The sequence below is a fragment of the Lytechinus pictus genome, chromosome 1 (genome assembly GCF_037042905.1).
Source record: "Lytechinus pictus isolate F3 Inbred chromosome 1, Lp3.0, whole genome shotgun sequence".
In the NCBI taxonomy this organism is placed as follows: Eukaryota; Metazoa; Echinodermata; class Echinoidea; order Temnopleuroida; family Toxopneustidae; genus Lytechinus; species Lytechinus pictus.
Genome location: NC_087245.1, coordinates 36,072,946 through 36,133,893, shown reverse-complemented (window position 1 = coordinate 36,133,893; position 60,948 = coordinate 36,072,946). Strand labels below are relative to the sequence as shown.

The 60,948-nt window shown below is 37.5% G+C and overlaps 4 protein-coding genes across 4 annotated transcripts; 2 read left to right on the top strand and 2 right to left on the bottom strand.

The window, feature by feature from the left end:
* Nucleotides 1-200: 200 nt before the first annotated feature.
* Nucleotides 201-6,776, bottom strand: LOC129281778 (alpha-amylase A-like). Its single transcript, XM_054917732.2, has 5 exons — nt 6,689-6,776; nt 5,390-5,532; nt 3,740-3,951; nt 3,266-3,436; nt 201-1,851 (listed from the first exon to the last, which is right to left on the bottom strand). Exons 2-5 carry the CDS (start codon nt 5,524-5,526, stop codon nt 335-337), a joined length of 2,037 nt encoding a protein of 678 aa, XP_054773707.2. The 5' UTR covers nt 5,527-5,532; nt 6,689-6,776; the 3' UTR covers nt 201-334.
* A 790-nt stretch (nt 6,777-7,566) lies between these two features.
* On the top strand, nt 7,567-23,803 carry LOC129266459 (uncharacterized). Its single transcript, XM_064104458.1, has 9 exons — nt 7,567-7,582; nt 9,358-9,471; nt 10,680-10,901; nt 14,481-14,564; nt 17,455-17,733; nt 18,032-18,238; nt 19,333-19,374; nt 21,175-21,268; nt 21,552-23,803. The coding sequence occupies exons 1-9, from the start codon at nt 7,567-7,569 to the stop codon at nt 21,940-21,942; spliced, it is 1,449 nt and encodes a 482-aa protein (XP_063960528.1). The 3' UTR covers nt 21,943-23,803.
* A 1,096-nt stretch (nt 23,804-24,899) lies between these two features.
* Nucleotides 24,900-38,119, top strand: LOC135154677 (uncharacterized). The gene is made up of 6 exons (XM_064101556.1): nt 24,900-25,172; nt 26,928-26,969; nt 29,099-29,137; nt 29,877-29,915; nt 35,020-35,140; nt 36,247-38,119. The coding sequence occupies exons 1-6, from the start codon at nt 25,022-25,024 to the stop codon at nt 37,346-37,348; spliced, it is 1,494 nt and encodes a 497-aa protein (XP_063957626.1). The 5' UTR covers nt 24,900-25,021; the 3' UTR covers nt 37,349-38,119.
* A 39-nt stretch (nt 38,120-38,158) lies between these two features.
* LOC129261878 (leucine-rich repeat and death domain-containing protein 1-like) lies at nt 38,159-54,592 on the bottom strand. Its single transcript, XM_054899906.2, has 6 exons — nt 54,481-54,592; nt 49,144-50,388; nt 47,754-47,872; nt 46,758-46,924; nt 44,334-45,049; nt 38,159-43,344 (listed from the first exon to the last, which is right to left on the bottom strand). The coding sequence occupies exons 2-6, from the start codon at nt 50,345-50,347 to the stop codon at nt 43,049-43,051; spliced, it is 2,502 nt and encodes an 833-aa protein (XP_054755881.2). The 5' UTR covers nt 50,348-50,388; nt 54,481-54,592; the 3' UTR covers nt 38,159-43,048.
* Between the last annotated feature and the right edge of the window lie 6,356 nt (nt 54,593-60,948).

Below are 60,948 nucleotides of genomic sequence, written 5' to 3'. Positions count from 1 at the left end.
TCATCATCATCATCATCATCATCATCCTCATCATCATCTTCGTCATCATTATCAACATTATAATCATTGTCGTAATCATCTAGGAGTAGGAAGACAGGTAGAGAGAGAGAGAGATAGAGACAGACAGAAAGAAATGAACAAAGAGATATATAAAGAGTACTATATGACTACGTAACAAAATATAACGACATTGAAAAGTCTTAATTTGAAACAAACAAAAAATAATTTATTACAGTGCATTCCACTTGTAGTGGTGAATCATACATGGAGCAAATATGAAGCTCCGCATTTTAGTTTAGTTTCTCAATTTGTTCATATAGTTTGTAATATCTTCTTAAAAGTTGTTGATTTCACAACTATTGCTTTCGAAGTCAAACTTGTTGACATATCCACAACGAGCAAAGTGATTGTTTGAGCTGTATGGTCTTGTTCCTCCCGCAGACCCACTGCAAACTTTCTGGGAAATATCGCTTTCCCATCCCTGTCCCCCTTTAACGAAACCTTTCAACTCAAACCATCCATTCTCCGTCTTACTACAGTCCATATCGACATCAAGCATCCAGTAGTGGTCACCCCATTGGTTAAGGTCAAAGTAGCCATATCCTTCGGTATCCACGTTGGCGCCATGACCCATATTATTGGTGGTCCACACCAATGGTGAGCCGTTGGCTTGGAAAGTCTGGTCGCTCTCACTACCATACCAATCAAGATAGTCATCACCTTGTCTTTGGTAATTGAGAGTCATATCAGATCCTCCGGTTCGATGTGTGATAGGGATTGCGCAGTTACTGGTATCGGCATCGCTGGTGCAACCGGAACGTTTTTCGTGACTGATTCCACCCTGTACGAACATATCCTGACCAGTGGAGGTAGTCTTGCGGATGAAGATGACTGTCCGGGAGGTACCTGGGGGAGAGGTAGGGTTGTTCCCAGGAGGAGATGAGGTTGGGTTACTTGGGTAACCACCACCTCCGTTACCACCCGACATAGCACCTACATGAATAGCTATCATCGAGTCTTCTCCTGATGGTACAGTGATGTAGGCTTTTCCACCGCTCACCGTAACTGCCGTTCCCGTGCACCCACTTCCGGTTGGATCACCACTGATGACATCACAGTAGTTCCCATCAGGGAGTCCGGTGGTGAATTCCCGCGATATCTGACTTTCGCATGTCATTGCGAAGAAAGCCTTGTTGCCTCTGGAAAATGAAATCTGGTTGTTACCATTCGACCACCAGTTTTGAACAGGTTCCCATCCAGCCTGCTTGCTGAAACCAACCATGTTGCGGATCTGACGCCAGCGGTGTTCGCACATCCATCCACCGTCACAAGTACCCTGACCGTTGATGGTAGGGCCACTTCCTGGTGGGCCTTGCTCAGTATCACTGAAGCTGTAACTGCTCATAATCCTCTTTGTTCCGTAGTTCCAGGCCAGCATGAACGCTACAGCTCGTTTGTAACTCACAGATTCCTTGAAGGTCACAACATCCCCACCACCCCCATGGCTACGCTGGTTATCATGATTGTCTACAAACACCAAAGCCGAGTCTGAGCTCAACATGCCCCAGTCTTGTCCAAAGTTACTGTAGTAGGTAAGAGGGTTTTGACACCGGCCAAGGTTGGAGATGTGGGCACAATGTTTGAATTCTGTGACGTCACCAATATTGGTGTATTGGCTAGCTGTAATTGGCTCGCCCCCTTGATCGATTACCTCTAGGTAGACGTATGGATTCCCATTGACACGGCCAAATATATTCTCAAGGTCCCCAGGCCACATGTGCTTCGCTGCATCTACCCTAAATCCAGCGACCCCGGCACCAACCAAGTCGTTCAGAAAAGCAGCAAGTTTTCCTGTACAAAATGACAAACCAGAGAATGTTTATTGGCATTTTTATAAAACCAAACCTTCCGTAAAATATCAAATTTCCCCGGTATAATCTCAATGCCATGAGTATTGCTACTTTTCAAAAGTCTCAAGTGCTATTTGTCATGTTCATTTTGCCTAAATCATGAAAATAATACCATTGAAATAGAGCCCGTATCATTTCATTTGTAAAAAAATACGTACACGCTCGTTTGCGATGGGGGGGGGGGGGGGTAGGTGCACCTACATTGATCAGCTTCAAGGGGAGGGGTCACACCAGCTAGCCACTTTTTTTTCACTTGTGTCAATTTTGAAACCAGTTTGGTTTACTATTGGAGGGCTGGCGCTCTGTATATTTTATTGTACTTTGAGCTGAATTGAGCTTAACCACTTAATACTCGACGTGTATTTGAATAATCTGTTTCAGTCGGAAATAGTTAACATTTCACTTTTGTGAAGACTGTCATTTGCACTGCTTCGAATCTGATTAGTTTGTACCCCGGGGGGGGGGGGGCACTCAGTATATAATGCATAGTGGGTATGTGCCGCGGAGGGTACCCCCATTTTTACACTCAAATTTCCGTTCCAAGGCATAGCATTTTTGTCTTTTTGAGAAAAAGAACAAAGAAAGCCGCTCCAAGGCATAGCATTTCCTTCTTATCGAGAAAAAAGAAGAAAGAAATCCGTTCCAAAGCTTCGCATATTTTTCGTTACGCCGTTCCGGTCGCATTGATTTGCTACAAGGAGCTGCAATTTGGTGAAAAGCGGCCGTAGAGCGCTTTTCGACCATCGCCTAAGCGAAAGCGCACCCGGCGGAGGCCGCGCTAGCTGCGTCATGCACGATTGCCCGTTCCATAGGGATGCATACGCACTCACAGAGATACGGAGATCCGTTCCGAGGACCCCCGTTTTCACAAACATTTGTAGTTCCGAAGCCCGTTCCGAGGACCCTCCTTTTTACAATAAGCCCGCTCCAAGGCCCCCGTTTTTTGCCTCGCCCGCGGCACACCCCTACCACTTTTTTGGTCGAGTGCCCCCCCCCCCCGGGGTTTGTACTTCTCGAAACGTTGCGTGGGCTGCCCAATTCAGCTGAAATCATGACTATATTACACTGTAAAAAATGAAGTGCTAATTTAGCACTTACAGTGCTTGCATAGTGACTGCACTACGAGGGCTGATTTTCTAGTTCAAAACAAGGTGGGTGGGGGGGGGGGGGGTAGTCTAGCAAGGGATGCCGCCTGAGGAAAAAAATGACGGGAAAGTGCTTTTTTTCTGTGACAATAATACTGTACGACCATGATGGATATACCTTTTTAATCGGACATTCATACCAATTTTTCTGTTGCCTATCGCTTATTACTGAATCTGATATTTAAATGTATATATTACGGCCATTCTTACCTCTTACGTATTCCTTGCCAGTCCATAGATCGTTGAGTCCCACAAGGTTACAGTTTCTCACCTGGTCTGCATCGCCGTAGTTGTTGATCTCACCATTCTGAGTGTTACATTTGCCATTAGGGACATTGAAATCAGTCGAACCGAATGGTACGTCAGGAAAATCATAATTCCCTGCAATTAAAAATATGAATTGTTATTATTCTGAAGTCCCTTTCTGTTGACAGTGGCATCAACATGTATATTAGGAAAGGTTAATCTTCTAAAGGATAAAAATGTGTACAGTTTCAATTATGTAGATAACGATACCATGATTTTCCGAGTATGTGCCCTACGTGGCTAGATCTTTTCACCGATCGTTTTTAACATCGAACTTGATAGCCAAGTCCCGCCAAAATATTTTCTAAAGTTGGGGCTAGACTAATTAAGAAAACAAGATAACCGTTTCAAATCCATCGAGCCCATAGATTGACTTACAGGCTGCCATGTGGTTAATGACGACATCGGCGTAGATATTGACACCCACGGCGTTACATCGATTAACCATAGACCGGAACTCGGAGTCGGAACCGCTCCGGCTGTTGAGGTAATAGGACACCGGTTGGTATCGTGTCCACCACTGACTACCATCGATATGATGATTAGCGGGTGAGATCTGCACCCCTCCGAATCCATAAGGCCCCAAGAATCTATCGAACAACCAAAAATAGTCAAAATTTTAAATGTTTATTTGTTTCGGCATATTCACCAGCCCTAGCTCCCATGATTGTGTTCAATCTTGAATTTTCTTTTCAAAAATTTTTTTGATAAATATTTTTTAAATAAAAATGTCAATTATTTTTTCTGGTTTGTATACGAGTGTCTGTGTGTGTTGAAACGCAAGATCCAAACATTCAATAAGTGGCAAAATCCCATCTGAATAATGGAGATGTTCGATGAACATGCGCAACAGGTCGTTTTCCCGCTGTAGTTTTCGATTATGTCGTCTTTGAATTTATAAGTCGAAGGTTAATCTTTTAACACCTCTAATCAAAGAAGTATGGGGTAAACCAAATCAAGATAAATCATCAAAACTGTTTGTGTATCCGTTTTAACACGAGTAGCTGTCGGTGGTTTTCATAACGAATATTGAAATATCGCAGGGGCAGCGATCAGAGGGGGGGGGGGGGCAGTAGGCACAGTGCCCCCCGCTTTTTGAAGCACTGAAAAGGTGCCCTTTTCACGCAATAAAAATGCCCCCTCACGAACGTGTACTGTGCTCCTCTCATTGGAAGAGGACCCGTTTAAGGTGTTAGCAAGTGCCATATCTCGTATCAGTGCCAAATTTTACCAAAAAATTCCCCCTCCCCTCCTCACGAACGTGTTCTGTGCCACTTTTACCTGTGAAGGACCCATTTCATGTCGATCTGAGCAAGTGCTCCCTTGCTTTCTTGTAACTGCCCTTTTTCGAATCAGTGCCCCATTTTACCTAAGAAAAGTGCCCCCACGAACGTTTATTGTGCCCCTTTCACATGAGAAGGACCTGTTTTATGTGTTAACGAGTGCGCCTTTGCCTTCTGTCCTTTCATATCAGATAAGTTGTTCTGAAAAATATTTTTTTTTCGTGCCCGATGATCGCCCGATATTTAGTGCCGTTCTGCTTCCATCTGCAGGTGCATAATGAACGAAAAAAATTGTAAAAATAATCCTACGTGCTTTAAGTTTCATGAGTCATGTGAGTGGGGGTAGATAATTCATTTTTCTTCTTTGTTTTAAGATTATAGCCGTACGCAGGGGGGGGGGGCGCCCATGGAAATATGCCTGTCATGGAAAACAAGGTCATTACGTAAACCATTGAATTAATACCAACACCGTTATAGTTATTTGATATCAATGTTATTGAGAACACATCAAAACAGTAAAGGGTACAGCAAGGTACATTGTGGGACTTTCACGTAGTTAAAAATGGCTTAGTAGCTCCTTCGAGAGCCAAATATCAAACTTTAACAAAGTGAATATTGATCTTCCTATTTTACTTCGGTGTCATCATAGCTTAACGTGCTATCATCATAATTACATAATGGTCCCTTTTAAAAGGTTAACAGAGATCTAAATACAACCATCTTAAAGGTTTTTTTTAAACCGGACCTTTCGCATTCTTCGGCGATGTCATTCCACGGCCACTCGAAGAGGTGAACGATTACATTTCTGCCATCCTGGAAGTTAGGGTCGAATTGAGCTGAAGCCCCCACGACAAGAGCGAGGAAGAGGGGCAAGACCGTCATTATTTTCTACAGAAAAGGAAAGTATATGGCACAGGATTCAAAGTTGGAACAAAATATCTGTATTTTACAAAGTAAAAAAATTACTGAAAAAACAGGAGTTAAAACTATATACACTACCAGTGTTTACAAACCATAGACGGATCAGGGGGGCACAGAGATACCATCCTTACGACCAGGGGCAGATCCAGGATTTTCCAAAAGGGGGCACATTTTCCCGTGGAAAAATTTGACACGCAAAAAAAAAAGGTTTTTAAAAATGCTAAAAATGTACTGTTTTCAGGTCAAAATATAAAAAAATAAGTTCGTGCTTTGCATTCGAATAATTTTGCTTAATGAAAACGTATCCAGCTCATTAATTCCTGTAGCTGTCCTATCTGTTTTATGACAGTATATCACAAAATGACAAAGGGTCAACTCTTTGCGCTGGTATCACGCATCTTGCTTATGACTACAAAAAGTGCGTAGTTTATCTCAGTTTGTACTCTGCGCTCGCTTTTTTACTTAAAGACCTTTTAACATATCTAATTTTGTTTGTAAAAATAAAGATAAATATTGCTTCGTTTCCGTCTTATAAGGACTATCTCCCTACCCCGAAGTCTCCTAGCTTTTAGCTTTTTGAGAAGCCAGCCTGGAAAAGGTGTGGATTCTCCACCCCCCCCCCCTGCCCAACCTCCCCCTATTAATGGACCATGCTAAATCTACCCCTGCTGCAAACCAAGCTTTTCCCATCAATGTAAAATTCAAGGTGTCAGATTAACACTCATGGGTGTTATCTTAACGCATTATGCTTGTTCTTTGGTCTCTATTAGGTGTTATGTTCAAAGATCGCGGTGTATTTTTAACACTTCAGGGTGTGGTCCTCTCAGTGGTGTTCATCTCAACACCACAGTTTCCCTTTTTTCCTTTTGGTTTTTCTTTTACATTGACAACGAAAGCTAAATAATAATGATGATAATAATAATGATGATAGTATTAATAATAATAATAATAATGATAATAATGATAATGATAATAATAATGATAATAATAATAATAATAATAATAATAAAAACTTAACAATAAATTGACCAAATATAATCAGAGAAACAAGGCCTTACGGCACCCACGATCAAAGTATGTGCCTAATTTTCTTAAGTATGCTTTGAAACGGTTATTTTCTCACCTGTGGTATATGGGGACACGATGATGCAGATCTTCGGAGGACGCACGCCTGTAGGAATATCTGAAATTGTGCAGATACCTCCTTATATATCCATAATCTGTTTGTATGTTTAGCTGTTCCTTATAAAGACTAATTCGGAATTAATCCTGGATTAAAGTATTATAAAACAAGATATCAGTCACCACCGTTTCAGGTAGTCCTACGTCACATGTTATTATAAAAATAGTCGTTTTGAAATGTGTATTAAATCAATAAAGGCGTTTTAAATGTAAGGAAATTTGCCCACTTTGAGGTAAATACGAATTATTTATATTCTTGTATTATTAAACACTCTTGTTTTCGCGATAAGAATGATTAAGATTAGATCTAAACAATGCCACCAAACCAGTGACGAAATGACGGCAGAGTAAAGGCTTAGGGTGTGAATTTCATGATATACCCCTCAATGATGATACCCCCCTTCCCCCAATAAATTAATAAATAAAAAAGAATAAATAAATGCAAAATAAATAAATGAAAAAATGAGTGAATGAATGAATGAATAGATGAATTATAAATTGAATGCAATTGAATTAATGAAAAATAAAAACAAAGGATTAGAATCATTCAATAATAGGATTATTGTTCGTAAATTATTTTCAAGACTATGTGTTCAATGCTTGCTGATAAACACAATATTGAGTGAGTCCCTTTCATAGCCACGCCCAATTAATTGTGAACCTATGAGGTCAAGAACCACATTGACATAACGTATTGGACAGCGTCATGTAAATATTTAAGAGCTTTCTATAAAACGTAAAATGCTAAAAAAAAATGATAAAATATGATGTAATTGTCCTACTACAAATGAATAATTCACTCCGTGTTAACTACACTAAATGTGGGGACAACAAGGTGGGTTTTCCTGAGACAAGATGTCCCAGAATTTAAGTCCTATCTCCGGATTATTTGGGATTATTTTTTTCAATAATTTAACGAAATTATGTATTAGGGATCGGATATTTTGATCAAGCCACTACGCTGTAAAAAATATTGGGTAACATTTTAACCAACACGAGGGTAATTATATGTCCAACCAGTTTTGGGGCAGTATTTTACCCAATGCGGCAAGCGTATTGTCCAGTAAGGTTAAAAAATAAGCAGCGATTACTCTAGAATTGGCAAAATTTCATCACACTGGATATAAAAATGGTTGAACACAAAATCACCCTCATGGAGCAGTTTTACCCAATAATTTTTAGAGTGTATATAAATATGCTCAATCGATCTTCCTTTAAATCAAAGGCTTAATGTGCATGCCCGTGAAAAAAAAATCAATATTTTGGTCGAATTTATGATATATGGTGCGTATCATGAATTGAATTGATTAATAGAAAGTGACCATGACCATGATAAATAAAACTTCTACATACCCCCCCCCCCCGATTGAATCGAACCTTCATATACCACCCGTAGGATAAAACACGAAAAGAAAACAACTTTTTTTAGTGTGAGAAGTATGGCAGATGTGCTTGATGTCAAAATAATGGTGCCAATGATAATTATCGTCTTATCTCAGACTTAAAGAATCCGTCTTACGAACCAGTTTCGGGGATTAAAATTATTATAATACCCCAGCCTTGAAACAATTTGAATAAAATGCCTAAAATTCAACAAGCACAAAATTTGAAGTTTTTTTTATCAAAATCAGATAAAAAATTTTGTTTTAAAGATTTGTTTTTTTTGTGTGTAACAGTTATACATATGCATACAGACATGAATATATAACAGCAAGCTGATGCATGGGCTGAAATCACAGGGGGGACAGGAGGACGCGTCCTCCCTACCCAAAATAGTTTGGGGACACAATATCAAATGTCCCCCTACTATTTTTGGTCTTTTATGATGGAGAAAAATACATCATTCACAATCGAAATGGTACATGTATTTTTTCCTAATGACATTACACTTTTGGTGTAAACCTTTTTTTTCTTTTTTTGTTTTGCTTGTCAATTTTTATGTTAGTTAAATTGACCTTACAATTTAGGTAATAAACTTTTTTTGTTGTTGCTTGGCAAAGTTTCCAACCCCTGGTCCCTTTAACTCCGGGGACAGATTTTCGCTCATGAGCTGATGATATGACTTCTACGTCAAAATATATTATTAGCCGGCATCCTCTGAGCCGATTAACTGCCAATGAACCATTTTTATTTTAGAAGTCATCCAGTTCAATGTTCACACACTCCAGGGGGAGGGGCGTTTCATCAACATTTTTGTCCGTTAAGTTGTCGGATCTGACAACTATCCGTGATTTTGATTGGCTGAGAAGCACTGTTACTATGGTAACTGTTGGATAAAACGTCCGACAAGTCCTTTTAGGAAACGCTCCCAGGACTGTATAATAGACGAGGGTGTATGTAGTGTCATTTTGAAATCCTCCTCAACGACGTGTGATCTCGACCCTGGGCCATTCCAACTCATTTCTAAAGAATTTCTTAGATGAATTTGTCACAATCATAACAACCATTATTAATGATTCGCAAAGGGGATCGATTCAACCTCCTCACCCCCATTCCTTTAGCGATTTCAAAGCTTTCTGTTTACTTCAATAAAATCTATGGATCCATTTTTGTATTTTCAAATTATGTTTAATGTGAAAACAATTTTGTTTTCTCTCTCTCTCTTAATAGCTCAGACTTGCAGAGGAAGATGCGACCTCTACGTCAACTTCGCACCATGTCAGTGTGATAATCAGTGCATCGTCAATGAGAATTGCTGTTCTGATTTTTGGTCAACATGCCTCGGTGAGTTCAAACCCCTGCTGGTTTCTCAGGCCTAATTCATTTCCCATAGACTCGTGTGTTAGAGTGGCACTTTTAAAAAAATCATGAAAAGTAAGGAGGAAATTCGAGGGTTGAATGTTTACTACCAGTGGACAGGATATATGTCTGACATTCCACATCTGACCAGAAAAGGGTACCTCGACCGGCTTATTTTAAAAATAAATCAGCATTTATGAAGACCACACCTGACAGGATCAAATTCATCATTTGAGAGAGTAAAATGACCCTAATTCTCCCGCCAGTAAAAAATAGTTCCAAAGGAGTGATATATCTTTCCAACTTTGAAAAAGGAAGTTCAGTAGGTACCCTCCCTAGAATCAGTGTTAGATTGTCAATCATATTCATTCATTTTTGTCAATCAGCAATATCAAATTAAATAATCGAGAATGGGTTGGCTCGAATGAATATCTTTGGCCTGCCAGTTGTAGTTAGGCCCGATTGGCGTACAGATTGGGTAAGGGGGGGGGGGGGCTTGGGGTTCTCTTGCCCCCCCAAAAAAAAAATCACTACCAAGAAAAAAAGAGAAAAGGAAAGAGAGAAGGATGAACTATGATACTAGTATTACTTCCTGAATATTATGTCAAAATCTATCACAAAATTTGATTTTTGTTATAGAAATGTTGAAAGTTTTGCTCGCTTGATCGCAACTCTTTTATAAAGTTTACCGATATGCCCTTCGAAGGTTTTGGCTCATTACGCCACTGGGTCTGTACAGGGGCGACGATAAGGAGGGGGGGGGGGGGGTCAATGCAGTATATTTTCCAAATTGAATTAAAGGGGTAATATTGTATTGAACGACTAATCACTTATTTCTTATGATCATCTTTCTTCTTTCTTAATTCATGTCACAGATGCGCCATGGACTTACTAGCAGATGAATAGGCATTTGTAGATTCCTTCTAAAAATTGTAGTAGGAAGTTTTTAAAATGTGAATTGTAGGTTAACCAGGGTATAATCTAACATGTATTGTATTGTATTTCAATAATTGCTTTTAATCGATGCCCTCATCTCCCCCCTCTCACTTTCTATCCTCCCCTCTCCCCCTCTCTGTCACGCCCTCGCTACCTACCCTTTCTTTATCTCTCTCTACATGCCTTTCTGTTTTTGAACCCCCTCTCAATTCCTCCCCCACTCTTTGGTAGTTTTATTATTATTCTTTTTTTTACAGAAATTAGACTAGTGAACGGAAATTCGCCGAATGAAGGCCGAGTGGAACTTGTGTTGGGATCGACAAGCATCGGGTCGATCTGCGACGAGGGATGGTCGATCATGGATGCGACCGTTGCCTGCAATCAATTGGGTTACCCCGGTGCATCGCTCAGAACTATGGGAGAGGTTTTTGGAACAGGGAATCTTCCTTTAATAGCCTCTAAGTTTCTGTGTAATGGAGGTAAATCACGCCAAATCATTGTCATTTCACTTAGCTAGGCGCGATAGCTCACTGAGTCGGTAAGAGCGGGGGTTTCGGATTCCAGTGACCCGGATTCCCACCCGGTGCGCTATATGCTCTTTGGTAAGGCATTAATCCTCATTACCAGGTCCCTCGGAGAGAAAGCCGTCGGTTCTCTGGTTGCTTACTTACAAGAATTCATGCTTTCAAAGCAATCAGATAAAAAAAAACAAGTCACCACCATTTTTAACCAGCAAATTTTTCTTTTCAATTCAAGTCCTACTGTTTTTTTTTCAATACAATTGTTTTTCCCCTAATCTTTGTATATACTTCACTAAATTGCTTGATATTTTAAGCATGCAAATGTATGTTTTGAAATTCATATGATTGTGATGTATGATTTGTAACAGGGAAAATATGAATATGGTTTAGAAAGCATGAATTCAAAGTAAATCAAATCGGATTGTACAAAACATTCATAATAATACTGCCGCCTATAATTATTTATGGATACCGTCTGTCTCCGGAAAGCTTAAATCAGCCAGCGCCAATTGCCAAAGCCTGTGAACTACACCCCTTTGACAAAATAAAGCTGGTGAAATATTATTCAAAGTTGAGTGTTTTTATGTTTATAAATTGTACACAAGTCATATTGATTCCTTATTCTTGGTAAGGTTTCATGGAAAACACTGATCCATCTTTGAAATATGGCTGGTTAAACATTTTGCTTATACAGGTAAATTTAAAAGTTTAAAAGCATGAAAAGTGTCATTGTATACTTGATGAAATCGCGAAATATTTTGCCTCGCCATGTCGACATGGCGAAATATCTTTCGTCATAACAAGATACGTAGTACCTCGTAGTATACAATAATGTATCTCGCAATAACGACATAAAGCTTTTTAGTAATAGTCGACTTGGCAAGATACCGTATCTCACTCGATATCTCGCCATCTCGTCAAGTAAATGGCAAATTAAAGTTTTTACATTTACTTAAGATAGTTTTAGAATTAAGACAAAATAACAAAAACATGGATTGCTAGCGATCGTTGTGTGCAATGAAGTTCAGCCTGATGTCAAAGTTGATTTACAAAAAAATCAGACAATCTTAATGAAAGTATTGGTGGGGTTCGACGAAAATCCATAACAGAATTACCGTTTTGTTCATTTTTATTTTTTTGACGCATTACGTGCACCCCCGGGCCATGATGTGATTTCATTGCTATCTTCTTTGCAAATTATAAATAAAGTTATCGGTACTATATACAGACCTACTATTCTATGCATGTATCAATGATAATAATATTTTCATTCATCATTACCCATTAAAAGGGGGATTAGGGGAATTTACTTTACATTTCCATTTAGTATGGGGCAGCTGCTCGTATATATGCGACGTCACAAAACCCAGAGTTTAAACGACATAACTCTGATTTTGGTTGAATTTTATTTTAACCAAGTTGATATCAAGGTGTTCCAGACAAAATAGGCTGTCAAACCCCGTAAACGTAACTTCATTATTTTCAGTAATCACCGAGTCTTTTAGATTAGAATTGAATGGTATTGAGATTCCTGAAGTTGAAACAAGATTTATTGGTGTAATCATTGATTCAAAATTAACTTGGAAATTTCACATACAAAATATAAAGAAGAAAATATCAAAGAATATTGGTATTATATCTATTAAATTACCTTTTTTGTGCCTGTCCATTTCATTGAGTTGTTTGATACAAATCAGAATTTACATTAATACAATAATACACTCCTCTTCGTTAATACATTCGCCAAGACACAGAACGTGTTCTTCTTAACATAATATTCGTTTTATACAAAATATCTAATGACATCAGAAATGCACCATCTTTAAAAGGGCTTTAAGACAAAACTTATGGTCCCGAGGTCAAGTTATTTGGTTAATTTTATTATTGGATGATTGGTTTTATGATTAATTAACTCTTCCATTTGATATAATGTGTATGAAGTTGCCATGTTTTTTGTTTTGTTTTTCGTTTTTGTTTTTTCTCTGTTATGTACTGCATTTTTTTCTTTCCAGTCCCTTTTTAATTTTATTTCTTTATTGTCATTATGTCACGGTATATTCTTGTTACAAACTTTGCTTACTGAGTTGCTACCTCCATTGTATCATAACTTTTTAGGGATGCATTAATGCTTATACCTTTAGAAATCAATGTTGAATCGAAAATTGGAAATTAAGAATGCAAAATCCATTTTCAATGAATACAATTGGATGTATGGTTATATTAAAATCAACCTGTAAAGAATTATTAAAGAAATAAATTCTATAGCCATTACTACAATTATCATTTATCGTCTTTATATCTTACTACAGTGCGTATCAAAAAAGTTTACATTTAGAAAAAATCCTGTAAAATTATACATATGTAATATCCTGAAGATTTTTCCACATTTACACATTGGTACAGATCCATTTAAGTAAATGACGATGTAACTGTCGAAAAATATTTCCGCTTGAGTGAGCACCACTAACTTTTGAAAAGTTAGTGAAAAATGATTTGCGCAGAACTTTGAAATAGTTATGCGAATAAAAGTAGACCTTAATCATGAAGAACACGTGGAATTTAGCTAGTAAAATTGATTTGAAGATATATTTACCCTTTTTAAACTTGTTTCCATGCCCAAAAACACTTCGAAGAGTGCATTGCGCACCACCCCACTCCCCCACACACCGAGGCCATCGTGACGATATTTGCTTTACACTGAGCTTTGATTTACATGGCTTAGGCTTGATTTTCATTTTGTTAATCATTGTCAAGCTTGGAAAAAGTGTGGAGAAACAAGTATCAAATGAAAAATGAAATGTAAACCCACTTTAAATGATAAAAACTTAGTGAAAAAGTGCTGAAGATTTCTGATATAAACTTTTGTTCAGATTCAGTAATGTCCTCAGATCCAGCTGGCACAAAAAGGGTAGTAAAGGTTGTGCTTACTAAGTGTTGAAATTTCAATTTGGGTGGCAAAAGTGTTACAAATTGCTTGAATGAATCCGTTTTATTTCAGTTGACTAAAAATGCAAGGGAAATGTAAGAGAAATATTTCGCAGAGTAAGTTTGATTTCGCCCTTTCCCTTTAACACAGCGTGAAAACGATCATTTCTGCGCAAACAGATTTCTGCGAGCTTTACAGAAATGGACAGTGCTCACTCAAGTGTAACATTCTGTCAAAACTTTTACTTTCATTGGATAGATGAGACCCAAACCCAAGATTGTATGTGCAAATATTATCCACACGTTCTATATTTTTTAATTCCCACACCTTTTTCAAAGTGTAAACTTTTTTTGATACGCACTGTATAACCAACTCTTTAACGATCTGAGATATACGTAAACTCGAAAGGTGTTTTAAATAGTCTAGAATTCCGTTACGTCAAATTTTAGAACAAATTTCACCTTGACCAATTTCTTTATGTCATAATCCATTTGGCATAGGCTCAACTATCGTGTTTCCGCGTTTGTCACGGTCAGATAGTATCGATGAAATTTCCTCTCATATTTGTCATACTAACGTTTTTAAATTTTATATTTCTTATCATATTTCAGATGAGGCCAAAATAACAGATTGTTCTTTTGTCGAAACTCGGGGTTTTTGTCCATCAGGCGGAGGAGCTGGAATCATTTGCCAAAGTGAGTTCCTCTGTCGACTACATGTATATACATAAATCCACACTGATTTCAATACTTTTTTTTCTCTCATTGGCAACATTTTACTTAACCCTGTCCCACCTACAGCATGCATTTGTACAGTCCTGTTTAAGCTTAGTCTACTTTATTTTAATCACGACGTTTATGCAAGTTGATGTTGAAAAAAAAAGAAAATATGAAAAAAAATCTTTTGTTATTCCTTCATGCCCGGGAAAAGTTTGGAAAAACAAGCATGAAATATAAACCCCTTTTATGACAAACTTGATATAGAAAAATGCTGGAGTTATCTGACTGAAATTTGTTTTTGTTTACACCGATTTGTTTCATCTTGTGTCCTCATATCTAGCTGGCACATACAACCTAAATATTATGTTTACCTACTGTCACTTAGGTAGCAAAGTTGTAATAAACAAATTCCAATAAATCATTTTAATTTCATTATAAAAATATGAAAAATGTACAGCATGATCAGCTCTTTTTTCGCCTTTGTTCTTTTACGCAGCGTAAAAATCAGCATTTTTGCGCAAACCGATTTCTGCGAATTTTACCGAAATGGACAGCGCTCACTCAGGCGTAAACGTCTGTCAAAAAGTATACTTTCATCTGATAGATGAGACCAAAAACAGTGATCCGGTATTGTATATTTTTAAATTTCCTGTTCCCCCCCCCCCTTCAAACTAGCTGTACACTTTTTATTGATACGCACCGTAGAAAGAAAATAAAACAGGAATAACGCATATCATTTCTTAAAATTCGGATGTAAAATTAGAAATTTATAGCCATTGGAATTTTTTTCTTAATTCACGAAACAGTAATAAACTCATCAGCACAGTAAACAAAAAATAGCACATTGTTTAAGCCCGCCACTCTAACAACAAGTTGTATAAACTTGTATAAGAGTGGAATCTCATCCCTTATTTGAAACCCAAATCGCTCACACATGGCAGATTACAAACAATAAATATTGAGGCTTATCGGAAATCATTTGGGCAGAAACTCACGTATTAATCTGAACCACTCTCATTTCAGGGATCAGTGAGAGAAACTTTAAAGAATACAAAAGAAATGCTGATGAGCCAATCGTCGAATAAGCACGGTGGTCGGTATCACGAACTTACCTTGTCCAATTTTCGGCGCAACCTGATATTCATATTACAATTTCAAACTCGTCTTGCTCATTAGTTCGTGAAGTGTTGGTCACATTATGAGGTATCAAAATGTAGAGGAATAGTGTTTGTTTTGGTGTTGATGATGACCATACTTTATTGTCTATACAAAGACAACAACCAAAAAGTTAGTGTTTATTGAGAATTCGATTGATCCATGAAGTAACCTAGTAAAGAACTGTTGGGTTGGATATAAATAATTTGCCTTTGAAGAAAAATATGTGGGAATCCCGGTCTCCCTTTTTTTTTGGGACGCACTGTATAGCTTCCTTCATTCAGTATTCCTCCGATTTTGAAGAAACTGTGAGTGTTATGCTTGTTTTCATTTTGTCCATATACTGAAACCAGCTTCTTGTTGGGAGTGGACTTGACCAAGTGGACCAAGATCTATGATGTCACAGATGAACAACTCTCCCCTTTTGGACGCTGAAAATATACCCCAAAACATCTCTTTTTGCTCATTCTAATCATATGACAAACGATTCATCAATGATATAATGTTGTGAAACCTCTGTACTTGTCCTCTCATAAAGAGAACACCTCACCTTGTGATAGACTCTATAAAAGTGAGAATATAAGTGAAATAAGTACTAAAGTAATGAGGGAGTTGTACGTGTGTGACATCACAGATCTTGGTCGCATTGCCAATTGGAAGGATCTACATGGCATTAGTGATCTCAATATTCAAATGCTCATAACTTTCTTATTATTCATTTAATCTTCCTCAAACTTTCAACAATTTGTTTCTTTGATTTTTCTCTTTGATATGGATTCAGCTGGTTTCAAGGGTTTCATTCTCCTTTAATATGCATTGTTCTCGATCTATTCTTTCCATTATCTCGATATGTTCTACATTGTGTACGGTTTTACGAATCTAATATTTGACATCAAGACGATGCTATCTTTGGTCTGGCATTTATGTGACGCGAAGTAGTGTTGTCATGTGGAAGTGGAGTAATCACTGACATAATACGAGAAACTCTGACTAAGACACTATTGTCTTGGGTGTCCCCAGACGCAATTGATACTGTGCGACAATAAGAGCCGGCTGATATGTCGGGCAACACGGGACATAGGATGTCGCATGTCTCCTAATATGAGGAACATCACTCAACATCAGTTGTGACTGGAGAAAACTTTGGCAGAGTGACAGACACGCATGAAGGATGAAAGAATGAATAGAAATACGCAGGGAAGGCGTGATTTTGAAAGGGTGAAGGGCCAAGATAGCCAAGAGATGAATTCATTTTTTCCCAAATTGAACAACAGGGATTCTATAGAGTTATAGATAGATGCATTAAATAAAAAAAAACGTACAGGGGCTAATTTCGATCGAAAAAAATAACGGCCATTTGATCTCTCTATGTATAATTAATCAAGCAAGCAAGCAAGCAATCAATAATCAACCAACCAACCAACCAACTAACCAGTCAGTCAGTCAGTCAACCAACCAACCAACCAATCGATCAACCAACCAATATTGATCAACCAACCGATCTTATAGCCTTAAAGCTCGCGTGTAATACCGTTTCCTTTTTGTCATGTGGCATTCGCGTTTCAAAGTCTGGGGGTGATTGTTCTAATTCTTGGGCAAGTAATAAAAACTAGTCCGCATGAAATTGACAAAAATGAACGGATCCTTATTATGATGATGATGATAAAATAGAAAAACATTAAAGAAATCACTCCATTTCATTTTTCTGCAGAGCCCGGTTACCAGGGCTGCTTCGGCCGGTCTTCGAATTCCCTTCTTCTCCGGGACAACCATCTATTCGATAACCGAATGACCGGCGACCTCTGTATACAGCACTGCAGTCGGGGCAAGTACGAACTGGCAGCCGTACGAGGACGCGACTGTACGTGTGGACTGGGTATACCCATCGACAGTGACTACTACCACGACTTCAGATGTCGTATGCCGTGTCCCGGCGACTCAAGGCAGGTCTGTGGCGGTTACACCGAGGGAAGATTGATGGTCTATAAGAGTAAGTGACGTCACTTTACTTTTATTCGAAGAGGAGGAGGGGGATGCAAAATCTTTAAATTTTTAAACTTCAGTCTAAAAGCCGCGCAGAATCAGGGCCTCATTCATTGTTCTTATCACCATTGTCATCCTCATCATTGCTGTTATTATACAACTATTATTATCATACTTATGTTATTATCATTATTATTAATGTCATTAAAATGTTTTTTAATTCAATTTGTATGCATAAAAGTCGTAACAGACACCATGCGGCTATGAAATTCATTTTCCCACTTTTATTTTTATGTTTTCTTCAGCTAATACCGGATTTTGTCGGCATCCTGGAGATCCGGCTAACGGCCAACGACTGGATAGTTACTTCCGGTTCGGAGCAAGGGTCACATTTCGCTGCAACCCCGGTTATAAACTCGGCGGTAATACGACAATCCAATGCATACCACGTGGCCATACCCAACGACCAATAAAAAACCTCGCCTGGGACGGCATCGCACCTGTTTGCATAGGTGAACAATGCACGCTTTGTATCTAACAAGCAGTGATTTATTTTAAAATCTACATAGGGGTCCTAAGTAGATATAGAGTTGGAGACATACATAAACACACACATATGCAGTGTAAAAATCATTTTGATTTAATCAAATCTGCATCGTGCATTTGAAAATCCGTTTATATTTGTTCAGTTTCTTTCTTTAAATGGCCCACACCTATAAATGTTAAACTGTAAAATGTATACATTTTATTTTCCAACGGGGCCGGGGGAGGGGGGGGGGGCGCAGCCTTCATGACATTTGCTCCGGCGATTATTGTTCCGACGGAAAATCTGCAGAACTTTAAATCTAATCTCCAAAACTAAATAAAACACTTATCTTGACATCCTTCTGAACCAACACCTCTTTTACAGTCCTAACTCTAACCCTATATGCCCTCTGAGATATTAAGACCATAGCAAATTTCGTGTCACCGGTAGGATTGTGAAGTCATGAAAAACATGTACTAATGAGTATAGGTGAAGCGGCCGAAGTTTTGAATAGAAAAAAAAACCAGTCATAATTTAAAGATTTATGGCTCTTGATTGGGAAAGTACAGAATTTGAGTCTGATCAGTCGAATTATTTGAAGAGAAATTATAAACACCACTTTAATTTCACGTGGATTTCTTTTAAAACATCATTCATTCACATGACACACACAGTGATCAAGAAAATCAGCGCTATGTAAACAGCAATAGACGCATCCATGTATTAAACTCGATATAATTTGTAAAATTGAAGCCTATTCCTGTTATAACTTGATCTCCCATCGATGTATAAAATCTCTTCCTTTTTATTCCACATCTTAATCCCACACTAAGCTAAATCTTATTATTTGTTAATTTTTATTTTGTTTTCTTCCTGATGTTTTCATTTTTAGTATTTACTATCCTCACTTTTGCTGTGTTGTATTTAATCATTACTATTTCACAGTCCTATATATACTCCATCGTGTGAAACAGCCTGCGTGCTGATTAATTTATCATCCTGTCGAAATATGTTTAATTGATTAAATGTATATTTGCTCCCTGATATCAATAACTAAACTCTCTATATTCTCCCCTCAAGGAAATGGGACATCGATTCAGATGCCTGGGCCTTCAAAAGGAAGTAAGTAGAAATTTATATTAGAAAAATACAGAGAAGTGAAGTAATGACTGTACTCAGATTTTATTTTTGTGGCTTTTGTTTTTATTCGCGGTCAAAAACCGATAATGAATGCAACCTCAGCAATCGATTGTATTTAATCAATAAAAAGAAAAAAATACGATGTTAAAGAAGCTTCATTTAAAACTGTGACTGACGAGATTCTAAGCTTTGATTTTGGTTGTTTGTTGTTTTATGCGCTCGTCAATTTTGTTCAAAACCGATGAATGTACTTCCGGTCCTGTCGTACCGACTCAGAATGGTGATTGGATCACAAGGTTCATAAGGTAGTATTTATTGTCCAAATAAATAAATGAATAAATAAATGGAAATTTGCATTTTTACATGGTATTGAAACATACAAAACATAACATAGAACATGATCATGATGTATTATAATATGTCAGTGTTTGACTTTTTGTAAATGTGCACATTTACAAAAAGTCAAACACTGACATATTATAATACATACGAATATACCCGTGCATAGGATTTCGAACGTTTTGTGTCAAGGTGATTAAATTGACATTAGAATTAAGATTGAAATTGGAATTGAAGTTGGAACTGTTACTAATATTTGAAATTTGGAAATTGGGACAGTCTTTACTGATGTGAGTGATCGAATCGAGCCCGATTGAGTGGATTGACGTCCGACTTAGTTGCCAAATAGCCAAAAGCTATTCTTATCGAGATCTAGCGTGCTTGAACATCAGTTCGGCAGTGGAGCCAGCAAACAAAACGATTACTTGAACAACTCGGTAACAACTTTTGCAGCATATAAGATCGTTTCATACAGAGTTTATAATAGCAAATTTTTATACAGCGCTTTTCCCAGAATGGCTCAAAGCGCTTTATTACCCCGGTCATAGGAATCATTTCAATCCCGCACGAAAAGTGCACGATTCCACTCCCTGGGGAGCATTCCTTGCATTCATCGCAGCCTCATTATGGCGCTGGCAAATTCAAACATACAATATCTTTCGCATCCTACCGGGTACCCATTAATAGCACCTGGGTCGAGAGTGGCAAAGTGTGGATTAACACCTTACTAAAGGACGCTATAGACCGCGGTGGGATTCGAACACACCACCCTCTGTTTACAGGGCGAGAGTCAGAACCACTACACCATGGCTCTTCCACTAATTCAGTGGAAGAAGTTCATGATTTAGAACTGTGATAACTTTGGCATTATGGCAACTACCATGGAAGCAGGGAAGTATACGTGTTTCAGGAAAGGACTAGTCGGACGTTTCATCACGTTTTATCCGACAAGTCCCGTTTTATCCGACAGTTACCATAGTAACAATGCCTCACAGATAATCAGAATCAAGGAAAGTTGTCAGATCTGACAACTTGTCGGACAAACATGTTGATGAGACGCTCCCCTGGACTCGGCAAGACAATCACAATCAAGCTTTCCATGGTGGCGGGCATGGAGGCTCCATGGTTGAAAGTCTCTACGAAAATAATCTCCCTATACTGTATGTTAAAATAGCTTCTCCGCTTTAGAATAATAGAATTTTCGTTTCTAGTGTTGTGACATTTTTAATAGACTGAGAATCGATTTAGATCTGGGGCCCGTTTCATAAAGGACTTGCAACTGTTGTAACTTTGCCAGTATGGCACCTACCATGGCAACCTTGATTCTGATTGGCCGCTGAGCCCTGTTGCCATGGTAGTTGCCATAATGGCAAAGTCCTTTATGAAATAAGAATAAGAGATAGAATATATCATTTCTGTTTTCTGGTTGTTGTTTTTTTTCAGAAGGAAGCGTCAGGAACATAATCATCGGCCTTGTGGTATCATTTCTCATCATTCTCATCTTACTCATCCTTTTCACCATCTGGAGGATGAGAAGGTAATCCAAAGTCAAAACTCAAATCCATCTCGAAGTAATAAAAAAAATGAAGAAATGAAATACCAAGCATAACGCTCAAATTTCGAATCTGATCGGGAAGGTGTTTCAAATTAATCAGTCTGACTTAATGACGCACCGTAGTGGTGACCAAAATGATATATCACTATATGCAGCTGACTTGAACATAATCCAGTCGTGCAGTAAATTTGTGCACTGATATCCTTGCAATAATATTTTGTCCATATTTTGAAACGCCTTATTACTGTTTGCGCTTTTCGTCTAGAAAGATGAACCAAAAGGCACCACCACCACCGCCTCCACCAGTACCGATGTCGGCTTCAAAGGACTCGCCTTTCGGCTCTGACCACGCGGTACAAGCCAAACCGGGTGTGCGACCGGTGTATGCTAGCATGGCGCCTCGATCAGAACGGGAGAGCTGCACAAACAACGCTGTTCATGCTGCTGGCGGCGGCAAAGTCAAAACAGATGGACGAAATGAGAACTTCAACAAGTGCATGCCGAACGGTTACTCAAACTCCGGTTACGGATATTGTTCAGCAAATAAAGATGACCACGTCATGTCGCCAGTGATAAATCCACGTCCTGCCGGCGTTCCGGGAAAGGTTTTTTACTCCACTAAAATTAAGAAGAAAATTGATTATCAGACTGACTGAATAGACAACGAGTTAATCACTAGAGTTTTACACCGAACTAAAAAGCGTGCGTATAGGGGATAAAAATACTTTGAATTGGATGATCAGAAAAACTTTAAGATGAGAAAGAGATTATATTAAATCTTTATGCGGACGGACCTGAAGATGAAATTTAAAGAAGAAACATTAGCCTACAGTCCAGGAAATGTGTTAAGGGACTCCTCTATTAAACTTATTCACCTATAATAGTTTAAGAGCCAAAGGCCCAGAGATTTGCCTGATGCATATCCAGCGTCTACCACGCTAGTCATAAGAACCATTAATCATAATGAAAATTGTTCATCGGGGCTTATTAACTGAATTTTATTGTTGCATTGTCGTTTTTATTGTTGATGAGTATATTGGTAATTTCATTTCTTATACCGATATGTAAATTGAATTCACAATGGCCTATATAATCATACATGTATAGTGTAAAGTATATAATGATAGGGCATACCCGAAGCATCCCTACTTATCTCAACAGGAAGGGATTGAGAGACCTTTCAGTACCCGTGGATTATTATAGGATTAGCTATTCGTCTTATGAGATAGGGATAACTATTCATAATTCACCATGAAGATCATAAATCATTTGTAATTGATCCAAAATCATGAAAAATTGACTCTTTTTCCAGAAAGCTACTCCGTATAAAGTTTGAGGGTCACTAATCATAAAAAAAAATCAAAATACGAAACGGGGCTGCTAGTCAATATGGAAGGAGGTCTGTATTGTCGCTTGTCTAAAGTGAAAAAATAGTAGCGCTCACTATTTCTGTTTCTAAGCGCTTTACATTCTACTCACTAGCGTACCTACGGGGGGGGGGGCAGACTGCCCCCCCTGACGAGTCTTGAAGACCTTTTTTTTTTTTTTTTTTTTTTTTTTGCTTGTCAAATTATTTTCTGGTACGAAATCCTTTATTTGTGGTTGAAGACCTTTTTTTTTGCTTGTCAATTTTTTTTGCGGACGAATTTGCCCCCCCTGTGGAAAATCCTAGGTACGCCACTGATTCTACTTAATATCATCAGTCCGGTAATCGGATCAGGATCCGATGTACGCAATGTATGCACTTTCTCCACTCCCTGTGGGGTATTCCAATAAGAGGTATGAGACTTAATTGCTAGGAATACTAAGATTGTATCTCATGAGTGTTGTTTTAATAGGAGTATATAGCTATAAACTCTTATTTTGATTATGAATAGCATCCAATTTGACGGTTATTAACCCTGGACCCTTATGAATATTCCCCGATTTTCTATATTATGAATGAAGACCCCGATTAGAGATGCTTTTGACTAGCCATCTTCTTCGATTATTAAATAGCGATTTTTGCCCCCCCCCCCTACACACACACTCACATGAAAGGCGACATTATGAATAGCGGGTAGACCTCTAGATTCGTGCATTGCTGAATATTGAAGCTATATTTTACATCCTAATAATGTTTTCACTCTCTATATTCTTCTCTCTCCTTCTCTCTCTGTCTTTCTCCTCTCTTCCAAAACATACAACTACTTCCACCCCTCTCTCTGACCCCCTCTCTCTTCCTTTCCATTTTCCCTCCCACCCTTTCTCTCTCTCCACTCCGACTGTATTGGCGCACGGACTTTCAAAACTCATTTTAACGAGGTGCTAGATTACCCATGATGAGTTGCATCATTAATTATATCAGAAAAACAAAGTGGTGTCATTATTGTTATAGTAAAGCGATCAATTTTTGATCAATATCAATGTACCTTTTTGTAAATAAAATCGCAATAATAGATTGATGTGGATTATATAAAATTTACTTTTCACAGAATGATAATACTTTTTTTTCAGAATAAATAAATGTACAGCTAGAAAGAGCTCTATTTGTCTGTTTCTTCATTCGGGTTTATAGCGTGTCATGTTTATGAATAAAACTAAAGAAATGGTTAAATAATGGTGATGAAAGTGAAAGGGAAAAGGATGAAGCACGAAGAGATGATTGACAGTAAACGAGATAAAGGGGTGTGGTAGAAAGCGAGAGAGAAAGATGGAGGGGGAGAGACAGGTGAGAGGGGGAGTGAGGGGTGGATGGTTTGCAAGCAATTAATACGAAAAAACACAAACTAGGCATAAAAAATGACATCATATAATTCCGGGTGTATGCGTAAATAACGTGTACAATTTGCTTTTTTTTCTTCAAATATTGATCAAATATTTTATTTGTCGCTTGTCATAATGCCCCCGGCAAATCCTGAATCCGCCCTGAAAACAGTAAATTGGTATCAGTTTTAGATTTTCGATTAGATTATAATTCATGGGGTATTTTATAATCATCTGATTATAAACACGCTACTTGCCGGAATGGAGTTATGACATACATGTATAATGCAAGGTATTTCAAACATTTCTTGTTAATGTTATGTTACATCATAATCGATGTGATTGGGCATGTTGCGTAGATTGGAATTTTACCAAGTCGAATGCCTATAAGCCTGGACAGGCCATACCTTTGAAATAATTATCCTTGAATACAATTCAGAGACAATAATTTGTTTGGCCATATCTAGTTTCAGAATCGCTTAATTGGCCTTTGAACTTAAGTTTTAATTTTATTTCCTTCTTAGTGGTTACATTTTGACAGCATCATAGGGGCGTCATATGACATTTTTCAAATTTGGGGGATGAGGGGGCGGGGGGGGGGGGGGCTTTCAGGCTAGAAGTGAATGCTATATTGCTTATGTATTTTCATATACCCTTTATCTGTCCGATTCCTAAAAAAAAAGAAAAAAAAACCCGATAACAACACCAAGATAAGTTACACAAAGAAAGCAACACGATAAGATTCCGGTCGCCCCTTTTTTCGCCTCGGTAAAAAAAATATACTATTCAAGTATCAACGGACTTCTATAAGCCGATTTTAAACGGTGCTCTACAGTTTTGATTATCAAGTCATAATTCAAATCTTCGCGTGACAATTTTTAAGGATGGGAATATAATCGCTTTACTTTCATTTTCAGCAGTACGTGATTTCTTATCGTAGTGTGTACTTTCAGCATAAACGAGGAAGACAGAATAATCTTAAGCTGTTTGATGTCGTTGTACATATACAAAAGTTTAATGATGGATAGTTCTAAAATCTCTAACAAGACAGGCTCGTGTGTCAGGTGGCGGACTACAAGAATTTGTTTTGGAATCATCCTACAAATTGGAGTTTCTCAAATCTGCCTAGCAAATGCTCAAAGTAAGTACAGTATCCGCATGACACTGGATTCCACCTTGGCGACAAAATCAAATCAGAAGTTCAACCGATGCATTTTAATCCATATTATAACTATACGTTGCTCTTGAAATTAACCAATATAATTTGCTGAATAGTCATGTAAATTAAACACTTTAAACATGAAATGTTAAATCAACATGTGAAAGGCTGGAGAGGTGACAATCTTTTCCAAGATGATATCCAACCATGCATTAAGCTGAAACTAATATTTTAAGTGTTCGGTCGAACCATTTAAAGGTCAAGTCCACCCCAGGAAAATGTTGATTTGAATAAATAGAGAAAAATCAAACCAGTATATTGCTAAAAATTTCATCAAAATCGGATGTAAAATAAGAAAGTTATGACATTTTAAAGTTTCGCTTATTTTTCACAAAACCGTGATGTGCACAACTCAGTGACATGCAAATGAGTCAGTCGATGATGTCCATCACTCACCTTTTCTTTTGTTTTTTATTGTTTGAATTATACAATATTTCACTTTTCTCAGATTTAACAATAAGGACCAACTTGAATGAACCATAAAGTATTAAACAATGCTAATTCCACATGTTCAGGGAAGAATCATTGTTGTTTCACTTGACAATTTTGTAAGAAACCCTTATATCATTTCTTTTATATATTCTTCAAAAATTGAATCGCTTTCAAAAGCATAAACGGTGATGTAATAATAATAATAATGATAATAATAATAATAGCCAATTTTTTTTTAATTTTGTGTACTATTTATTAGTCCCGTAAATATGAATAATAAAATGATGATCTTCCTCAGTAGTGTTACTGATAAAGATAATATTGAAAACAATAATATATCAATGCAGTGAAACTGTTACCAACAGGTTTCATAATGTCACATTTCAAGATAATGTAGAAATGCCTTATTATGTATTTCCATTTACCTGCTCTAGTCTACTCTCCTTCTGGACACCAACGGCCCAAGATGTTCCATTCCATTCAGTGGTTTTTCCCTTTTTTTTCCGATAATGAAATTATAAATTTTATATTTTTTCCATTTTTTCAATTATTATTATTATAATCATTATTGTTGTAATTATTATTATTGAAATTATCATTATTGATATTATTTTTATTGTTATCATCATCATTATTATCATTATAATTATTATTAATAGCAGTATTATTATTACTATATCATTGTTATTATTATTTTATTTTCTTTGATTTTTTCATATTTATTTACATATTCATTTATTTATTTATTTATTTATTTATTCATTTATTAACTAATTTATTTATTTAAATATTCATTTATTTATTTATTTACTATTTTTATTTATCATCGTAATCATTATTGTTATTATTTTTTTATATTTAGTAATTCATTATTATTATTTTTTTTTGGGGGGGCGTTTCATGCAATGACTTGTCGGGTGTTGCACAGCTACCCACCTGTGTATGACAGCCAATTGATTTCAAGATGGCGTGTTAAATGACAAATGTTAATGAAAACACTTCCAGTGGTTTTTACGGGGGAGAGGTATTGGCATGACTGTTAGCAGTGACCTTTTTTTTTTCTTTCCTCAATATTTTTCCGTAACAACCATACACATATTTTTTAATCCAACGAAAAGACAAGAAAGTGAAACGGAACTACAGTTAATCTAGATTACCACATGTACCCCCAACCTACCGCTAATAAAAATTAAATAAATTCAAATCCAAGGCTCTCGTTTTTCTATTTACCGGCTTCACTTCTAGCTACAACAAACTCAACTACGGATATCACAAGCAATCTTCCATGTAAGTACTGTAGTACTTATTTTCTGGTAATGTTTTTGATTTGCATTTTTAATGAAAATTTGATGAGTGGACTTTTATATAAGCATAGAGAGAGGGGGAGAGAGGGAGAGAAAGAGGGGGGGGGGGGAGAGAGGGGGGGGGGGGGTAGGGGAGAGAGAAAGAGTAGGGGCGAGGGGAGAGCGGAAAAGAAAGAAAGGGGAAAAAATATTGTATCGTAGAGTTACAAACGGAGGCGTGAAATAAATGACATGCAATTAATTTTAATACTGAAATGCTGTTTGTTTTGTGAGCTATCTGTTTTCTCCACAGCGAATTCATCCACCAGAACATAAACAAGGTAAAATGAAAAGATAACTGAAAATGAATATGATGAAATTACACAACATAAATCAAAATCTGAAAACATAAGCAAAAACATGAAGTTTGTTAACGTTAAGGCCTGAAAACTTAATATTTTAAGCACTCTTGTATTCATGAATAGGATTCATGGGTTGATATATTTTTTAACAATTAATGAGAGCGCAAATCGCGAGCCGAAATTTTTGAAAGAATGCACACTGTTATGAAAGGGGGATTTGAAGTAGTTTGTTATAGAATTAATATAGAGGTATGCATAACTCACCAATCAAAATGCGAGCGCGCAGCGCTAGCTGATAGGCCTTTGTTTTTGATAATCACACCTAAAAAGGGACATTTTGAGAATCTTATGGAATACACAAATACAATAGGTAGGCCTACTTGGGAAATCAAACAATGCGAGCGCACAGCGCAAGCATGAAAATGTTGATATTCACACCATAAAACGGACATTTTACAGAACACAAAAATCAATTTGTAAATCAAATTTGTAAATCAAACAAAATAATAAAAGCTCGATGTCCGATCTGAAACATGTTTTGTATATCAGGGGCCGCGGAAGCGGGGGGGGGGGGGGCTACATATTAGTCTATTGAGGAAGATTTGTATCTCATCGAGCAGGCAATGCGAGTGTGAAGCGAGCGGAAATTCAATATAGTGATATGAAATACTTTTTGAAAATTATTTTCCAAGTCTTCCCCTGACCTTATTTTTATTCACTCGTCTCCCTCCTCTTAATTTTCTTCTTCTTTTTTCTCCTTTCTTTTCCCTTCTTTTTCCTTTTTCTTTCTTTCCCCTTTTTTTTCATGTTTTTTGCTCTGCCAATAGGGGGGGGGGGGCGGGCGACTCGGGCCCCCTGGATCCGCCGAGTATGGTCTACACCATGCATTTCCTTATCAATACTTGATATAAGGACAAATCTAGAATTTTAGTATACTGAAATGCTGTTTATTTTGTGTGCTGTTCGTTTTTTTTTCACAGCGACAACGGATATATCCATGGCCCCGTCAACTTCAAGTACAAGTTGATCATGTTTTAATATGGCTATTTTCTTTCTTTCTTTCTTTATTTCTTTATTTATCTATTTATTTATTTATCTATTTATTTATTTATTTATGTTTTATATGACCTAAGCTGATAGGCATTTGTTTTTGACAATCACACCTGAAAGGGATATTTTGAGAATCTTATGGAATACACAAAGACAATAGGTAGGTCTACTTGGCAAATCAAATAATGAGAGCGCACAGTGCAAGCATGAAAATGTTGAATTTCACACCATAAAACTGGCATTTTACAGAACACTTAAAAAATATCAATTTGTAAATCAAACAAAATAATGAAAGCTCGATGTCCGAGCTGAAATATGTTTTGTAAATTGGCTTCAAAACTTGATGTTTTAAGCTACATATCAGTCTATTGAGGAAGATTTGTATCTCATCGAACGTGCAATGAGAGCGCGAAGCGTGAGCGAAAATTCAATACAGTGATATGAAATACTTTTGAAATATTATTTTCCAAGTCTTCCCCTGACCTTATTTTCATTCACTCGTCTCCCTCCTCTTAATTTTCTTCTTCTTTTTCTCCTTTCTTTTCCCTTCTTTTTCCTTTTTCCTTTTTCTTTCTTTCCCCTTTTTTTCATGTTTTTTGCTCTGCCGAGTATGGTCTACACCATGCATTTCCTTATCAATACTTGATATAAGGACAAATCTAGAATTTTAGTATACTGAAATGCTGTTTATTTTGTGTGCTATTCGTTTTTTTTTTCACAGCTATAACGGATATATCCATGGCCCCGTCAACAAGTACAAGTAGGTCATGTTTTAGTATGGCTATTTTCTTTCTTTCTGTATTTCTTTCTTTATTTATCTATTTATTTATTCATTTATGTTTTATTTGACCTAAGTATTTTTAATGTTTCTTAAGGGGCCCACTATATTTCTATATAAATATATATATACATATCTTTGTATTTCGTATTTATATATTTCATTTGTAACTGTGTTTCACTGTAATTGTCTACATTAAGTGTCTGTTTGTTTATTTGTAAAATATGATCCAATGTGTGTGGATATTGATCAATAAATTTTGATACTTGAAACTTGTTTTATTTAACATTATCGATAAAAACAGTGGAGGGTAATTCGGTTCAGTTAAAAAATCTGCTCTACAACGATGCTCTCCAGGAATAAAAGAACTTAAACAGGTTAAATTAATAGCAGAACATAAACATGGGAAATTGAAAAAATAACAGAAAATGAATATGATGAATTAACACAACATAAATCAAAATCTGAAAATACATAAACCATAATTAAGTGCGTTTGACGTGGTATACCCCCTCCCTCCCAAACTGGGCCAGGTTCACTGGTGGTCATTCCTCCTCTTCCTCTATTGATCATTAGGCCATACATAAAAGATGAGGAGGGGGGGGGGGGGGGTCATGGAGTCTACACCATGCATTTCCTAATCAATTAATATTAGGACATACCTAGAATTTTAGTATACTGAAATGCTGTTTATTTTGTGTGCTGTTCGTTTTCTCCACAGACACAACATATTCATCCACCTCGTCAAATACAACTACAAGTAGGTCACGTTTAACATGTTTAGTATTGCTATTACGTTATACATTTTGTTCATCGGTTATTTGCACTGGCGGTCATTCCTCCTCTTCCCCTAAATTGGTCATTATGCTATGAAAAAAGATGAGGGGAGGGGGTTCATGGAGTCTCTATAGCACGCATTTCCGTATCATTTCGTCAGTTGCCGACCATATGCGTATTATGTTGAAAGTAAAGTGTGTAAGAGGTTATGATTAACTGAACTGTTCTACCGATAGAAAATTTAATTCAATTCAACATCAGGTCAGTTTTAACGAAAAATCATATTTTAAGCGTAACGCAGAAAATTTTCCTAAATCTAGGTGTAGAATAAAAAGTCATATTCACCATTTTTCTTTTATTTCACACATCAGTTAAAACATGTACAAATCATGATTCGATGGCACCGCGCACTAAGTTTTTCTGTTCTTTTATTTCATTATCATGAGTGTCCAATTATCTTAATTTTTGTGGACTTGATATGAAGAAGTTCTTTACCGATTCAATTCCCATTTCGTACATTCAATGTGCAGCCAATCCAAGGGCTATTAAAAAAACCCCGGAAATAGTCCATAGTTTAATCTAATAAATAACAAATGTAAATAATAGCTTCAAGAAATGAATATTTATTCATTTACTACATCCGGGTAGAGTACAGCACAAATTGGATAATTTATTGCTGAAGGAGATAACATATCCACAAAAAAAACCGGAGTGATCATTCAACAGTGCTCTCAGAAAAAGGAAGTATGACCTCCTGAATATAGAATCTTCAAAATTGTTTTACCAAGTAGACACGGACGGCGCAAGGGGAGGAGGATATTTGAATTATTAGAAAAAAGGGGATAAATGATAATAAAGGGAAGATAGAAGAAAAAAACCCATAAAAATTAGATGTATTGGACGTATAATTCTATAACCCCTACAATTGTTAAATCAATAAAAAGAAAAACATTATGTCGCCCCTGCACAAGCACTTTGTCATGTTTATACTATACTTTTAATAATTATTTAATATCCCAAATGGTTCCTTGCAGAACCTACGACGGTTCTTGAATCAGTACCGTTTCTGATGTTTTGAAGGAAGTGTTCCGAAATGAGACAGTGTCAGACAAAAAAAGTGTTAAACAAACTATAAAAAAATCACTCCAAATTTATTCCGATGGACCGATTCCCCTTTCATTATAAGCCGAATCAGTGGTGTGACTACGGGGGGGGGGGGGGGGGGAGAAAAGGAGGGAGAAAGGAAGAGAAACGTAGTGGGAAAGAAGAAATTATTGTACATTATAATATATTAATATATTATATTATATCATATTATATCATATTATATTATATAATATTGTATTGTACTATATAATATTATATCATACTATATAATATTATATTATACTTTATAATATTATATTATACTATGTAATATTATATTATATATATTATGTTATATTACATAAGAAATATTTTTTTCATAACTTTATGAAACATTATTGGCTCTGTGCCTACTAGTATGCGTTCATCGTTCCTGGTGCTCGCATGGTGTGTTTAATGAGATATAATTATAACCCTGTTGTACTAAAACATCTCGTTTTCAAGTCAACATATACCAAATATATTTCCGCACACTTCGTGTTGTTGTTTTTATGTAGTGACATTTGCTTCTTTTTAATGACTACTTAAGGCAATTGCCCCCTTTTAAGGTCTGAATATAAAACATTTCCAGTCCGTGCTTACGTTCGCATTAGTGGATTGGTGAGATATGTCTGCTCTTCATGAATTCCTAAAATCAGTCCTTAAAATGTCCCTTTTTCTGATCTGAATATCAAAAATTGTTTAGCTCGCGCTTCGCTTCATTTGGATATTGAAATACGTATGGTCTTAGTGAATTCCTACAAACAAGCCATAGAATGCCCCTTTTCAGGTCTGAATTTCCTAAATTTTCAGCTTGCGCTTCGCGCTCGCAACATTTGATTCGTGAGATGCATATGATAATCATCATCATCATCATCATCTAGTACAGGAAGAAGGCGGTGGCCTGTAATTCCCGGTCACTCCATCTATGGTTTTAGTCTGGTGAGTTTATTACTGTACGCATGCTGAGGAGTGGGAGTCATGGTAGATCAAAGCGATGATCCCACCAATGTTTATCTACATGCCTTTTAAATGATTCTGTTGTTGGCAAGACGACTATACTTTCCGGGAGGCTATTCCAATCATCTATCACTCTTCTGCTAAAAGACTTGCTGCGAATGTCCAGTCTACAGTGCTCTTTCTGAAGCTTCAGGCAGTGTCCCCTTGTTGATCTGCCTACTGATTTTGTGAAGAAGTGATCTAGAGGGAGATTGATAAGTCCATGCATTAGCTGGTGCACGAAGATCATGTCTCCTCTTCTCCTCCTGTACAGCAGGGAGTACAAGTTCAATTCTTTGAGTCTGTCTTGATATGGGACGTTCTTCAGCTCTCTGACCAGCTTGGTTGCCCTTCTTTGGACCCTTTCGATCCTCCTTGCATCTTCTTTGAATCTGCTATGCCAGAGGATACTCCCATATTCAAGGTGGGGTCTTATTAGGGTTTTGAAGAGCAGAGGCAGAGTTGTCCTTGTGAGTTGAGTGAATGTCCTTTTCATTATGGCGAGGAGTTGGTATCCTTTGCTAACTGCTGATGACACATGTCTGGTGAAATTTCAGCTGACAGTCCACTATTACACCGAGATCCTTTTCGGCTTCCATTACTTGCAAGTCTTTCCCATGCATATGGTAGCTTTTTCCAAGGTTTCTCCTGCCGATGTGCAACACTTTACATTTGTCATCATTGAAGGGTAATTGCCATCTCTCAGACCACTCAATAAGGTTATTCAGGTCGTCTTGAAGACCACTCGTCTGTGAAGGTGTATTTCCAGTACTATAGAGTTTCGTGTCATCAGCAAATAATACCACTCTGCTATTTATTACGTCAGATGGGAGGTCATTTATGTAGATCAAGAAGAGGACTGGTCCGAGGACACTTCCTTGCGGAATTCCGCTTGTAACAGGTGACCAGTCGGATGATTCTCCATTAACAAAGACTCTTTGTACTCTTCCGATCAAAAATGCTCTAATCCAGTTCAGGAGTTTACCTTCTATACCATGTGCCTTTAGCTTGAGTAAGAGCCTTTGATGGGGAACGCTATCGAATGCCTTCCGAAAATCAAGGTATAGGACATCGATTGTTTCACCTTCATCTAATAACCTTGACCATTCCTCAAGAACATAAAGAAGTTGAGTGGCACACGTCCTTCCTGGGGTAAATCCATGCTGAATCTGTGTGAGTAGGTCATTTCTTAGCAAGTGTGTAACTATAACATCTCGAAGAATTTTCTCCATCAACTTTCCTGCAACGGACGTAAGGCTAACAGGCCTATAATTTGAGGCTTGGGTTCTACTCCCTTTCTTATGGATTGGTACTACAGTTCCCTGCTTCCAGTCCGATGGGAGTTTACCTTCCTGCATAGACTTGTTACAGATTAATGTCAATGGTTTAGCAATGGACTCAGCTAGCTCATTTAATACTTTAGGATGCAACCCATCTGGTCCTGGTGACCTATTTGTATTCAAGTTTTTTAACTTTTTGCTGACATCTATCTCTTGTACTTTTACTTCACTTAGCGTGGTTAGGTCACTTCGCAAAGGAACTTGTATATCCGGTATACTGTCCATGTCCTCTCTAGTGAATACTTCGGAGAAATAATCGTTAAGAACACTTGCTATTTCACTATCTGATTCAGTAAGTTGTCCATTGCCCTTCATGAGGCTTGTAATACGACCTTTACTCTTTACCTTGCTGTTAGCATAACGCCAAAAAGCTTTGGGATTATGGCCAATGTTTTCAACTAGGTCGAGTTCAAAGTTGTTACTTGCTGCTCTTGTTTCTTTCCTTAATTGGTTCCTCACTCGTTTATACTGTCTGTAGTCGATTTCTCTCTCGTCTCTAGTCCTGTTCACATCTGAATATCGTTTCCAGTAACGCGTCTTCTTCTTAGACAACTTAAGTATAGCTTTTGATACATAAATATTTCGTCTCTTATCCGTGTTACACTTGCGTACTGGTACATAATTTTCCACACCTTCTTTTATATTGTGAAACAATGAGGTCCAAGCTTGTTCACAAGTTTTGCCAGTAAAATCCTTATCCCAGTCAATTTGATCCTTATCCCAGTCAATAATCATGATAATGAATACAAACAGATGTTTAGATGTAATTCTAACAAAACCAGCAAGCGCTTGGCACTCGCATTAGACTTTGGTGAGATGATATACTCTCAATGGATTCCTAAAAAAATATTCCTTAAAATGCCCGTTTGGGGTCAATATATACAAAAAATGTAAGCTCGCGCTTCGCGCTCCCATTGTTTGATTAGCAAGATAGGTACGTATCATGATTACAAAAATTTGCTTATAATGTCCCTTTTTAGATCTGAATATAAAACAAATTTCAGCTCGCGCTTCGCACTCGTATTATTTGATCAGTGAGATACATGTCCGTCTAATGGCACAGTCCTTAAAATGCCTTTATTAGGTCAGTATACCTGGCAATTGAGCGCGCTTCGCGCATACACTAAGTAACTCATTTTTTTTTGCCGTTGCCTCCCATGTCGTGAACCACGGAGTCTAATAATTATGTCAAATAACTCCTTAAAAGAGAATATTTCCCGTCTATTGACCTTGCTCAGATTGTATTCGATTAAAAAATGTAACCACCGTATAAAAATGATTGCTTTTTATTTAGCGACTTTCAATTTTGAGTAAATTCCTTGTAAATTTTTGAAATCATTTGCGTTTATTTTTCAAGTGAAACCGTGGTTGAAAGTAAATCATTATTGAGGGAAATATTTATGAAACTAAACCATTCATATTTAACCCACAGCCGTGATGCCAAATGAATATCGGAACCCGATTTGTTACTATAGCATATTAAGAAAACTATCCAATATTTTGAATGGCATGGCTTTCCTCTTCACAGAATGTTCATTTCTCTCTCAGTTCATCATATTCACGACTCTTTACAAGATGGATGATACGTGAATAAAATGAGAATTGTATGTCTTTACTCTTTAGCGACTACAAGATCGATGCCATATTACGAGGTACTGGCGATAGCATCTGTGATGTCATCAGTATTCGGCATAACCATCATGATTACAATCTGCATATGGATATTCCAGTATGTACGCTCAAGGTATGGTTTTAAGTGGTATTCTCGGCAGAAAAATGATTTTAATAGCGTAAGCTTCACCGAGCAAAACGCTGAAATTTTCGTCAAAATCTGACAATAGATACTTTATTGCATTTTGAACTTTAGCAATATTTTATGAATATTCATTCGCTGGGCTGATGACGTCATATCCCCACTTTTCTTTTTCTTGTATTATCATTACATGAAATTAAAAGTGTTTCATATTTTCATGTGCGTATATAACAATATGACTTCGCTGTAACAAAATAAGTTGCAGCAATTATTATTCACGCGTAATAAACCAGAAGTCGATCCAATTGTTTTCATCCTTGAAGAACACATTTTTAGAATAAACTATGATTTCATATAACGAAATACAAAAGAATAAGTGGTGATATGACATCATCAGCGCGTTATTCCTCGTTTGATTTTGATGAAATATGCAGTGTTTTGTTTATCTGAATTTACTTTATCTTTTCATATTCCAATTTTTAGCTCGGTTTGTTAAACTAACCGTTATGATGTTAGTGAAAATAATTATCTATCATTATAACTTCGATTGTTATGAACGGTGGAAACTAATTTCACATGCACTGGGAGCAGATTTAGAGAAATTTGCACTTACAGGTACTTTGCATTTTCAGGAAACAGAACATCTTTAAGATGGCAAGTTTTCAGCTCTTAGAACAGGGAGAACCTATAAAACTTTGCAACCCTATTCTGAAAATGAAAACAGGCACCTTTAAATGAGCTACTAATCCTAGTGCGAAAGATGTGCAATGTTAACCTACTTTTCCCCTCAGTTTGAGGTAATCTTGAACCCCTTTTAACCCCTCTCTTGAAGCAATATCCTTTTTACGGTAGAAACAGTTTGACCGCACGATAAAATGTTTCTGGCAAAAATGGCCATACTCTAGTAAAGTCCGCAACCGTTGCTACAGGCCTATCTACATATAAGCCATCGACGATTCCCTTTAAGGCCTGGTCACAGCGCCAGTACCGCTGGAGCGTTCATGGAGCGGTGAAAAAATAACATTGGTATCATAGTGGCAGCCGATTAGTAAGAATCATTTACGTTTTTTTTTGGTCATTTTCTACCTATGCTTTAGGAACAGAGATTACAATGTGTCTTGGTCACCGCCGCCCATCAACGTTCATCTTCACGGATTGGAGACCCATGCTCTGACTAGGACACCTAGTCACTACAGATCGCATCGAACAATGTCAGAATGTGATCAATGTCAGCCTTCTGCAGAAGACAAGTCCTTGAAGAGTGGCGTCCATATGTACAATGTCATCGATAACCGAGAGGGGGGCTTGACAAATGGCGACACCTCAGGGATTTCCACAGTAGATGGCAAGAGATCGGAGGACAATAGATCGACTGAGATTTCTGGAAAGATGTCCGACCCATTCCCTATGATCCCGAACCCTTTGTACAGGACAACATCCTGTGTGATGGAGAAACGGGGTCCAATGCCATTGCCATCGGATGTAGATGGCAGTACAGGTAAAGGTGGGAGGAAGGAGAGTAGGTTGCATCGTTCAGTTCATGGAGCTGGCATATCCGAATTGTCAGAGGCAAATTCCAGACGGTCACGTGATCGGAAACCCCGCGGTTCGTCTGATCAACAACCGGACTCGTCCATTCAGTCGGTCCGATCAAAGTCATGTGATCCTCTCCGATACATTGACCATCCTCCGAATAAAGAATGGTGTCACCTTGATAGCCTTGATGACCTTGATAATCTAGGACGGGGCACAACGCTATCAGATGATGTCTTTGGTGCGCCCGATTACTCCTTGCTCGACAATCAATCGGCTCGATCAAGGTCTCACAGCCTTTTCCATCTACCTCAGAACCCGAGTCGTCAGTGTCCGGCGTCTTCGGTTCCTCGTCGCAGAGGTAATTCCGGGACATCCCGAACCCAATTAGGACTTGGTGATGTAACACCTGCGTCAGAGCGGTACGAGATGATCGTCAATCCGTTGGTCAAACCGCCACCTTGCATTCTAGGTGATGAACTTGAGATAACACGTGTCTCTGAAACAGGGAAAGCAGACGGATACCTAAAGCCCAGCAGCCAGGATGAAACTAAGCTCTTCCAGCATGTCGTTGTTGATGATGAGGGTTACCAAACCTTCACGGATGCCGGTGGTACACAGAGTCAGGAATCTCCAGAAATCAGAGAATACACCGATTTGAAATGACCCATTCGTGGAAAAAAATGACATTCTATTTGGACAATAAATTCGATGCACAACCTTTAAATAAATAAAAAACCTACTAAGTACATCTACAAAAAATATAAAAATATAGTTTTGTCCGTTTCTATTGCATTTTTTAAATTCCGTCACACTAAAATATTAAGCACTAGAACATGCAAAGTTATTGGAATGCGATATAAAGTAGCAATTTTGTTAACTCTCCAGACATTCTTTGTAAAGTTGTGTTGAAGGGAGTAGGCGGCAGATTACATTCATAAAAAAAAACATAATTATTCTTTACTTCATAAATTCAAGTCAAGAAATGAGACTTCCTCCGGTCCGGAGGTAATGGTATAAACCCACATTGATACTTTGAATTCTCTTTTATGGAATGGTCCGATATTACGCCATTACCATTCGAGTAACCTCTCTTCACTTCATCATGCTATACTACTCAAACCATCGCTACTCAAGCCATATTCAGTTCATCTCATCTGGTTTGCAGTCCTTTTCAGGACTTCACTCACTTTCAAGAAAAGAATACTTCTAATTTCCTCTTTTCATCGTTTCTCGTCTCTCCATTTCAATTTTTCTGCCTGTATTTCCTTCCCTTCTTAATGGTGAACCGTAAACCTTCTCCACGTTATAAACTCCACCATACAAACTTACACAGATCATCTGAAACTTCCTCCTTTGGTTAACAAAGTAAATATATTCATCTCTGAAAATTTTTCAACCACTTTCCACAAACCTAAAACATAATCACATCCTAGCAAAAAAAAAAATCGGCCATGCATTGCAACATGTAAAACATTTATTTAAACACAGGATGATTTTATTATAGCATTTCATATGATAATGGACGGAATTGTACATATATTTATAATTCACTATAAAAATCGCCTTTAACAGAGAGGAACAATAGGGCCGTCTGCACCAGCCCGAGTTTTCAAATTAGCGCGCTATTTTTGATCCGGCAAATTATCCCGATCTGAACAATCTCTAGATTATTTGTAATGGAGACGCAATTATCAAGCTAGTTTGCAGGATTAATCTTGAGATTGCAATCCCAAGTCAACTTGGGATTATTGCAAAATAAATAATCCCGAGCGCGTCTGCGCCTGCGAAGTAGCGGGGTAATTCATAAATAGCGCGCTATTTTGCAAATAATCATAAGGATTAGGATAAAATCCACAAAATTGGCAGCTATAGGCAGACAAACTGGTTAAAATGAAAGCATCAATGCAATAAACAAGCCTACTTCTTACAGACACATATCAAAAGTACACAAATATATAAATTGATATAGACAGTTATTTACACAAATATGCACTGGTAAGACTTTTTACATCAACATGATCCATTCATTTCTTACAAACATAAGCAGATGTAATAATCTATTATACTGCACTATTTCTAAGGTTAAGGAAACCTTTGTCAAAAAAAATCAAGCTACACAACACCAATTTCTTCACAATAAAAAATGCTTTATAGCACAACAATTGTTAAAAACATACTCAATTTGTCAAGTGTCACTTTTACAGGGTTTGGTTGAAATACCAGGAGTATGTCCAAAAGACAATGTTTACACTGATGGTTTCATGAATATCATACATAAGAAGATCAAATCGACAAACTTACTTATGGAGCTCAGTTTTCATTTGTACTTCATTGCATTAACTAATTAAAAATTAGCAATGTCAAGGAAATGTTAAAATCAACATTTTCCATGCAAATGGGCAACTTCAAATGGCATTTTTTTATTAATCTCTTTAAATGTAAATGCTACAATGATAAAAAAATAATGTTGCCAATTCGAAAAATTGTCTTAAATTCAATATTGATGTTTCTATGGTTATGCATGACTTTCTTCATAAAAGGATTATGGAAAGCCAAAATGAACTCTGGGTCATTTCTAAAATCATCCATCAAATTAATACCAAAATATAAGCCCTATTAATCTAAATTATCTTTGCACCTCTCTCATTCTAAGGAGATGCCAGTGAAAAAATCAATTTAATATCTTCTCTGAAAGTTGCCTTCACACATAACAATAATAATTTAATATATATAAAGCACACACATTTGCCGATAATTTAAAAAGTTTAAGTTTCAAGTTTATTCATTTGAACCCCCCCCCCAAAAAAAATAACATGACACTCAAGGCACACATTACTATCATTATCATTTATACAACTCCCAAGAACATTCTGTAATCTGATTGGTCCAAATCGGATGATATTCAGCAAATCGCACTATTGCATCCAAAATGCACTATCCTGTACTCTGACGTCAGAGTGCAGGATAGTACGAGGTCTGGAATTATCTAGAATTTAGATCAAATATAGCAATCGGGGCAACTCAGTAACATGGGGGAGGAGAGGGGTTGTATAAAACAAACAATGCACGCATTCTTGTGCAAAGAGGACCTAAATAATGAACTCTGTGCTCGACTCGCCATATGGATATACCGCACTCGGTCGTGCGGTATATCCATTGGCTCTTCTCGCCCATCGTTCATTATTTGGCCCTGCATGCACGCGCTTACGTGCATTATTTGTATAATATTTATGCAGTTATCATTGTTATTACGATCTATTTCATTTTATTAATCGTTTGGCAACTTATTTTTCATCCCATTTACACGTAGTCATGTGAAACTACATAAGCAGCTTAATCAAATTAAAGCCACCCCCGTGAAAGAATATTACCCACTAGTTATTGTTTTCTACAATTCTAACCTTGAAAGTGAAACTTCACAACTATATAAAATCAATTCATGAATTTATCACTCTTAATTGAGGAGGAAAGAAAACATACACATTAATTCTCCAGCCTACATTGTTCATATAAATTATCACACTAAATGCATTGTTACAAAGGCACTTTTTTTATGATGGACGTGCTTGAAATCACATACTTGAAACACTTTGAAAGAAAGGAGAACTATTATATCTACAATTAACCTTTGCAGCATGTGTATAGATCCAGAGGTTTGAAAGAAAGAAGAACTATTATATCTACAATTAACCTTTGCAGCATGTGTATAGTTCCAGAGGTTTAGTTTCTAAATAGGCCCACAAAATAATAAAACATATAACAGATATTATATATATTCTTAACCTCTGACCCTGGAACAATGCAGCATGATATCTAAATGAAACAAATATAATGGGGTGATGTAAAACAACAGACGGAATCGTCACAAAAATGCAGAACCATGATGGAATCGAAAAAGTGGAATGTTCACATTGGATTGACTGTCGGTGTTGATGAGAATGAGGTATATAATCAATTTACTCATATTATATATCATGAAGAGTATATATAGCCTCGCTGAATCCTTGTCCTGAACTAGGATTTAACATTAAATGCTTGGCTATCCATAGTTGTGATTTAACTATGGATAGCCAAGTGTGGCATATTTTTTGTTTAACAGTAGAGGTTCAATATACTTTTTGTGAATGATAATTAGAAGTCTTTGTCCAGCATGAGGACAATACATGCAGATATAAGAAACATACACTGTAAAACAAGTAATGATGTATTTGGCTTCCCATAATTTAGCACGTACTTAGACAATGACTTAAATTAGGCTAGACTTCAAATACAGGTTCATGACTTTACACGAGCATGGCAGGGATAAGCAAGCAAAAATGAAGCCTCTTTAAAAAACATGAAATATTATAACCTCCTGTGATACTCTTTATGCTCAAAGATGTACATAATGAACTGAATACATGGATAGTGTGAACATGAGATATTATAATCTCCTGTGACACTTTTTAGGCTCAAATGAACTGAATACAAAGATAGCGTGAACATGAGATATTATAATCTCCTGTGATACTCTTTAGGCTCAAAGATGTATATAATGTACTGAATACATAGATAGTGTGAATAGAATGTAAATGTTCAACCTTAAATGCTTTTGACAACTAAGTCCATATTTATTAGAAATTGAATTTGTTTTGTATAATGTAAAGTGCACTTTATTTATCATCACTCACTGGTCTGACTACATTGTAGCTTCCTATGGGGGCTGCTAGAGCTCAGAGTTCTGAGCTGACCGGGCTTGCCCCTTAAATTGTTGGTGAATGGAGCAGCAACAGGAGGGCACCAGGCCCCACCAGGATGTAGCTAGAATTTCAGTGGGTGATGATGCAAAACTTGTAGTAACTGAAGATCTCTAAGTTGTTGACTTCATTTACATTTATGTTTGTAGTTTTTTTTATATTTAGTTGTGTATATCCCAAGGAACTGATGCTGCACTATCTCTGGACGGTATGTATGCTCAATAAGACATCGCTATTAACAATATAGAGATAATGTGAATAGAATGTAATGTGAATATACCTACATGTATATGTACATATCATTTAGAGCAAGTTTATCAAAAACAGGCAATTTGATTGCCATCAAGCAGCTGTAAACTGAAAGAACAGTACATATGTGTCATGTGAATAGTACTTTGGTCGAATAATAAAGAAGGCACTTGAAATCAAATTTGTGTTTTGATTCATCTTTTGGTGCAGCAATACAAAAAGTGTGATACGACATACATGTATCAATACATACTGGTATCAAAGGAAAATATAAGCATCTAAAATGTAAATGTACATTGTATTATGGGTTTGATCATGTCATGTAATGGTATTTCACTTCCTTGTCTGTATTGGCAGTGGTCAAAGCAAAAGAAACACTGGTCTGAATGCACATCAGCTTTCACTTGAAATTCTCAAAATGATGTAAGAAAAAAGATGCATTTTTCTATCTAAAGATCTAGACTTAATTGAATCCTTATGTACAGTACCTTTGTTTGATAAAAATACATGTAGCTATTTGTTTCTCCAGTAGTGCTTAAATCTTAGTTTCTGAGTTTCCGGGGGGGGGGGGGGTGCAAATTAACCCCACCTTTAAAAATGCTGTGACTACGCCGCCAACCAATTTTTTTTTAACGTGGAATTGTTATTCATCTTAAAAATCTAACACACATACATTAGAAGGCACTTTTCCGAATTTTGAGAGTCAAATTACACAAGAAAAATATGCATTGTTTGCGAAAGGGATGCAATACTTTTGTGATAATGCTGAGGGTACTATTTTGTTCAGGCGAATCTGAATGAGTAAAATCTATTAAGAGGTAATTTGTAGCCTGGAAAAGTTCTCATAATTGATGGCTATTTTTCTGATCTGGCAGATATGTGAATATGCCTAATGATTACCTCCTTCAGAGCTCTTGGCCTTGAAATAAAATGTGAAGCACTGACCAAGCCTCATAAAGAATTGCAATAAATTCAAATCAATCCCAACTATCGAAAGCAAGCCATGCCGAAATGCATCACCTAGAAGCTACCTATCCGACCATATTGCTCTCCATAAATGTCATCAATTCAACCAATCTCAGGAACAGAACATGACATCATTGGCTTTCTATCTTTGTAATTTAATTTGATCAATCATCAAATCCTTACAAAACAGGCCAATGTTCTCAATATCCACGATCATAAGATCATGGTCCCACAATACACGACCTGACAACTGATCATGGGAATGGTTTCTATGATTAATCGCAATTATCATTTAGTGCATTCAATCACGAAAATTGATGCTATGGTCGATTGCTCAGGCTTGTGCAACACTGTTTGATTCTTTACTGATTGACGACGACCTTGACACAGTCCGGTAACGGCTCCGATGAACTCATAGCCTATGAACCTGGGAGTCCACACGCATTGTCTTCAGTTTGTTTGTCACCACTGGCATGTCTATCAACCCGACATAGCGTATCAGCTCATCGGGAGACGCAGCACGTCCCTTCTCCTCCCGCCACCGTCTGACGACGGACATGGTCAGGGCATCCGGAGGGGATCCTCGATGCTGTTTCTCTATCAGGGTCATGACATCCTTCGGGAAGTGAAAGACGCGCATCAGGTCATGCGCCTCCCGCTCTCTCAGGTTTGCCGCTACGCACGTGAACATTTTGTGAAGCAAGGCCTCTGGAGAAAGAATAGGAGATTGGGAATTATTAAATCAAACGATAAAAAATTCTAATAACAATCAAAATAAACATTTAAATTGATTGATTATTCACACTCTTAAATTTGCTGCTACTCATGTTACCATCTTGTGAAGCAAAGTCTCCAGAGAAAGAATAAAACATTGCAAAGTCAAAAGTCTTTAAAAAAAAATTACTTAATAAATTAACGATACTTATTCATAGTTACTCATACATGTAGGGAAACTATTTATTACAACCAGTGCTTTTGAAATAGTTTACCCTTCATATTCTTATCATCCTATATTTGTCTCTAATCTGCAATTTTAAATATCATTGCCATTGTCTTATTTCTATTGAATTACTGAAGTGTACTATCTTATCATTATCAAAACCTGACATTGGATAGTTGGAAGATCCTCATGAGTATGAGGAATAATTCTTTTTGAATTGCCGACTTCCCTCATTTCTAGACTTGAGTTATGATTGTTAACATCCAAGAATTGAAATGTCCTAACTTCACAAAACTCCATAGGAAACTGCTCAAGTTTAGAAATGAGAGTCAACAATTCAAAGAGAATTAATATACCCATGATATCTTCCACCTATCTCCACCATGGTAATAGTATGAGATTTGCTGGTAACTGACTCCATAGTGAGAATGAAGTTATTTATGATTTACTTTTGTTACGCCTCCCTCATAAAACGAGACGATGGAGACCTTTAAAGTTTGTTGATTGCATATGTAAGAATACGCATAATTTGTTATGTGATTTACCAACTCTCATGTCAGATCTCAAAGCCTTGCGTAGCATTGTTGATTCATTAATGCGTCCGATTAGCCTCAGTAGTATTATTTATGTTTTGTTCCTTCTTGTCGAATGTTATGCTATATTGATTTGTGAGATGCGGAAAACCAAACTGAAACTGAACTGAAATCAATATCTATCCCTATGTCATAGTACTAGAACACTCCTCTGTGAAACTCACCCTCTCTTTCATCTGCTCTCCTGATAAAGCTGGTGATTGGGTCCATGGCTCCTCCTTCACAAACCTCACTTGGAGGGTGTGCCAATGGATTGGCATCAAGTCCTAACACCCGTAGCTTGGTCAACATCTCAAAGTTTATTGGCAGAGACTTGATCTCATTCCTTTCAAGCTCCAGGACCTCCAGGTTCTTCAGCTCACAAAAGACATCCGGGATGTCCATGAGGCAGTTGTCGGAAGCACAGAATACCCTGAGCTTGGATAGGGCTCTGATGGTGTTTGGGATCATGGTCAGGCAGTTGTTCTGGACGTAGATCTCCTCGAGTTCGGAGCAGTTGTAGATAGCAGGCTGCAGGAATGAAGCCTTGACACCCTTTTCCTGGATGAAGTGTAGGATCCTGAGCCGTGGGATGGTCCAGATCTCCGGAGGAAATACCGGGAACTTGTTGTTGGAAAGGTCTAGGGCCTCTAACCGTTGGTACATACTGACCTCCTCACAGATCTCTTTTATCTGGTTGTCCGACATGCTGAGGGATACCAAGTTCTTGAGTGTGCACATTTCCGGAGTAATCGCTGGGAAGGTGTTGTGGTCGAGGATTAACTTCTCAAGATTCTGGAGACGGCGCACAGAGGCTGGTACGGAACTGATGCGGTTCTGACTCAGATTCAAGAATTGAAGCGTCCTTACTTCACACAACTCCTTAGGAAACTGTTCAAGTCTAAAAAAGAGGAGAGTCAGCAATTCAAAGAGAATTAATACTTTCGTTTAAACGTTCAGAAGAGTGTTGTATTAGGTGTCCTACTGGTTGTATAACCTTGGTGATATCACTGTCAAGAGCTATTGATGCTTGTCAAAATGAAAATCACTGATATGATGCTGCATGAAATATTTTTGGTGGGGGGATCAGAAAGCTTTTTAGAAGTTATGCAATGACTGTTTGCCTGTTTGTGCTGTAACTAGGATACCCTGAATTTTTCTTTTTTATTAAATGGAAGTGAACATTCTATAATTCTAATCAAATCTTGAAAAAATATGCCAGCTTTCGCCTTGAAAATAGTGAAAATAGTTCGAAGCATTTTAAAGTTCTTGGTGTAAATGCATCTAAGTTGAGTATTTCAAAATTCTGCCTTTGCAGAAGAAGCATAAAAGCACCCTTTTCCAAAAAATATACAAAATTTAAATCTGCCAATATTGAACATGTAAAATTAGCAAATATGAAACCATCAATAAAGTGACTGATATAAAACAAAAAGCTAATTGAAATTTCAGGGCGTAAATAGAAAAAAAAATATACGGACATTGAATGGGTAAGCATGCCCCTCTCCTTTCCTACCTTGGAGATTTATTGTGCCCTTTTCAGATTTCTCCTTTCACTTTATGCTGTCATATAAAGAAACGTGCCCTCCAGAAAAGTGGCTACTTGGTTTTGACATTGAATTTGAAAACTCTCTTCTTGCTTATCTATGGGTAAACTATCCATGTCATATTTGGTATCAAAATGAAGAGGAAAAGCCAAATTTTAACCCTTTGAACCCTAAATTATTTGGGGTGGCCATTCCCAATACCCTGAATTATTTGCACGTATCAGCCACATTCACAAACTCCCATGATTCGAGCCCCAACGACATCTTTACCCGACCCCCCCCCCCCCCCCCGCTAGTACCCAGACCAAGCCGGCTGAAGTTGTTTAGCTTCTCGCAGACCTAGTCTACAGACAGAAATATCAACTTAATTTTTAGTGTCTGTTTTGGGCTCAAAATCACTGTTCTGACTAATGTCAGATTTATCAATAGCTTCCCCATAGTCAGCATGTGCCTCGCCATGCATTACACAGTGTATTACCGCACATGCCACAGGAGCCACTGCAGTAGAGTGGCATATTTTGGCCATTTTTTATGCTAAAATAATAATAATAATTAACATTTGTATAGCGCTTAATACAACAGTTTCTAAGCGCATTGGAAAGAACAAAAAAAGAAAAAAAGTGAGAGAGAACAGGATATGGAATTAAGAGGACTGCTTAATGAGGTAAGATTTGAGGAGTGTTTTGAAAGAGCTAAAACCTTCCGAAATCAATACCTATCCTGACTGAAATTATCAACTAAATATCTCTCCACGTACTAGAAAGATGACGTTATTTTAAAAAGATCACCTGACATTTAGAACCCATGTTTTTTAAGTCACATGGCTTCAGGCCGGTCGGTATTGCGGCCTATCGGGTATATGCGCGTTCACTGGTAGGCCGGTATTGCGACCTATTGGCTTCAAAGGGTTAAGATGATGTAAATGAAAGACTATTAATTCTTGAGCTTTTTTTTTAAAAATAAGTGGGAATCCCGGTTTCCTCTTTTTTGTGAGACGCATTGCATATTGTGCCACTGAATAGGTACGGCAACTAGATAATAGGAGCATTAACACAATATTACCTATTGTTGGTGATTGTAACACTCTGTAATGATTTCATGTGCTTGACCTCACTGGGTAGTCTACTAAGTAAGTTCCTGTCAAATGTCAACTCTTGACATTGGCTAAGAAGGCAGGCACCAGGTGGGAACTTAGATATCTGGTTTCCTTGCAGCGATAGCACATATACCTGCATTGAATAAAGACCAAACAAAAAGTCACAACAATGTACTTCTTGAGAACAACTGTGGACTGGTTATTACAAGAATCTTATATGATAAAGGATGGCTTGACCGTGTGGTATACCTCGAAAGGAGGTGGGGGGGGGGGGGAGGGGAGGCTCATAAAATCAATTGTCAAAGTCAAAAAGTTTTACCAATGGAACACAATTGGTTTTAAATCTGATGTTTACTTATTCTGCAAATGGCTGCCCCCCTTAAAAAAACACACACACACACAAATCCCACTAATCCCATACTCAAGATGAGCTCTGATTTGTTTCTTTAAATGGTAGATTCCAAACTAGGGATATAAGTTGCCAGATATATCATGGTGGGTGACACTACACTGATTTGCTCCGCTGACAATTGCTGCTGGGGGCCGTTTCATGAAGCTGTTCGTAAGTTAAGAGCGACTTTAAGAAAGACTGGTGAACCTTTCTTACGCGCTAAATAATCACCATTGAACATTTAAAGGTGAAAATCACTTTCCATAAGAAAGGACCACCAGTCATTCTTAAAGTCGCTCTTAACTTACAAACAGCTTTATGAAACACACTCCTGGCTTCATTTTGTCTAAGATATAGGGTTAGGGTTGCAATAGGGTTTCATCCTAGGTTTAGGATAGGGTATAGTGCACTGTTGAATCCACGGTTAAAGTTGACCATTCCTTTAGTGTATGGAATTTACAGCAGAGCAATTGTCGCCAGAGCAAATGTCATGGAACCATCATGGTGATTACAGGTCAATTGAGCATTCTGGCTTCACAGCAATTATCACAAATTAATGAGTTTCTTTTACCTGCTTTAGACTTGCAATCTCAACAGGTAGATCCGGTATATGGTTATTGGACAGATCAAGGACTTGAAGCTCGGACAGGAGAGAGATGTCATCGGGAATTTCTGTCAGCTCGTTATTTCCTGAAAAAAAATGAATTGAATTATAAAGAAAAGAAATTGTGTGGAGTCATTATCTTTGGGGAGTATTTGTGACCTCCCAAAACTGTTCAGTGAAAAATCAGCTTCCCACAAGCCTGAGGGTTCACGAGGCCGGGGATGTATGTCTTAAAATTATTTTCTGCTTAACTTATCTTATAAACCTTGCTTTTGATTTCAAAACATGCCCTGGAGGTGTGTAGTTCACTTCTACGTGGTTAGAATGACATGTTTCCTTTTTACTAATTTGTTTGACGTCTTATCATATCTTTTCAAGGACAATATAAAATGTGGTCAACAAAGTCTTATGAAATATTTCATCATTTTATTGCACATCATTTTCAGGAATGCTGTGAGATTCTTAGGCCCGAATTCACAAAGGTGGTTTCGAAAACCCACGGTTGAATCCATGGTGTATGCAGTTTTCCTGTATAAATAACGCTTAATTTAGCGCGTATTGGGCGCATGTATAAAATTTCCAATGCTGATGTGCGCTTTTGTCACAGTGCGCCAAATTAAAGCCTGTTACCATGGTTAGATACGCTTTTTTATTCATGAGTCCACTGTTTGAAGAGAGTCATTAATTCAAAACAGTGGACTCATGAATACAATAGCGTGGATAACCACTGTAACAGGCGTCAATTTTGCGCACTGGGACAAAAGCACGCATCAGCATTGGACATTTTTTAATATACGCGTTAAAATAAGCGTAATTAATACAAGAAATCTGCATAACCATGGACTCAACCTTGGGTTTTCAAAATCACCTTTGAGAATTCGGGACTTACATGTAGTATCAATGATTATTGTATTTTCCTTGCTTTTCATTTCAACATTTGGAGTTAGATTCATTTAAAAATACATTAGCTAAAATAAACATTGCAAAGATAAAGTGGCCCCACCCTCTTGTATTAGCTACATGTAGTTTGAAAGTGAATCCTCAAATGGTTCTTACAGTTATCAATGAGAACATGATAATTTCAGGCATATGACCTCTACAACATTTGAAATAGCAAGGGTGTGTGTTTTATCATCAAGTCCCTCATTTGTATACCACCCATGATGTAAATACTTAAAAAAAAACACTGTACCATGCTCCAAGACAGATTATGAATGAATGAATGTATGAATGAATGAGTGTATGAATTACAAACTAGTGAGTCTTCATTATCACTAAATTCTACATTCAAGCAATTATACCAATTTTCACTTAACAAACATGTAAATAAGGATAATAATAAATAAAGATTACATACCTACTAAGAATTCCACCAACTTGTAAAGTCTATTCATGTTGTCTGGGAGAGATGTTAGCCTGTTGGAGCTGAGACCAAGAAATACTAAGTTTAGGAGAAGACATATCTCTTGTGGGACTGTACTTAGCTCATTGTTACTCAGATCTAAGACCTTAAGCTTAGTGAGCTTCTGAATCTCTGGAGATATCTCCTGGATATGATTCTGACTCAGGTACAGTTCCTCCAGCTCCGGAAGCCAGTATATTTGGATGGGGAGGTAGAAGAAGCTGTTCTGTTCGAGATGCAACTCCTGGAGATTAAAGAGGTACTCGATGTCCGCAGGCAACGTCTGAAGGTAGTTCCCACAAAGACTGAGCTTCACAAGTTGATCCAAGAGACAGACTTGTTTCGGTAACCATTTCAACATGTTATTGTTCATCTCAAAGACCTGGATGTTGCGAAGATGCGAGATGTTGGTGGGCAGGCTGGTCAATTTGTTCTGGGAGAGAAAGACGCAGATGAGTTCACGCAGGTGGCAGAATTCATCGGGTAAGACGGTAAGTTGATTGTCTGATAGGTCAATCTGTCGCAACGAGGATAGCATTCTTATTTCCGTCGGAATCTCCAGGATTTCATTTCCGCTCAAGTCTAAGTTTTCCAGGAGCGGCAATGCACATATACTCTTTGGGAACTCTGCTAAAGAACACTCTCGCAGTATCAAGGCATCAAGCTGCCGAAGGTAACTGAGACCAGATGGGATCTTGTACAGAGGTAAACATGTCACTGCAAAGTAATTTAAGAAATCTAGCTCAAAGGTGTCTGAGGGTATCACGCTGATGTCCTCTTCTGATAGATCCAAACAAAACTTGCCATGAGTATCCCTGTATACCAATGAACTTACATCCAATGGTGCAGGGGCAACATTTTCCTCATTTGAGATTTCTTGAATAACTTCATGTGCTTCGTCAAGAGTACATGTCTGCATATCTGAATCCACAACTGTATTCACCGGACGAGTTTCTTCACCAGAAGTCAAAATTATTTCATTTGCGTTCTCATCCTCTCTTTTCTCCGAGGAATCTCCATCCGTTTTCTCATCGACGTCATCTGGCACTTCTGTCTTCAGGTCTTCAGACTCTTTTTCAAGTTCTTCCCTCTCTTCTGTCTCCTTACCAAACTCAGAAAGGGCAGCATCGTCAATCTCTTCAATCGTTTCCAAATCCATGGTGGACGTTTTCGTGTCAATCTATACCATTCTAGGGATATCTGTGGATAAAAAGTAATTAATATATGTTTTTTAAACATGCATTTAACATCAAAACATATACCAGTTCACGGTAAAATCAGGAAAAAATTAATGATTTGATTTGACCTTTTGCATAAATTTCCACAAAACTTTCATGTGCTAAATAAGATCACACTTTTTAAGAACCCTTTTCCTGCACATCACACGTTTGTTGATAGGCATAGAATTTTGAGATTGCGATACCAGGGAAACACCTTAACCTAATGTACAGTTGTACATGTACCTTACATTTTCATCAATAAATTTGTAGTCTACGATCTTGCCAGCGATTTGGTTGAGCTCTATTATTTGAATTGGTTTTCTCTAAAAAGACTTAAAATGTTGATATTCTGTGATTGAATTAAATTATGTGGGGAAATTTTCTTGAAGTCGCCCAGTGCGAAACTGCATTAGCGCCCAAAATGCTATAGAATCAGTCAGTACCACATTGTACACACATTTTTAATGATATCTGCTTGGAAAATGATTTACTTAATGTAGTGGTGGCCCGTGGCTGTCTTGACAAAACATTTAATTTTATCTTTTTATTAATTGTTTTTTGACAGCCATATTTTTACCTGATTATGTAACTTTTTTTTACTAAAATACTAAAATTTATTACGTGATCATAAATAATTGGCAAAAAGAAGCTGCTGAAAACTGCTTATCTAATAAAAGAGAGCCAATGGAGTAAATTAGAAAGTCAAAAAGGGGCCTAAGCTTTCGATCCTAGCAGAATCTTCGTCGGAGGCAAAATGACAAACATATAAAGTGGAACAACCATAATATAAACCACAAACAAGCTACAGCAACACTAGAAACAAGGAGACAAAAGGGGCATTAGTGAGTAGAGAAGACCAATCAGGTTAGTGAAGGGGATGAAAAAGAGAGTAGGCAGACACAAAGGGAAGTTAGTGTAAGTAAGGCCAGTACAAGACCTCAAGCCAAGAGGGATTAAGATAATGAGGCAGGCAACATCAAACAGGATCTGGAACAAAACAGTGATAATGGGATGAATAACAAGAGAATTAGTGAGAGGTGGGTCAAACAGGTTACAAAGAAAGGCATAATAAACTGGTACATAAGAGTGGGGGGGGGGGGGGGAAAGGAAAAGAATGGGGAACAACTGATAATGTGCAAAAGACATATAAGTATATATGAAAAAGCATTAAACAAACTAAGAGAAGAAGGTAAGTGTAAATATGTATCTATAAGTGATATGTATATAAATATATCCAAAAAAGAAATGTATATGAAAAAATATAAATACACATATGGTGTAACTGATATTGTAATCCGCTAGGTGTGACGGGAAAAAAACATAAGACTATATAGTAGGAAAAAAACAAAAAAAAAACCTGTATATGTGAAAAAGAGGAAGCAAATTGCCTAAAAAGGTAAAAGCAAATATAGAAGAGAGGGGGTGTATTATGAAGAAACCATAGTATACATGTAAATAAGCAAATGTGGTAAATCTAAAAGAGGTGAGTGGAGAAAAAACAAATATATATATATAATAATTATTATATCGCCTGAATAAGGAAGGAAAAATTGGAGCTGAGCTTGTATGAGATATGGGAGGAAAGTAGAGGAAGAAACTATAATGTAACTATTCAAAAGAGCTGAGGGGAAAAATTATATGTATTTATAAATTGAAAGTGGATAGGAAAGAATAATCAGTCGTTCCCCTCTTGGATGTTCAGGCCATGAGTTTGGGTGGTGCGAAGTCGTCTCATCCAGAACTTCTCCCTGCTAGTACGGACTGAGTCAGGACGGGTACCTAAAGATTCTATGCCCTGTAGCATCATGTCAGTGATGGAGTGGTTGGGGAGGTTAAAATGGCGGCCAACTGGAGTGTCCAGCTTTGCTGTGTTGACGGTGGATCTGTGCCCGTAGAATCGTTTCTTGAGTGTGGTCTTGGTTTCCCCTATGTATTGTACCCTACAAACTCTGCAAGTGATGAGATATACAACATTAGTGGTAGTGCATGTGATGTTGCCCTTGATTTGGTGAGACAGGCTGGTAGAGTTGCTGGTGAAAGTATCGCCCTCGTGAAGGTGTATTTCACATATGATGCACCTGTTGCTGGTGCATTTGAAGGTGCCATGCTGTATGGGAGAAGAATGGTTAGTGAGGGAGGGCACTTCAGCACGAACAATGAGGTCCCTGAGATTCGGTGGGCATCGGTATGCTAGAAGGGGAGTATCGGGAACGGCCTGTTGGAGACGATCAGAAGTGTGTAAAATGTGGTGGTTATCACACAGGATTTTGCGGAGAGGGGATAGATCGGATGGAAGGTGGTCACAAGCGGTATTCTGTCGGTGGTCTCCTTGTCACTTTTTGGTTTGAGAACTTCAGATCTGGGGAGAGAACGTACTTTGTTAATTGCCAGTTGGACTGCCCTGGCCCCGTGGCCCCTGGCACAGAGATGTTTCTGCAAATTCCTGGCATGGAAGGAAAAATCAGGGTCCTCGGAGCAGATACGGCGAAGTCTGAGGGCTTGACTGAAAGCGATGCCGGTTTTGCAGTGACGGGGGTGGCAGCTGGATGAGTGGAGGTACTGATGGGTATCTGTGGGTTTAGAGTATAGGGTAGTGGTGATACCATTAGACTTTTTCTGGACTGTAACATCAAGGAAGTGGGTTTCCTGTTGGGAGAAATCAGAAGTGAATTTGATGGTCCTGTGGAAGGAATTGATGTGGTCAATGAATGTATGGAGGCTGTCTTCATCCCTGGTCCAGATGAAGAAAATGTCGTCTATGTAACGCCACCAAATCCATGGGCGACAGGGGGCTGAATCTAACATCTGCTGTTCCAGCTTGGTCATGAAGAGACAGGCGAATGAAGGAGCCATCCGGGTGCCCATTGCTGTACCGAATATCTGTAGGTAGTGCTTGCCCATGAATGTGAAGTTGTTTTTTGTTAGTACATGAGACATCAGAGATTTGATATCGGATATGGGAGGACTGGAATGGCCACTGGCGGCCAAGGCTTCACATGATGCTTGGATACCTTCATCGTGGGGAATGCTGGTGTACAGTGAAGAAACATCGAAAGTGCCGATGATCGCAGTCTCGGGTATCTGGTCCTTGATAACATTTAGTTTCCTGAGAAAGTCTGGAGTGTCGTGGATGTAAGAGGGTGCACGTGAGACAAGGGGCTTAATGTGGTAATCAACAAAAAGGGAGATGTTCTCTGTTGAGGAACCATTTCCTGAGATTAGTATAATGCTAATTATTTATAATCACGTAATAGATTTTAGTATTTGTGAAATAATAATTTTTATCTATAAATTGTTCTTCAAAACGGCATCGCTAACCGGATGTATGTCATACATAAGCGGTTCAAGGGTCGACCCTACTGTATTTGCGTTGTGTACATTTGGATCGAGGGATCTACACGACATCGGTCTGGTAAGAAACCTTCATTTTTTAACAGTTTAATTGACCATTTTTAAAACCTTCCTACGCATTAGGCGTAGGAAGGTGTAGAGATTAATAAAATCACAACAATTTACCTGATTTTTATATTAAAAGATGGATTTCCTAGGGAAATCCATCTTTGTTTACATGTGTCTCTTAATATATGAAGGGCGGTTGAAGACTCGAATGTCTGAATGATGAAGAAGTACCGTACGGTATGTCAAAGACAAAGACAAAGTATTAAAAAAGACATCATCATGGAGTCCTCAAGACTAGGTCACCCCATCATAACTTTGGTCTAGACTCACTGCACTGCCACTCTCTCTCTCGTTTCAGTTCCTCCGCTGTTCGGAGTTCGGAGATCTGAGAAGTGAGATTCAGTTCCTTCGCTGTTCGGCACTGCAGTGGCAGTGCCACTGGCACTGGCTTCTCTGCCAAAAACTGTCACTCAGTGTCAGACCTCTACAAAAATATAAACACGTGGGACTACACTTAATTTTCTAGACAACAAGCAAACGTACCGGTACTAAGAAGGAAAGTTATCGATTTTATGGCACGGTATTTATATCTTTTACATGTAAAACGAAGGCAAAACTAGTTTTTCATAATATCTGAAAAGCAAGCAAGAGAAAGAAACCGTAATTTTCGTACATTACCACTCCGTTGCGTAGGCTGTAGCAGAACAAAACGGTAAACACAGACAGCGTATCGTCTCTCGGCAACGTACAGTACAGCTAGCTAGCTAGCTTAGCTCGTCGGATATAGGATCGCGATCGCAGGCAAATTAGGTCAAAGTTCATGAGTTGAGCTGGGTGCAACATGCAGGCTGGGGCCGATGGGCCGATTGCACGAGAGGGTCTTTCCAAGGACCGTCTTCCGTGTCGCCCCGCTATAAGCGGGGTGTTTCTGAAATATATGATGAACAAATAAAATTTGTTAGCTAGCTTTAAAATCAGTTTTGATGCAATTTCATGTTATATCTTATAATTTTATGAACGATGATTTTGTTTACTTTAAGGGATTGATAAAATACCAGTATGTTTGCAGGTAATTTATTTAAAATGCGTTTTACATATGGCGCATCACATCAAGTGGGCGACACGAAAGCGGCCCCAGCAATCTGCAGCTGTGTGCGAGCGACCTCGACTTTTTTTTTTTTAAGTCCGTCGATCCTATCAAGGAAAATAAAACTTCTTCGCTGTGTCTGTACTGGGGTGGGGATCTTGTTGGTCATATCATAATCCCTTGGCATAGGCGGATCCAGGGAGGGGGGCCCGAGGGGTCCACCCCCCCCCCCCATTGGCGGAGAAAAAAAAAGAATAAGAGGGGGAAAGAAAAAAAAAGAAAAAAAAGGGAAAAGAGAGTGAATAAAATAAGATGAGGGGAAGACTTGTAAAATAATTTAAAAAATCTTTCATGTCACTATATCGCTCGCGCTTCGCGCTCGCATTGCCTTTTAAGTGATTTACATATATTAATTGCTCAATATGGAGCTTAAATTTCAAATTTAAAGTCAATATACAAAACATATTTCAGCTCGGAAATCGAACTTCTATTATTTTGTTTGATTTACTAATTGATTTTTAAAAAGTGCTCTGTAAAATTTATGTTTTATGGTCTGTATATTAACATTTTCTGCTCGCGCTGCGCGCTCGCAAAATTTGATTTGTCAGGACCTAATATTTTCCGGTATTTCATAAAGTTCTCATATCCCTATTCAGGTCAAATTGTCAAAACGTATCTGCTAGCGATGCACGCTCTCATTTTGATTGGTGAGTTGTGCATATATATATCTCAATATTAATTCTATAACATAGTTTTAATTACTTAAAATCCCCATTTCATGACAGTTTATCAACAATATCGGCTCGTGATTTGCGCTCGCATTGATGTTGAAAATACATTAACTCATGCATCTTATTCATAATTACAAGTTTTCAGGCATTAATATAAACAAATTTGGCACATAGACCTATTAAATTATGAAATAACATCTTTCTCCTGAATTTCTAATCCTTAAATGTCTTTTCCTTTTTTTAGATCTGAATATCAACTATTTTCAGCTGAATCAGCTCTCACTTAAGAAGAGGAATAGGAAGATAGTTATTCTTTTCATATGATGACAAAATTTGTATCCCGCTCCTAGGTCATAATAATAATAAAAAAATCAGCTAGATTGCACTTCGCGCAAACGTGTTTAATGAGACACGCAGCTTGTTCCTTATTTAAAACATGCTTAAATTATCCAGTTTCAGATCAGAATATAAAAAACGTTACAAAGTATGAATAAAGTGTCCCATTTTGAGTTCTAAATCTCAATTTTTCCGCTTCTCGCTCTCATAAATTATTTATTTACATATCTTTACATTTGCTCATTATTAGAAAAAGTGCTTTGATTGTTGAAGTATGCATCGTTTTCCTTCATATCTGCAAACAGTCCTTAACAGGTTTCTGTTCAATCGGGCCAGTAATTCAAAATTATAGCTCGCGCAGCTTAGTACGTGTCTTGTTTATGATCACAAACATTGCTCAGAACGTTCAATTTTCAGGACAAAAAGTTAAATAAAGGGAAAAACAAAACAAAATTACAATAAATTAAACAGTCTGTACGAAAATTATTGACAATCATTATCTAAATTTATTCACAAGGGCAATGTGACATGATTTAATGCAAAATAAAAGAAGTTTACACACATATGATTCAACAACGTCCAGATGGTTAAACCCAATTAATTAATTTTGTGCATTTTTATGGTGCTGGTGTAAGACCGACTTCAAGTCGGTTTATAATATAAAGCAGGAAATAATAAAACATATCCTTATAATAGGTCTTACAAAAATTCACGAAGAAGAATGACAAACAAATAAACTTATTAATTTTTGCTTTCATTTTGCGACCGTACGTCGCATGCGAGCAGCTGCCCCATTATGTCGTACAATGAAATTTTCATAAATTCATAAAAATAAGTTCCTTTGAATAGTTGATCATACTCTTTGAAATGCACAGGTAACAACATTCTCAATTTTCTGATGAAATTGCAATGCATAGGTCCTACTTAATCTTTCATATTCATATCACACTACATTGGGGAAAGTGATACACTTAAGTCGTTATTCTGCTTTTATTGAAAACATATCGGCGTCGGGAAAAATAATTAAATACTCTTGTTACAACTGCTATCAAAAGGAAGATGATTTCATTTATATACATTTGTTATTCAAATGCTAAATTCAATTGAATGAGACCATTATTCTTATTTATAGGATATCAACTACAACAATAATTGTATTGATGATAACAAGAATAATAATGATAATAATAACAATAATGATGTTGATGATGATGATGATAATAATAATTATTATGATAATAATAATAATAATAATGAAAATAATAATAATGATAATAATACCAATAATAATAATAACAATAATAATAATAATGATAATAAGTAATGCATATAATGAATTGATAAGAAATAGCTATCATTTCATAATTATACAAACTAGCAATTTCTTCTCTGCGCTCTTTCTTCCCCTTTTCTCTTATCATAGGCCTTTTCAAAATGTAATTCTCTACAAAATTCACAAAATAATGATAATATATTGCCACATACATACATGAAGATGATATATAAAAACACATTATATACAATATCAGCAGTTATTGGTTAAACGATCAACGCTTATAATATTCATCCTTGATGATTGAAACACTTTATTAAAACACACTTTTATCAATATCAAATAAATGTATTCTGAATTATCACATTATATATGGTATATAAGGTGAAGAGAACAATCACTGATTCATTTCTATAATAGTGGTTAGTAACTAAATTGTGACGATGATGATGATGATGACGACGACAATGATGATGATGATGATGATGATAGCGATGATAACGATAGTGATGATTATGAGGATGATGATGATGATGACAATGATGATAGTGGGGATTATGATGATGACGATGATAACGAGGATGATGATGATAATGCTGTTGATGATGGTAATAATGATAATTAATGATGACGACGATGATAATGATGATGATGACGATGATGATAACGATAGTGATAATGATGAGGATAATGATGATGATAATGATGATGATGATGATGATGGTGATTATGATGACGGTGATGATAATGGTGATGATGATGATGATGATGGTAATGATAATAGGGATATTTGGTGATGCTGGTGATGGCGCCGACGACGATGACAAAGATGATGAGAGCAATAAATAATAATATAATAATAATAATAATACAGGTATATTTACCCAGGGAAGCCGCTTCAGTTCCGAAAACTGTTCTCCCAGCGGGCCCTGCTATTATTATTACCCCGGCTTTATGACTAGGTAAAAAAATATCATAATAACGATCCAACGTTTCAACCAAATTAGAAAAAAAAGAACCGATGCATAATTCTATTTATAAGTTGACTACGAGACTGTTCTAAACTTAGATGATTCAATTAACAGTTAATATCTTTTTCAACAAGCGCTGTAAAAGTAACCTACTATAGCTACTGTACGTATAAAAAATATTAAAGTTTGTATTGTCAATAATTAATACAACAGGAACTTGAACATGCATACTGTTCTATTATCTATTTCGTTTCAAATTGAATATCAAATAAAGAGTACCAATATTATAATGTCATGTAACTGACACACAGCATCCGCAATGCATAAATTTACAGATTCGAGTATGTAGAAATTACAAAGAGGGGAGAAGTGTGGTGTGGGGTGTCTTGCTCAAAAGAAACGAATATACAGGTCTTTTCTTCTCGGCCAATAGATTTCACGCCATCAGTCGGCTCGAATCATAATTATCATGGTATTAATTAATCAATTAAGTAGGTAAACGGTTCGCGCTCTGGATAGCGCCTTTTGTTTTGCATGACAGTATTTCTACGACGAAGACATTGACGATTTAACCGTCTGCGCATGGCTCATCTCTGAGATTCCGTGGGTCCTCCTTGTTTAACGAATGTTTTCGAGGTGAATAAGCATTGCGCTAAAACAACAATTATAGAGTTTTGCTGAGACACGTGATTTGCGCCCACGCCAAAGAAATAGAAATGAGTTATTCTCAGGACGGAAAGACTAGGGTGCCTTGCTCCGCGACGTATACGGAATGATTCAAGAACAGATTAGATGTATTGAAACAGTCAATCGAATGACAAAGAACAGCGGTGAGGTCTTTATCGAAAATTGATGAGCAGGGACAGTATAGTATCGTCCTTGTTTTAGAGCAGATGAAACATTCCAAAAAAATATTGTTTGTAACAGAATCAAGGATTAAACTGCTGTTTAGATTCACCGGTTTTTCGACAAAGACTTCTTGGTTGTTTTTGTCATGAAGGGCATTTGACATACTATGTTCTTGAATCTTCCATACGCCGCCGAGTGACAACCCCCTTCAATTACATCGGCCGACAGCACAAATAAAGTAGTTTACCGTCGTAGAAGAATCCGTCGTCATAACCTCAAGACTTTCCGACAAAATTATTGTTTGTAATGCTAAAATAGAATTAATGGTTATACGAGCTCCTGTATCCTTGTATATCTCCATGATCTATGCAAAAAGTTTGCTATCTTATTCCTATGGTATCAAAACTAGATGTCTTAGCATGCAGGAGTTCTCAATTACTTTTTGTAATGTCACATTTTGTTATCGGAAATCTGTACTGCGCCACTATCTGAAGAACAAATGTAGCGAGCGAAACATCGGGGCGGAGCCCCAGACGCTATATGGAATATGAAACTACTGGTTCAAATGCTGATAATATTTATGTGAACGTCATAAACACAAATTTAACGCAATTTATGACAAACACAAATTAAACATATTCCCATTTTTCTATAGCGGCTTGCACGCGGCACTTCGCAAAGCCAGGCGCGTGGGCAGCACAGTGTTAACCCCGAGGTGCAGAGATGTATCCATATGCTTCCCTCCCGGGGGGAGGGGGGCTGTGACAAGCTAGGCATAAGGATCAGTTCAATATATATATAATCAACTAAACAGGAGATTTTGTTAGCCACAGTGGTGCTAAAGTTTGGAAGAGTCTCACAGAGACAACGTCTAAATGACATGAATGATATCAATGTCGAATCATTTCCTTCTCGAATTGCAGTGAACCTCACTTTGGTTCCCTGCACTTTTCTTCTTAACATGGCTGTATATTGTCCAAATTTATACTGTGAAACAACAATTACAAAGATGACTCCTTGAGTGCCTCCGGGAAAATTTCTCGTCGAGAAGTATCCATAGTCCGCCAATTTGATAAGTGTTTAATGAAGATGACAAATTCTTATCTTGCTTATTGTATCATGGCAAAAATAGTGTGCTAAGGAAGTCAAATAATTTCCTCTCGTGACTCTGTTCACAAGCGGTTTCAGTCCTTCGATTATGTTGGAGGCCAAAGTGTGCAAAATAGTCGGCATATCCATGGCGGTCTCAATAATTAATTTGTGGGATTTTGAGTCGTTATTTCCAGAACCCGTTAGGCCAAGGCTACAGACGCCACGGGCGGCACGCGACAGTGGACACCGCTATCATTTTCTCATCACAGTTTCATGCCATAGATCATGTCATCTCCGTCGGAACATCATGGCCTATTTATCAAGACCAGAAGCCATGGAAGTTCAAGAGTTAAAATCTGAGCTCAACCAGGTAACCATGGTAATGATATCATTTCTGAGTCGGTTGGCAGTCACGAATCGGGCATCCGGAACCGACCAAGCGTGAAAATCGTAGCGAGGCTGACGGCAACTGCAATCCAGACCGCCACGAGATGACATCGAGCGCCCTCTGTCGCCCGTCCAACGGGCAAGTCGTTGCAAAAGTCAGAATGACAACAAAATGTACATACATAATGCGATGATGGATTGATGAGACATTCTTTATTGCCGCTTCGCGTTATTTCGTCTAGACAAAACGTATCCAACATGCAACTCCGGGTTATCTGGAGCACTTCTCGGCTACCAGCTGTGAATAAATGGAGAAAAATAAAAGGAAAAGATGTCAAATTAAAGCCAATAACATGCTTTGAAAATAATATTTAAAAATGAGACCCCACCACCCCCGAATTTTTTTATACCAGGT

Bases quoted from the DNA above. Each gene is read 5' to 3' on its own strand.
- LOC129281778 (XM_054917732.2), bottom strand. From the start codon at position 5,526: ATGACGGTCTTGCCCCTCTTCCTCGCTCTTGTCGTGGGGGCTTCAGCT. The intron at 3,437-3,739 runs GTAAGTCAATCT...TTTTAATTGCAG, and splicing joins CATTAACCACATGGCAGCCT to GGAATTATGATTTTCCTGAC. The intron at 1,852-3,265 runs GTAAGAATGGCC...CATTTTGTACAG, and splicing joins TGGCAAGGAATACGTAAGAG to GAAAACTTGCTGCTTTTCTG.
- LOC129266459 (XM_064104458.1), top strand. The intron at 10,902-14,480 runs GTAAATCACGCC...ATCATATTTCAG, and splicing joins TAAGTTTCTGTGTAATGGAG to ATGAGGCCAAAATAACAGAT. The intron at 14,565-17,454 runs GTGAGTTCCTCT...ATTTTTCTGCAG, and splicing joins AGCTGGAATCATTTGCCAAA to AGCCCGGTTACCAGGGCTGC.
- LOC135154677 (XM_064101556.1), top strand. From the start codon at position 25,022: ATGTCGTTGTACATATACAAAAGTTTAATGATGGATAGTTCTAAAATC. The intron at 26,970-29,098 runs GTAAGTACTGTA...TTTTTTTCACAG, and splicing joins TATCACAAGCAATCTTCCAT to CTATAACGGATATATCCATG. The intron at 29,138-29,876 runs GTAGGTCATGTT...TTTTCTCCACAG, and splicing joins GGCCCCGTCAACAAGTACAA to ACACAACATATTCATCCACC.
- LOC129261878 (XM_054899906.2), bottom strand. From the start codon at position 50,347: ATGGATTTGGAAACGATTGAAGAGATTGACGATGCTGCCCTTTCTGAG. The intron at 45,050-46,757 runs GTAATATTGTGT...CCTCTTTTTTAG, and splicing joins GTTACAATCACCAACAATAG to ACTTGAACAGTTTCCTAAGG. The intron at 43,345-44,333 runs GTGAGTTTCACA...TTCTTTCTCCAG, and splicing joins GAGAGCAGATGAAAGAGAGG to AGGCCTTGCTTCACAAAATG.